This window comes from Ammospiza nelsoni, chromosome 18, assembly GCF_027579445.1.
Source record: "Ammospiza nelsoni isolate bAmmNel1 chromosome 18, bAmmNel1.pri, whole genome shotgun sequence".
NCBI classification, from domain to species: Eukaryota; Metazoa; Chordata; class Aves; order Passeriformes; family Passerellidae; genus Ammospiza; species Ammospiza nelsoni.
In genome coordinates, this window is record NC_080650.1 from 14,581,185 (window position 1) to 14,652,938 (window position 71,754).

The window sequence follows — 71,754 nt, forward strand, 5'->3', positions numbered from 1 at the left end:
TCATCGTCTAACGTAGCCTGCCATAATAAATCACCAAATTTACGCCATTCAGACAACTCGCGAATCGTGTGGGGATTCACAAAGACTCCCCGTTCCAGACCATAAGCCAAAAGACCTTGCAATTCCTTCTGTAAGTCTATCCCTTATTTTGCCTTTTTTGCAAAAACGTAATAAAAAGTTCATATGCGGCTTGCCTTTCCATACCTCTTTTAAGTGCGCACTTTCCCTTAGCAGCTTTTTTCCAGGCATTGGCCGCACGTATCGGCTGGACCCATCTAATTTGGTCGCCAGGGCACGGCGCGTATCGGCGGCTTTTTTCCTCCGCTTTGGTTTCGCACTTATTTGCCGCTCTGGCTGCTTCGGAGCCCGAACCAGTCCTCACTTCTCGTGGTGTTCGCAATCCCCATGGTGTTCGCGATCATCGTGGTGTCCGCTATCACGTCTGGGTGTCACCATTTGTTGAAGTGAGGGGAGAACGACCATCCTATAATGCATCGAACTCAAGTTTATTGATCGATCAGCCAGTTTAAATAATAGTGTTAATGAACTTCATGCATATTCCAAAATCCAGGTTTATGATAGGCTAACAGAGAAAACTCTAACCACTCCTTTTGTTTTACAATACCGTTGATTGTTTACACAAAATAAAACCAGTGTTCCCACTGTGATATATACGGTTCCCAAAACTTCCATATCTGTTCCCAGGGTGCTATCTTTTCCCAGAGAGGGTGTTTCCCTTGTTATGGGAAGACTGCCTGAGAACCTTATTGTTTATACAATGATGCCTGAGAGAGTCTAATTGTTTATAGAAGTCAGGCTGGGAACTGTTTTGGAACTGCTTCACAGCTACCTGTTACTTTTCTCTCAATTGCATGGCTTCATGGCCTTTTTCTTCAAGCCATGCCTGAACTAAACTCTCCACAAGGAATCTCTATAACAATTTGAGTAACAAGACTGTGACATTATTTTGGAACAGTGAGTTCAGGGCGCTGTTCTCTGACTCCAAGTGCCTTTAACCACAGCATGGTTCCCTTCTCTGAGGAGGCTGTGGTTCTTTCTGGGAGAACTCTTGGAAACTTGGAAACAGTCCCTCCTTCCTCCTGGGGAACTTATGGGAGAACTGATGAGGAAAATGGCTGTTGTGGGTGGCCAGTGAAAAAGAAAATATTTTGTTGTCCTTCCTTGAAAATTTGTTAAAATCACTGGAGGAAAGGGAGCAAATTATACCAGTGAGACTGACAAGGTTCATTCACCCCACGGTGAGGAGCACAAGGGGCTGCTAAAAGTCCCAGAAGAAGCCCAGTTCAAGTAGTTAAATTCCCAATAACTCCAGCCAGGGGTCACAGGGAGGATTTTTTGGAGAGTGTTCAGAGCCAGCAGATCCCGGACTAGAGCTCCGGATATCTCTGGGCTCCCTAAGAGGAGCTTTTTCGGGGACAGAGGAGCCGCGGTCGCCCCTTGGGAGGGTCCTGGGGTTCTCGTGGGGATGGCCCAGTCCCGACAGGGCGGGACATTGGTTTTGGGGATCCCCGTGAGAGCTGGGGCTGTGGAACGGGGGACCCGCGGGGCGGGGAGTGGGGAAGGGGAGATATCGGAGCTGGGGGACCCCCAGCAGCCCGGACATGAGGCGGGGATGAGACCCCCTGACTCTGACAGGGGCATGTCCTGAGGTGACTTCATGATGCTTTGTACCCCCATCGGTCTGTTTAGCCCAGAAATGAGTTCTGCACCTTTAAGGCTGGTTCTGAGAGCGAAGGGGAGGAGGAAGAAGCTGCAGTTTGTTTTCAGATACTGCACTCACTCCTCTACATTCCAGCTGCTGGATGGACAGACAGCAGGACAGAGCTCTCCTTTGCTTTTAGTTAGTTTTTAGGTCTCTGAGGCAGAGAAGTTCCCTGGACTGTGGTTTTTCTTTTTCTTTGGAGCTGTTTAAACCTGCTCTGGACTGAACACCCAGAACACCACCGGCAGCTCGTATCTGTGGCCCACCTGGCTGAGCCTGGGCCACAGCATTTCCAGTGCTGGAGGGACTGATAAGAGACTCATAAGAGACTGATAAGAGTCTGACTGAGCCCAGCTACAGCCCATGGAAGGACTTTGTGAGTTTGTCATCTCTTTTGGAGCAGCAAGAGGTTTTATTATTTAATATGGTTCATTTGTTTTGCTGGTGAATGCTTTGCCTGCTAAATAAACAGGTTTTTTGCAATTTTCTCCAAGGAAATATTTTTCTGAATCAGTCGTGGAAGAATCTGCTTGAATCTCCTGTCTAGAGAAACCCCTTTTGAGGATTTTCTCCCAAATTTGCCCTAAACCAGGGTAGGGTGGTGGGGAATGGGGGGAGCCCCAAGTGGCTGGATTGAGGGGAGGCTGGAGAGGGGAACCCAAAATCCCCCGGAATCCCTAAGCAGCACTGGAGAGGGGGGATCCCCAGGACCCATGGCACGCCCAGCAGCCCTGAGATGGGGTACTAACCAGAACCCGAGAATGATGAGACTGGAAATGGGAAACTCTGGGTGGCCTTTTTTTATGCACTCTTGATTTCTGGATATCAGGTGACTTCTAGGAATGGACTTGGGTGGGAGGAATCCCCAACCGAAGGCATTCACACCTTTTTTTCCCCAAACCAGGATTTTCCCCAAACCTTCTGGCTGTGATATCCCCCCTATCCTGCTCTGGTTGAGCTCATACAGAAACCTGATCCTGGTCTCAATCTCACTCCACATTGAGACACACTCATAGTTCCGTATTTAATCTCATCCCAGTCCCAAACTCGTCTAGCCCCAGACCCAATCCCAACCCCAGGCCTAAAGCCAATCCCATGTTTAGCCTTAACTCCAATCCCAGCTCTAATCCAAATCTCAGCCCCAGCTCCAAGCCAGTCCCAATTCCAGCCCCTTCCAAAATCCTCAGACCCAAACCAAATCCCAGGTTCAGCCCTTCTGGGGGTTTGCGGGTGTCTCTCTCCCTCTGACCCCGATGATGTTTGGTTGGGGTCACACCAGGGCTCAGAGGGACAGAGACCCTCCCCGGCCTCCCAATATGGGAGAAGGTCAGAGAGCCCCTCCAGCCTCAAGCACCCTCAGGAGTGAGAGGGACACAGAGGCCCTGGTCCCCAGCCCTGCACAGGAATTCTCTGGGGTGAGAATGATGGAGACCCCCCTGGGGAATGGCCTGCAGTGACAGGGACAGGGATAGCCTATGGGGAATAGCCTGGGGTGACAGGGACAATGACAACCCCCCCCAAACCCCTCCCAAGCACCCCCAGGGTGAGAGGCACAGAGACCCCTTGAGCATCTCTGGGGCACTGGACAAAATAAACTTGGCAGAAATCAAACTTTATCCTATGTAAAATACCTTGGTGAATATTTGATTTCCCACAAGGCACATGTGATGAAAACACAAATCCCAAACATGAATAAACTTACAATAGAAGCAATTCTATGGCAATTCCAATTTACATTGGTTCCTGCATAGCTACAGCTCAGCTGCTGGCAGGTTCCAATAAAAGCAAAGTGCAAATTTGTCCAATACAAATATTATTAAAAGAAACGGGAAACTCAGCATACCTGTCCAAAAAGGTGACAAGAATGAAGAGAATAATGATTCTGATATTTGACAAAGCCCCCAAGCCTGTGAATTCTGGAGTTATTTAGGAATTTAGCTACTTGAACTGGGCTTCTTCGGGGACTTTTAGCAGCCCCTTGTGCTCCTCACAGTGGGGTGAATGAACCTTGTCAGTCTCACTGGTATAATTTGCTCCCTTTCCTCCAGTGATTTTAACAAATTTTCAAGGAAGGACAACAAAATATTTTCTTTTTCACTGGCCACCCACAACAGCCATTTTCCTTATCAGTTCTCCCATAAGTTCCCCAGGAGGAAGGAGGGACTGTTTCCAAGTTTCCAAGAGTTCTTCCAGAAAGAACCACAGCCTCCTCAGAGAAGGGAACCATGCTGTGGTTAAAGGCACTTGGAGTCAAGAGAACAGCGCCCTGAACTCACTGTTCCAAAATAATGTCACAGTCTTGTTACTCAAATTGTTATAGAGATTCCTCTGCCCAATTAAGGTGCTAATGAGGCCAAATCCAAAGAATATTTTATTGAAGAGTAAATGTGAGGTAGAGAGAAAGGGGGAAAGAAAGAGAAAAGGGGGGAGAGCAACAGACAGGGACAGGGACAGAGACCTCCCCTGGAGCAGGGCAAGTGTGACATTGTCCCCTGTGTGTGTGGCCTTCCCAGGGTGGGGGTTTTACACCTGAGCCAGTTTGGGTAAAGGGGGTGGTGTTCAACCCCCCCTGAGCAGGGATTACCCCACTGTTTCAGGTTGCCATGTAAGATGTAACCAAATGCATGTTTTCAATCCCCATCTTCATCAACTGCTATAAACAGGCGGGGCAGTGTTCTTTATCTCTTCCATGACTCAGCCCTGATAACGCCCTCCAGGGGAGATATCTTCTGCTAATGGGCCATTGAGTGTCACTGCAGGACTGATAAAATTCCATCATCCCATTGTGGGATGCTCCGCCCAGGGGGAGGAACCAAGCATTCCTACCTGGATATAAGCTGAGACTTGCCACACCAGGAGCACCTTGCCTACTGGATTCCCAGAGGACAAGAGCTCCATAACCACCACTGGACTTCCAGAGGAAGACCAGACCCTTCTCCAGGATCACTGCTCTGACAGAATCACGTTAATCACTCCAACAGGACTGCAGCCACCATTTAATGGGACTGCTGCCACCACGCTGACCAACAGGGTGTCAGGTCATATCCTGACACTGTCCGTTTAAGGCAGTGTTTCTGTATAATTGCCTTGGTCTTCACTTTCTTATTAAATTGTAATTCTGACTTAGACTCTCCCCCAGGTTTGCCTTCAAACCAGAACAAAAGACAATGTGCGCACCCTTTGTTTTCTTCCCAGAACAGGATTTCCCATTCCCAAATCTTGATTGGATGGAGGAGGAGGCTACGAGGAAGAGGAAGGAGCCCTGGGATACCAACGCAGGTGAGGAGGAAGTCAGTACCCCTTTCCCCCTCTCTCCCACTCCATCTCCCAGCCCAGCACGGCCCCTGGCTGCAGGACAACCCTGCTGCCAACCCCGTCCTGCCGGGGATGCACTGGGGAGATCTCCTTCCCTCTGGCACGGAGGCAAATCCCATCCTTTCCTTGTCCTTCCTCCCCCAGACAAGAAGCTGAGGATGGAGACCACAGAGGACAAATCTCCTTGGAAGAACCTTGTGGAAGAGGCAGTTTTGAGTGACTCCACAGTGCAGAATTACAGTGGGGAGGAAAATCCATGGAGATTCCACAGGAGGAGGGGCTTCAAACCCAGCCCAGGGTGCTCTGAGGAGGAAAGACCCACCCTGTGCCAGGAGGGTGGACAGAGCTTCACCCAGAGCTTGAAGCTGGTGGTCCATGAGCAGTTTCATGATGGGGAGAAGCCCCACAAATGCTTGGAGTGTGAGAAGAGCTTCAGGCAGAGCAGCACCCTGATCAGCCACCAGAGGATCCACACTGGGGAATGGCCCTATGAGTGTGGGGAATGTGGGAAAGGCTTCAGCTGCAGCTCTGCCCTGATCATCCACCTGCGCATTCACACTGGGGAGAGGCCCTACGTGTGTCCCCAGTGTGGGAAGAGGTTTCGGACCAGCTCCCATCTCCTCCAGCACCAGCGGATTCACACTGAGGAGAGGCCCTTCCTCCGCCCTGACTGTGGGAAGGGCTTCAAGCAAAACTCTCACCTTGTCACCCACTGGCACATTCACACTGACGAGAGGCCCTACGAGTGCACCCAGTGTGGGAAGACATTTCAGAGCAGCTCCAATCTCCTCCTGCACGAGCGGATTCACACGGATGAGAGGCCCTTCCGCTGCCCCGACTGCGGGAGAGGCTTCAAGCACAACTCCACCCTCATCACCCACCGGTGCATCCACACTGGGGAGAGGCCCTACGAGTGTCCCCAGTGTGGGAACAGCTTCACCACCAGCTCTCACTTGACAAGACACCAACGGAGGCACCAGTAAAGGACGGCCAGCCAATGCCCCAAGTGCAGGAAGAGCTTCATGCACAACTCTAGCTTCATCCCCCATGGGAGAACCCACATTGGGAAGAACCCTAATGATCCATGTTCCCCATGATCCATGCTGGGAAGACACCCGTCCCTTTTCCTGCCCCTGCCAGTGACATGATGTGGCATTGAAAAACATGAGGGTCTGGCCATGGCTCTGTCATTACATTCACTCCCACCTCAGAACATTTCCAGGTGCAGAAAAGGGACACTCTCTCTCTCTGTCCCTGAGGAGAAAGGTGTCCTTTCCAGACAGGGGAAATTGTGGCCAGGCAGACCCAGTGAGCTGTGTTTTAGTTTTCCCTGTAAACAGTTTCATTTATCCCTTCTGTTACCAATATTGTTTCTGTTCTGTTTGTTCTTTATCTTGTTCCTGTTCCCAATAAATTCTTCTTATCCCAGCCCAGGATCTTGGCCTTTTGTGCTTTCCATGGGAGGTGGGAGGGCAGCGAGGGCAGCGTGGTTTTAGCAGGAGTAGGAAATTGGGGAATCCCATTCCTGAACCCTGGCCCCTGGAAACCAAGCATCCCAGCTCGTCCCAGCCCTGGTGGCCATGGCAACTGCCTTGGGAGCGGGTCCCTGGCTGGGGCTTTGGGAACCTCTTCCCTCTGGTGCCCAGGGACAGGAGTGGAGGGAATGGCTGCAGCTGAGTCGGGGCAGGCTCAGGTTGGATGTCAGGAAAAGGTTTTTGCCCAGAGGCTGCTGGGGCCCTGCCCAGGCTCCCCAGGGAAGGGTCCCAGCTCCAGGGCTCTCTGAGCTCCGGCAGCGTTTGGACAGCGCTGCCAGGCCCAGGCTGGCATTGTTGGGGTGTCCTGTGTAGGGCCAGCAGTTGAACTGGAGGATGCTGTTGGGTCTCTCCCAGCTCAGCCAATTCTGTGGTTCTGGGATCCCGTGAGCCTGGGGATGGGGCTGCAAATGGTTGCCATGGCAACGGGCTCTGGCTGCAGGCCTGAGCTGGTGTCCATGGGAACCACCCCTGGCATGGGGTCTCCATGGAGCTGCCACGGGACTGACCATAGCAACAGGGTGGTGGGGATTTTTACCATGGAAGCTGACCATAGCAACAGGGTGGTGGGGATGGTTGCCATGGAAACTGACCATAGCAACAGGGCCCTGGTGATGGTTGCCTGCCAAGGATCAGATTTGTCACAGGCCCTCAGAGCCGTTCCATGGGGACTTTCCAAGAGTCTCCAGGCTGTTCGAGAGCTGGAATGTCACAGGCAGAGACAGGGGCTCCATGGAGACCCTCCCAGGGGTTTCTGGGATGGTAAAGAGCCCTGTGGTCAGAGGCAGTCACAGCCTTTACATGGTGACATCCCAGGGGACTTTGGGCTACAAAGGCACCAATCTGTCACAGGCACTCACAGGGGCTCCACGGTGACATCCCAGGAGTCCCCAGGCTGTCAAAGAGCCAGGATGTCTCAGACACTCACAGGGGTTCCTGTCATGGGCACAGCGGGAGCTTCAGGCAAAAGCTTTATTTCTTTATTGGAGAAACTCCTGCTGAGTCATGAGGTGAAGAAATGACACCCAGTAGCCACCATGGTTCCTCAAACCCCTGCAGGGCCCCTAGACTTCCAAAATTCCTTCAAAGAGAGGAGACTGGGAGTGGCTGGATCCAATCCCAGCCGCAGAATTTTCAAAGGTGTAAAAGATTGAACAGGTGGAATTCAACTTTAACACAATTTGTCCTGCAGGATTAATGATAGTATACCAGATTAATTTATATAAATATGTCTCTGGCTTATTCTGATCATGATCAGATGGAAAAATCACCAGCACAGTTCTTTTCTCCAGAGTTCAGGAGCTATAAAAATTATTAGAATATAGTGCTCTAGGCAGCAATTTTGAACTCAACAGGGCCTTGCTGGGGTTGTTGGAGCCCATTGCAGGCAGAGCCTCCTGCTCCAGCAGGAACTGCCTTTCCTGTGCCATGAGCAGGGCAGGTCCCGCTGCAGGAGAAGCCCCAGGCCAGCCCCAGCACAGGGAAGGCCTCGGGCACAAGGGCAGAGTGCCATGCTGGGAGCTGTGCCAGGGAGAGTCTGAGGCAGCAAAGGCACCTTGGCAGCAGCAGCTGCTTGCAGGCCATGGCCAGAAGCCTCCCTTGGCAGCCCGGCCTGGTGGCCGCCACTGCAGAGCTGCTGCCTCAGGGCTCACTTCTGGCTGGGCTCTGAAAAGCCACTTCTACCCCAGGAGCCTGACTGGGAGGCCATTGGCCCCAGCACCTTGGGGACAAGATATTAATGACAAAACTCTTCATGGCAGCAGAACGAAGGCAGGGGCAGAGGAAAGGGGAGAGCCAGGCCCAGGGGACAGGGCTGCCATAGTGATGGCTGTGAGGTCACTGCCTCTGCAGCAGCCTGGCTGCCCTCAGCAGACATTCTTGCCACAAGCGTTGTGAGGGCACCCAGCACATCAGAGAACCCACAATGCAGGAATTCTGTCCCTAGGGATGAGAGGGTTTCACTGGGTCAGGTTGCACAAAGCTCCTGCTCATGGATAATTCGTGGGATTGGGCATCCAATTCTCTGGAAAAACAACTGCAGTTTCCTGCCACTTTCATAATTGTAAAATATTTCCTCGTTCTAACAAATGTAAATCTACCCTTATTCAGTTTAAAGATATTGACCTCTTTCTGTCATGGCAAGATTTAGGAGAAAATAACTTTGACCACTATTTTTCCATTTTCACAGACCTTATTTTTTTTCCAAAAATCACCCAAGATGGAGTTTGGAGGCCTCATCCCATAACCAGCAGGTAGAGACTGTGGACTGTGGGCTCAGTGGTGTGGAGACTGAGGAAAAATCAGGAATAGTCTGGGAGGGATGGATGGGTGGTTTCAGAGAGGCTGGAGCTTTTCTTCATAGAGGATATAAGCATGAGAAGGAAACAATGTCAGCAAGGGCAGCTGGGGAGGTGCAGAATGGACATGTGGAAAAAGGAATTTCCTTGCCAGGGCAAATCTGTGGTGCAGCATGTCCCCCAGAAGGAGCCTGGAGCAGCCCAAGGCTTTGTGTGGGCAGGCAGAGGCAGGCAGGAGGCAGAGCTGTCAGCAAAGGAAGGGGCCAGCCAGGTGAGGCAGCCGGGGGATGCTGACAGCCTGCCGGGACAGAGGCGCACGTTTGCTCAGCACCAGAGACACCTTTCCCTTGCTTGTCCCCGCCTGTCATCACTGCTTCCAGTGTTCTACTCTACCTTGAACCTGGGGACACTTTTTCAGTCTTGTGCCTCACAGGGATCTACTGAAAGTACAAGAAACTTGAGTGTTTCCATCTTATATTGAGTTCTTGAGGAATTTTTTGAGCACACTCTGAGGGACTGGGTCTGATGCAAAGAGCACCAAAGCCCCAGAGGCTCATTAAAGTCCTTGTGCTGTGTCTTTGCTGGTGAGCTGGGCTGGGCTCCTGGCCCGAAGGCAGCTCCTGGCAAGGGCAGTGCTGCAGAGAGACAGCTCTGGCCAGGAGCAGCTCCTGTGCACAGCCCAGCAGGTTGGGCTATGACATCACAGAGTTCATTGTGTGAGGTCACTGAGCAGCTAAACCATCATAGAGGGAACTGTGTGACATCACGTGGGCAGTGTGACATCACAGTGGCTGTGTGAGGTCACTGAGGAGGTCACTCTGTCCCGGCCCCCCTCACAGTTCCCCCCAGAGCAGTCCAACCCTGCTCATGCACAGCGGGGTCCCCTGTCCCCCCGGGTCCCCCCGCCCCTGGCACCACAGCCTCCCCCAGAGGATGTTCCACGAGATCGACCCCAGAGCCTGACACGGGGACGGGGGCCTGGGGCCCTGGGGTTGGGACAGGGGTACAGGGACCACCCGGCAGCGTCCCCGTGTCCCCCAGGGCCACAGCCTGGGCCAGGGCTCCTTCACCCTGCTACCAACGAGGCCTTGAGAGCGCTGGAAACATCCCCAGAAATGGATCAGCAAAAACCAGATTGGATATTAAGGGACAGCAGCACAAAGTACCTTGGCAAGAGTCATTGTGCTCCTGACTGGTCACTTCAGGCACACAAGGGAAACAAAGCAGAAACAAAACCAAACAGAATCCAGGCAATCAAAGCAGAAATTAACTGAGAAGTGTCCCTCTGTGTGTGTGTGTGTGACACAAGGACATTGGAGGCAAGGATAAAAGGAATACAACCCAAAAGCTTAACAGAGGTCAAAATTCACAGGACTTAACTTATACCTTAACCTTAACTGATACTTTCAACTTCACAATTTTGCAAAAGAGCAGAGCAGAAGCAGCATTTAACATAACTCAAACCTATGACTTTGCAGTTTAACAGAGGAATAACACTTAACAATATTGAACTTAGCTTATAATTTATATTAAACATAAGAGCTTAGCAAAAGAACAACTCTTGGCAGAAATTAGCTTCACTTAGACCTTGTGATTTAACCTTCCCTACAGGCCTGGCTGACTCACCTATCCAAGGCACTCCAACCCCTCAGAGAGCAGCATTTCTGCCACATTTCCCCAGCACAGGCACTCCTGTGTGCACACAGACACAAAGAGTCAGTGCAAGGCACCTGTCAGCAATTCCCCTGAGGGCAGGAAATGCTCACTGTGGATCCTTTGGCATCTCCCCAGCAAAGGGCAAAGGGTTGAGCCTGGAGGAGTGGGGGGATCGGCCCAGGCTCTGTGGTTGTTCAGGATCCCCGAGTGCAGCAAACAGGAGAGCTCCTGGCTGGGAGAGGCCCCACTCAGAGGGAGTCGCTGGCCCGGGAGAGCTCCAAGGGCTCCATTTGGAGCGCTGTTTGTAGGGCCCCAAGAGAGGGGCTTCAGTCCCAGCAATGGCTCATCCTGGCCACACTTGGCAGCAACAGCTTTCTTTGGCAGGTTGAGAACAGGGATCTTGTGCCACTGAGGGAACAAAAACAGTTCCCAGGGCTGCTGCTAAAGGAACCAGGAGCTGGTTGGGCAGCAGCAGTGCCTAGAGCAGACAGTGTTTGTGATGAGCTGCAGAGGAGCTGAGCCCAGGGGCTGTTGGCCAAGGCCGAGGCCCAAGGAGCATTTCTCAGCTGGCAGGGCGGCCTGAGAAGGGGAGGGGAGAATGCAGCAGCAAAGGGCCCATGGAACCAAGGGACCATTGTGACACTGTGGGGTCCTGTGACACCAAGGGATCATTGTGACACTGTGAGGCCTCATGGAATCATGGAGACCAGTGTGACATTGCTGGGCCTCATGGAACCATGGAGACACTTTGGGGTGTCATGGAACCAAGGGGCCATTGTGACACTGAGGGGCACCATGGAATCACAAAGACCATTGTGACACTCAGGGCACTCATGGAAACCTGGAGAGCATTGTGACACTATGAGTCCCATGGAATAAGCAAAGCTTTGTGACACTGCGAGGCCTCATGGAACAAGTGAGACCATTGTGACCCTGGGAGGACCATTGTGATACTGTGGGGCCTCATGGAATCAAGAGGTCTTTGTGACACTTCAGGGCTGCATGGAACCAAAGGTCCATTGTGACACTGCAGGGCCTCATGTCATCACTGGTCCATTGTGACACTGGGCAACCAAAGGAGACCACTGTGACAGTGCAGGGCTGCATGGAACCAAAGCTCCAGGTGTCACAGATTGGTCTCCTGTCATCAATGGTCCATTGTGACACTGTTGAGCCAGAGGAGACCACTGTGACACAGTAAAACCCAAGGGTCCAAAGGTCCATTGTGACATTGCATACCTCATGGAACAGAGGAGTCCTGTGACATTGTGGGGCCTGGGGAACCATGGAGACCATTGTGACACTGCAAGGGCTCATGGAATCCTTGGGACCATTGTGACACTGTGGGGCCTTATGACACCTAGGGGCCACTGTGACATTGTGGGACCCCATGGAACCTAGGGGCCAGTGTGACACTGCAGGTCTTGTAATCAAGAGGCCATTGTGACACTGCTGGAGAACATGGAATCAAGTCCCCATTATGACACTGTGGGGCCCCATGGATCCAAGGTACCATTGTGACACTATGAAGCCTCATAAAACCAAGGGAACATAGAACAGGTCTGGCTGATTTGGCCTCCCATGGACTGGCTGACTGGTCCAAGTGACCTTTGCATGTTGAGGGTCATTTCTCATCTGCTGCAAAAACACTGGGGCTCTGCGCTTTCCTTCCCAATGGAAAAGGACTGTCCTTCTGCTCCAGGCACCCATGGCCAGAATTTGGAATTTCACCTCCAAATTTCCTTATATCCAGGCATTCTTCCCATAGCAATATCACCAGGACAAGTCTGGCTGGCAGTACTTTCACAATGGTCACCTCTCATCTGTCCCCAAAACATTGGGGTAGGCTGCATGTTCTCATTCCCTTAGGAAAGAACTGTCCTGCTTGTCAAGGTGCCCATGGCTGAGATTGGGTTTCCACCTCCAAAATTCCCTATATCCAAAATCTGCTATTACTGACAAGTCTGGCTGGCCTTGGCCTACTGAGGCTCTCACCTGCCTTCCAAATCTTGGGGTTCTGTGCTTTCCTTCCTATGGAAAAGAACTGTCCTTCTCAGCCAGGTGCCCATGGCCACAATTGGGATTTCACCTCCAACATTGCCTGTTATGACAGACTGGAGGAGATTGTTGGCAATAAACATTTTGTGTGTGGGGGAGGAAGGGGCAGGTCCAGCCATGCCCTGTAAGCCCAGCCCTGCCCTGCCCTGTGACCCCAGTCCCCCCAGGGGCCTCCAGTGGGTTTACGGTTTCTACCTGACCCGCAGCACACTGATCCCCCAGCACTACCGTCCCACCCTGGGCACTGGGGCCCTCTTGGCTCTACTCAGTGCTGCTGCTGTACTCAGGGCACCCCAAATTCCTGTAGGGACCCGTGTGCACCCACTCCAGGGATTGTGTGCGACTCACACTGCCCCGATCCTCCACGCACCCGGAGCTCCGTTCGGGGTTTGCGTGCCAACTCACCAATTCGTCTGCCACCCTCAACACGCCCTGAGGGTGCCTACCAAGCCTTAAGGGGGAAGGCCAACCCCTTGTGTGCCACTCACATTTCTGTTCCTCCGCATGCCCGGAGGGGGGCCCACCTTATCCCCCTGGGAGGCCTCTCACTCACTCAGGCTTCTCTTGCTTCCCTCCGTTTGTGGTCGATCCCCTCGCAGGAGTCCAGAACCGCGGTGCTGGGAGGGCCACAGCTGCTTTGGGGCTCCGAGCTGCCGGGCCCCGTCGCACACACACTTCTTTTGCTTGCCTCCTACTCCTGCCACCGGCTTCACTTATCGATGTTCCTCCACACTGTTTGGTCATAGGGTGCTGCCGACCACTCCAGATAGGGCCAGATATCCCGGAGGCCCTCAGTCCTCTTCGGGTGTGGCCTATCCCAGAGCAGTCCCCAAGACTGGTATAAATGGCACGTGATCAGCTCTTTAGTGATTTCAGCTTTACTGGAAACAGTCTAGGTAGGGGACCCATGGGTTGTGCGCACACCACGCTCCTCCCGAGATGGTGTGGAGGAGGAGGAGGAGGAGGTCAGCTCCATCGTGCAGCAGAGCTGGGTCTTTTTCCTCACAAGAGTCTCTGAGTAGGTGCCTCTTGGCATCAGGTTCATAGTCTTTATACTGCTCTTGGCCCGCTCTGGTTAGGCTGACGAAGGTGAAAAGTTCTGACCAGGGTCTTTGATACTATCTTATGTTCTCTCTGTTTAGAGGTGTTATTGCGATTCTTTATTGCATGGTTGGTCATTGTTTTAGGGATTTTTGTTATGTAATCCTTTTCTGCTAAGTCCTATGGGAGTTTCATATTTGCTTATTAGGTGACATAATAATCTTCTTCATGATCTAGGATCCTTCGCCATTTTAGATGAGAGTGGGAGCAGCGGGAGTAATACCCAACGGTAAGGAGATTTACATAATTATAAAACCTTTAACAAGCAATTAATAACTAACATTGGAACTTTACATAACTATAAGACATTAAACAAACAATCTAGAACTATCATTGGAACTTTATATTAACTCTTTGAACAATGTATTCTCTACAACACTGTGGGAAGTTGTGGAACCAAGGGGATCGTTGTGGCACTGTTGGGGCCCATGGAACCAAGGGGCCAGTGTGGAAACAAGAGGCCACTGTGAGCCTGTGGGGTGTAACAACCCAGAACACTGAAATGCTGGAGGTAAGCAAAGGCTCCTTTACTCATGTTTGGTGCAAAGGTGAAACATCAGCCCAATATTCACAAGAGGCCAAAATGACACAAAATTTTACTGCCAAAGTACACAAAATCAAGAAACTTTGGAAGAGGTTTCAATGCAACATCCAATTACACAGAAAACATTTATCATAGCAGCAACTTCATTACCTTAGCTCATTTCACCTAGAAACCTTTAAGCTGTTGAGGTACCCAAAAATGTTCTATATAAAGAGCATTAGAAGGAGAAAAGAGAGAGACAGAAAGACAGAAGCTCTATAGCAAGACACGCATATGACTATCAGTTCCTAGGGTTCCAGTGTGGGTGAGACACAAACCCCAGGAGAACGCAGAGTGCATACCAGGGGCTGACCTTGTGCTTGGTGTTTTTAAGCCCCCAGGCCTTTGTGAGCCTCCCCCCAGGTGGGATTTCTGATTGCTCGGGCAATCGGGGCTGGGTTAGCACTGTCCCCACTGTGTGACTGACTGACAGTTCATCCCATGGTGTCTCAGGACATTGATCTCACCCAGCCTCTGACAGTGACCATGGTGACACCGGGAAACCTCATGCAACCATGGGTCAGTTGTGACCAGGTGGGTCTGTTGAAGATTGCAATGCAAGACGTTTTCTATTACCATCTGTATGGCAGATTATCTTTTGTCCAGTGGGCAGTTTGCCTTATCTCTCTCTTTGAGTAACCACAATCACACCTCGCTGGGAGGGGACATCTGCTGATAACAGACTATTGAACGTCTATGCATGGCATGACTGATAAGAACTATAACATCCCATTGTGAGAAATGAGCCCAGAGGGAGGAGTCAAGCATTGCTACCCAGATATAATCCAGAGGTTTTTGAGACACCAGCACGGCTTTCTCCATGGGATTTCCCAGAGGAACAGCAGCTGTCTCTTTTCCCACTGGGTCTTCGGAGGAAGAATACATCCTTCTCTACACAACCCCCTTGCTCCAACAGAACCATACCTGACACTTCAGGAGGGCTGCAGCCACATTTCCAATTGGATTGCCACCAACACCCCAACCCACAGGGTGTCAGGTTGGGTTCTGACTCTGTCAGTGTTGTTCTAGTGTACCGCACTGTTAATTTTATCCTTTTATTTTTTTCCTTTCCCTATTAAAGAACAGTTATTTCCTGCTCCCATATTTTTGCCTGAGAGCCCCTTAATTTAAAATTTATAGCAATTCAGAGGGGTGGGGAGGGTTTACATTCTCCATTTCAGGGGTGGCTCCTGCCTTCCTTAGCAGACTCCCGTCTTTGCAAATCAAGACAGTATTTATGACACTGATAGGGTCAATGCTGTGCGTATTGATCACACTGAGAGGGTCCTGCTGTGGGTATTGATCACAGTGACAGGGTTCTGCTATGTGTATTGATCACACTGACAGGGTCAATGCTGGTGGTATTGATCACAATGAGAGGGTCCTGCTGTGGGTATTGATCACACTGATAGGGTCAATGCTGTGGGTACTGATCACACTGGCAGGGTCAATGCTGGTTCTGCTGTAGGGGACACACTCTTGGGGAGGGCACTGGTCCCATTGTGGATAAATGTTGGGCAGGATGAAAGTCTGACAAGGAAATTTCACAGATATGCACGTATGGCAGAAGGATTTTTAAATGTAGAATCTGATGAAGGAATAGAAATGAAAGCAAGTTTTGATATAGAAGAAAAGTATTGGTGAGCCAGTCTTACTGGATAACCAAGAAGGAAAGGGTGTGTTAGTTAGAAGAAGTTTTTATGACTTAGAGCAAAGGATAAACCCACCTCAAACAAGAAGATGTTTTTACCAAGCAGGAAGATAGCGCAGGCAAACAAGGCAGCAAAGCTACAAGTAGAAAAAAGGTCTCAGAATTTTCCACTGCAAGAAAACTGAAAAACAACTTCTAGCTTAAATTGTAATGTACTAACTTTTAGTGATTGGAGAACTAAATTTTAGTGATTGAATATGGTAATTGTAGTGGTTATGATAGGCTATGGATAACAGTTAAGGTATAGATTGGTTCTGCTGTATTAAGATGCTCATCAAAGAAGAGTATATAATATAATAAATGTATAAGAAAATATATCATAAATCTCTTTTCTGAAGTTTATAACTAAAAATATAAAATAAAAATATATTAAAATAATAGTGAAAAATTAAAATAATAAATAAATATATAAAATAAAATTTTAAAATAAATAAAAAATCTATTTAAATAAAATAAAGTAAAAAATAAATTAAAAATATATAAAAAAAGTATATAATATATGCAAAACCAAAGGGTCTCCAGGCCTGCCTGCAGCTGGAGCTGACAGCTGTGGGCACAGCTCTGTCAGCCACGGCCCTGGACTGCTGTGACACCTTGGATGGAATAAACTGCACTTACTGTACAATAAACTGCATTTTGTATACAATAAACTGCATTTTGGAGACAATGAAATGCAATTTGTGTACAATAAACTGCATTTTGTATATAATAAACTGCATTTTAACTGCATTTTGTGTACAATAAACTGCATTTTGGAGAGCAGCCTGGAGTTCCACATCCCTCATTTACAGGTGTGGGTGATGAAGATGAAGCTGATGATGATGATGATGATGATGGTGTGAGCAGTGTCATGGTGATGGTGTCAGTGGTGTTGGATGAGGAGGATGTTGGTGATTAATGGGACCATAGTGTGGGTGCTGGGATATGTGATGATGATGATGACGATGATGAAGATGATGGAGGCGCTGTGAGCAGTGTCCCAGCCTGCCCTGCCCAGGAAGGCAGAGGGAGCCCTGGGAGCCCCAGAGTGGCTCCGCTCAGTGTGGGGGAGAAACCAGAGACCCCCAGGGCTGGGTGAGGGGGGACAGACACAGGGACAGTTAGACGGACAGGGGACAGACACAGGGACATGGGACAGACACAGGGACAGACAGATGGATAGACATAGGGACAGGGAAGAGACACAGGGACAGACACAGGGACAGACAGAGGGACAGGGGACAGACACATGGACATGGGACAGACACAGGGACAGATAGACGGACAGGGGACAGACACAGGGACAGACAGACAGACAGTGGACAGACACAGGGACAGACAGAGGGACACACACAGACAGGGGACAGACAGAAGGACAGGGGCATGAGCACACACCCATTCATATGAGAAAAGCACCCATGAACACACAGAGTTGCTTTGCTGAAGGGTTTATTGATTATTGACTATTGATTATTGATTATTGATTATCAATCATTGATTATCAATTATCGATTATCAGTTTTTCCAGGGCCATTCCCAGGCTCCCAGGGCAGCTCTCCAGGAATGATCAAATCCTGACGGCCTTACAGGGACAGGAGCTGAGTGTGACCCCAGGGTGACCCCAGGGTGACGCCAGGGTGACCCCAGTGCGTCTCCAGAGCCCCCCAGAGACGTCCAAACCCCCCCCAGAGCCCCCCAGGACCATCCCAAACTGGGGCAAACTGGGGGGGACTGGGGGGCACTGGGGGGTACTGGCATGCCCCCAGTGCCATCCCCAGCACAGCTCCGGGTACCCACCTCAGCCCTCTGCACTCCGAAGCCTTTGGGTTTCTGCAGAGAGGGGGCAGAGGGCACCGGGGTCACCACGGGGTCACCGGGGTCACCGCGGGGTCACCAGCCCAGCCGGGCAGGGGGCACAACTGGCCCCCAATATCCCCCAGTGCCCCCCAGTGCCCCAGAGTTCCACCAGTGCCCCCCATTCCATCCCAGTCCATCCCAGTTCCCCCCAATTCCCCCCAGTCCATCCCAGTTCCCTCCCAGTATCCCCAGTTCCCCCCAGTCCATCCCAGTATCTCCCAGTTCCCCCCAGTTCTGCCCAGTTAATCCCAGTATTCTGCAGTTCCCTCCATATCCTCCAGTCCATCCCAGTTCCTCCCCAGCCCATCTCAGTCCATCCAAGTCCATTCCAGTTCCCCCAGTCCATCCCAGTCCATCCCAGTTCCCCCAGTCTCACCTTGATGCAGCCCCCAATGCCTCCCACGATCCCGGACTGCAGGGGCAGAGCAAAGGGGGTTTGGGATTTGGGGGTTTAGGGATTTGGGATTTGGGAATTGGGGATTTGGGGATTGGGGGATTTTGGGGATTGGGGGATTGGGATTTGGGGATTTAAGGTTTGGGGGTTTGGGGATTTGGGAGTTTAGGGATTTGGGGGATTAGGGATTTGGGTTTTGGTGATTTGGGATTTGGAGATTGTGGATTTGGTAATTTGGGAGTTTGGGGATTTGGGATTGGGAGTTTGGGGATTTGGGATTGGGGGATTGGGAATTTGGATATTTGGGGGGATTGGGGATTTGGGGGCTGTACTGGGATGTCCTGGGCTATACTGGGCTATACTGGTACCCACCTGGCCATCACCAATGCCACCAATTTGCTGTGGGGAGAGCAGGAGTTGTCCCCAAGGTCACTGGGGTGTCCCCCATTGCCCCCCATTGTCCCCCATTGCCCCCAGTGTTCCCCAGTGCCCCCCATTGCTCCCCATTGCCCCCCAGTGCCCCCAGTGCCCCCCCAGTCCTTCCCAGTATCTCCCAGTCTTACCCAGTCCATCCCAGTGACCCCAGTCCATTCCAGTTCCCCTAGTCCATCCCAGTATCTCCCAGTGCCCCCCAGTCCATCCCAGTCCATCCCAGTGCCCCCAGTGCCCCCAGTCTCACCCCAGCACAGATCACTCCGCTGCCCTCCATGTCGGCCTGGGCAGGGACAGCAAAGGTTGGTCAGGGGATGGGATGGGATGAGGAGCCCCAAAAGGATGAGATGGGATGGGATCCATGAAATGGATGGGATTTTTGGGGAGCCCCAAAAGAATGGGATTTTTGGGGAGCCCCAAAAGAATGGGATGGGATTTTTGGGGAGCCCCAAAAGAATGGGATGGGTTCAATGGGATCAATAGGATGGGATGGGGTGGGATAAATGGGATGGGATGGGGAGTCCCAAAAGGATGGGATGGGATCCATGGGATGGATGGGATGGGATGGGATTTCTGGGGAGACCCCAGCCCTGAGCCCAGCCTGGGGCCCTGCAGCCTCACCTGGCTCTGAGCTGGCAGGCACAGCAGGATGGAGAAGAGCAGGGCCACGCTGAGCACAGCCACCTTCATCTTCCTCTGGCTCTGGGCAGCGCTGCCTGAGGCTGCAGCAGGTGAGGAGCACCTTTATCCCTGCCGCAACTCCTCCCTGCACCCTCCCTGCCAGCCCCCAGGCCAAAGCCTGGCTTGGCACAGCCCCCCGCCCTTGCCACAAACCCAGCCCTGGCACAGAGCCCATCCCACCCCACCTGTGGCACAGATCCACCCACCTCACCCGGCATCCCTCCAGCTTCCTGCACGGGGCAGCTGCCCCTGGAAGGGCCCAGGCACCTGGGGGGCCAAGGGGGGCAGGCAGGGAGCCAAAGGCACCTGGGGACCCTGTGGGGACAACCCCCAGTCCAACACAGTCCATCCTCCAACAGCTCCCCAGTCTCGGGGTTTTGCTGCTCAGGGTGACCCCAGATGTGGCACAAAGTCTCTTTTCCCATCCTGGCAGTCAGAGGAGCCAGACCTCCTCATTTCTCATTCCCAAGGTTGTTTATTGTTTTTTATCTATAAAATTCTTTCTCTGGCCTGCCCAGGTCCACTCAGCAAGACACTCCAGGCACTCTACCTCCTTCGGGGTGATGTTATCTTTTTATATATTTTTATTTCTACTTTATATTTATATATTTTAGGGATATGTATATATTATTATTTACACATATTTTTATATATTATAATTTTTACATATTTTTACATATTTTTATATATCTTATGTTTATATTTTATTCATATTAATTTATTTATATTTATAATGTTTATTTATATTTATAATGTTTTTGTCTATTTATGTGTTCTATTTTGTATATATTTATACATATTTTTATATATTATTTTTATCTATTTATTTAAAATTATATTATATTTATTTATCTATTTATTTATGTATTTTAGATTTATATTTTTTTCAAAATTCCACGTACAATATTTACAAGTCCTTCCCAATACCTATGACTTGTGTTAGACAGTGAGCTTCTACCCTAAACTAACCCAAAAGTGCCACCATCACCCAGAGGACAGAGGCCAAGAAGAAGAAGAAAGACAAAGGCTGGACACACCCAGATCCCCCCATCTTGCCCCCTGAACCCCCATTCTAAAAACCCCAAAATTCTCCATTTTCACCCTGTGACAAATTCACTCGCATTCCACTCAAACTCTCTTGCCTTGTAATTCTTCCCATCAAGGTGGGGATTTGCTCCAAGGGTCACAATCCCAGTCCCAGCTGTCCTGGGCTCTGTGCCCAAGGCTCTGAGCCCCCCCTGGAGCCATCCAAGACAGACACACGGATGTGCTGGGGCCTGAAGCCCAGGGGAGATCCCCTGCCTGCCCCACTGTTCCACCCAGCCCCACTGGGTCCTGCTGGATCCCCCAATCCTGCTGGATCCCCCAAACCGATCCTGCTGGATCCCCCCAGTCGTGCTGGATCCCCCCAGTCGTGCTGGATCCCGCAATCTTGCTGGATCCCCCAATCCTGATGGATCCCCAAATCCAACCCTGCTGGATCCCCCCATCCAATCCTGCTGGGTCCCCCCAGTTGTGCTGGATCCCCCAATCCAATCCTGCTGGATCCCCCAATCCAACCCTGCTGGATCCCCCAACCCTGCTGGATTCCCCAAATCCCACTGGATCCAATCCAACCCTGCTGGATCTCCCAATCAAATCCTGCTCCTGTGCGCCATGGAGAGAGATTTGGGGATCAGAATCTGATTTTATTGTGGGATCCAATAAATACATAATAATATATTGGGGACATATCATTATATATTTTTAATTATTAATATTAAAGTATTATTATTTATTATTTTAAAAATAATATTATAATTATTATAATGTATATTAAATTATATAATAGACATTTTAATAATATATAATGATATATTATTAAATTATATATAATTATATATTATGTATATTAATTTATTAAATTATTATAATCGTTAAATTATTATTAATATCATCTATTGTTAAAATATAAATATTATTAGTATCAAAATGTATTATAATAGATATAATAAATATATATAACATTTATTATATATATAATAAACAATCATTAGATAGTATTATAATAAATATATATTTTTCTATAAAAATATATATTAAATTTAGATAGAATAATCTATATAATATATAGATTTATAACTATAGATTATTATAATAAATATAATAAATACTAATAATACCACTTATATAATAAATATATAATAAGATATCCCATTTCAGGGAGACCGGCAATGTGTGCTGGAATGATTGGGTAAGAGTCACACAGACAAATTTATGCAAATAAATAATAAATATGCTAAATAAAAAAATAAAGAAAGAAAATATAATTAATAGATGCAAATAAATATTAAATATGCAAATAAATACATTTGGCAGAGTTTAATGAGATTTTCCTTTCCTGCTGAACCTGTCTCATTTAATCTCCTTGCAATCCAGGTCTAATTTTCACAGCTCCCTTTGCTTTTGCCATCCTGGTATCAAATCTCTGCTGTTCCCCAGGCCCAGAGTCCATCCCCTGCCGGGTGTCCCCCAACATCCCAACAGCTCCCAGAGCCCCAGGGCTGGCCCTGAGCAGGGCTCCCCTTCCTGCCCGAGGCTCCAGCCCAGCCCTGAGCCCTGGCACGGGGGAAAATGGGATTTTATCATTGGCTTTGGGCAAATATTCACATGGAAATTGTATGTGCTGTGTCAGAAAGTTGTGCTGGGTTAATTTTTTTAGAGTGTGGTAAATCTAATTTTAGGTTATAACATAATGTTAAAATAGAAACTCTGCTATGTGAGATACTTTTTTTTTAAAGAAAGGACTTGCACTGAGATAGCAGCTACAGAACACCTAAATCTTTCAGAGAATTTACTGGTTTCTTATCATAAAAAATGAACTTTTCCCCACCTTGAATGTGCTGTTAAAATTCAGAGGAAGAAGCTGACACTGACCAGACAGAATCCTGTGTTTGAATGGAATTTATGCATCATGTATGAGGGGTATGAATATGCAAAGGGCTATTGTTTTTAAGGGTTAATCCTCTGTTAATGTGGGTCCTTCCTTGTGCTAATTTTGCCCAGAGAAAGGTACCCAGACTGTCCATAACTCTTTGTTTCGATTGTCTCATATTGTCCTAATATAAATTATCCAAATTATTACTACACTAACTGCATTGCTATTTTTTATAAACATTTTATTACCATTAAACTTTTATCATTTCCAACCCAAGTTCTTTGCAGGGTTTTTCCCCAGGTGGCCCCGAGAGCTCAGAGCAGGGACGGTCCCTGGCAAAATGTAGTTTATTGTACCCAAAATGCAGTTTATTGTACCCAAAATGCAGTTTATTGTTCCCAAATTTCAGTTTATTGTACCCAAAATGCAGTTTATTGTACCCAAAATGCAGTTTATTGTACTCAAAAGGCAGTTTATTGTATCCCCCTCTCTGGCAGGGCTCCCAGAGCTGCCAGAGCCTCCATTGCCCACGGACACCCAGGGACATTTCCAGGAGATGTTCCCTGTTCAGGGACACTGCCCACACCGCAGGGACCTGGGGTGGGACAGGGGGGAAACCCTGCAGGGCCTGCCCCGACTGTTTGCCTTGGATTGGGGAGCACCAGCAGTGACCTGGAAGGGTTTAATTTTATCTGTGCCTGCTTTGTGCCTCCTTTGATGGGGAATTCAGCAGCCAGCAGTGACCTGGAAGGTTCTGGAAGGTTTCCCTGTTATCTGTGGGTGCTTTGTGCCTCCTTTGTGCACAATTGAGCAGCCAGCAGTGATCTGGAAGGTTTTCCTGTTGTATTTTGGTGCTTTGTGCCTCCTTGGTGCACCATTCAGGAATAGTGTTGGCTCAGGGATGTTCCCAGCCCTGCACACCCCAAGGGCCGTTCCAGATGATCCCAGCCAAAATCCAGTTTATTGTCTCCAAAATGCAGTTTATTGAGCACAAAATGCAGTTTATTGTTTCTAAAATTCAATTCATTGTATCCAAAATGCAGTTCATTGTATCAAAATGCAGTGTATTGTACCTAAAAGGCAGATTATGGGACCCAAAATGCTGATTATTGCTCAAAAAATGCACTTTATTTTCCACAAAATGCAGTTTGTTGCATCCAGAAAGTTACAGCAGTCCAGGGTCTTGCCTCTTTAACCCCCATTTTAAAACCCCAAATTCTACATTTTCACCCTGTGATAAATTCCCTGTCATTCTACTCAAACTCTAGTGGCTTGTAACTCCTGCATTTTGGAGACAATAAACTGGATTTTGGGTACAATAAACTGCATTTTGAAGAGCTGTGTGGAGTCCCACATCCCTCATCCAGGCTCTCACAAGATGTAAATATGGGCCGATCAGGCTCCTCTGTTTCCCCCTGTGGTCACAGCCTGGGGAAAATGGCCAGGCCAGGAATTGATTTGGAACCTGAGTGTGGAAGAAATCCCTTGGGAAGGATGAGAGGAAAATCAGGAATTTTCCAGGTTGCTGCCAGGGAGAGGCAGGGACACAGCCCAGGGCGGATCAGCTGCACCTCAGCCTCGCCCTGGTCACTTCTCCAGCCCATCCCTGCCCCAGACACCAAACTGGGAACATTTCCACGTTCCAATGATCCCAAACCAGGAGCAGGTGAGTGCAGAGCCCATGGAGCCAAGGCTGGGATCATCTGGAACGGCCCCTGGGGTGTGCAGGGCAGGGAATGTCCCTGAGCCAACACTATTCCTGAATGGTGCACCAAGGAGGCACAAAGCACCAAAATACAACAGGAAAACCTTCCAGGTCACTGCTGGCTGCTCAGTTGTGCACAAAGGAAGCACAAAGCAACAAAAAACAACAGGAAAACCTTCCAGATCACTGCTGGCTGCTCAATTGTGCACAAAGGAGGCACAAAGCACCCACAGATAACAGGGAAACCTTCCAGAACCTTCCAGGTCACTGCTGGCTGCTGAATTCCCCATCAAAGGAGGCACAAAGCAGGCACAGATAAAATTAAACCCTTCCAGGTCACTGCTGGTGCTCCCCAATCCAAGGCAAACAGTCGGGGCAGGCCCTGCAGGGTTTCCCCCCTGTCCCACCCCAGGTCCCTGCGGTGTGGGCAGTGTCCCTGAACAGGGAACATCTCCTGGAAATGTCCCTGGGTGTCCGTGGGCAATGGAGGCTCTGGCAGCTCTGGGAGCCCTGCCAGAGAGGGGGATACAATAAACTGCCTTTTGAGTACAATAAACTGCATTTTGGGTACAATAAACTGCATTTTGGGTACAATAAACTGAAATTTGGGAACAATAAACTGCATTTTGGGTACAATAAACTGCATTTTGGGTACAATAAACTACATTTTGCCAGGGACCGTCCCTGCTCTGAGCTCTCGGGGCCACCTGGGGAAAAACCCTGCAAAGAACTTGGGTTGGAAATGATAAAAGTTTAATGGTAATAAAATGTTTATAAAAAATAGCAATGCAGTTAGTGTAGTAATAATTTGGATAATTTATATTAGGACAATATGAGACAATCGAAACAAAGAGTTATGGACAGTCTGGGTACCTTTCTCTGGGCAAAATTAGCACAAGGAAGGACCCACATTAACAGAGGATTAACCCTTAAAAACAATAGCCCTTTGCATATTCATACCCCTCATACATGATGCATAAATTCCATTCAAACACAGGATTCTGTCTGGTCAGTGTCAGCTTCTTCCTCTGAATTTTAACAGCACATTCAAGGTGGGGAAAAGTTCATTTTTTATGATAAGAAACCAGTAAATTCTCTGAAAGATTTAGGTGTCCTGTAGCTGCTATCTCAGTGCAAGTCCTTTCTTTAAAAAAAAAGTATCTCACATAGCAGAGTTTCTATTTTAACATTATGTTATAACCTAAAATTAGATTTACCACACTCTAAAAAAATTAACCCAGCACAACTTTCTGACACAGCACATACAATTTCCATGTGAATATTTGCCCAAAGCCAATGATAAAATCCCATTTTCCCCCGTGCCAGGGCTCAGGGCTGGGCTGGAGCCTCGGGCAGGAAGGGGAGCCCTGCTCAGGGCCAGCCCTGGGGCTCTGGGAGCTGTTGGGATGTTGGGGGACACCCGGCAGGGGATGGACTCTGGGCCTGGGGAACAGCAGAGATTTGATACCAGGATGGCAAAAGCAAAGGGAGCTGTGAAAATTAGACCTGGATTGCAAGGAGATTAAATGAGACAGGTTCAGCAGGAAAGGAAAATCTCATTAAACTCTGCCAAATGTATTTATTTGCATATTTAATATTTATTTGCATCTATTAATTATATTTTCTTTCTTTATTTTTTTATTTAGCATATTTATTATTTATTTGCATAAATTTGTCTGTGTGACTCTTACCCAATCATTCCAGCACACATTGCCGGTCTCCCTGAAATGGGATATCTTATTATATATTTATTATATAAGTGGTATTATTAGTATTTATTATATTTATTATAATAATCTATAGTTATAAATCTATATATTATATAGATTATTCTATCTAAATTTAATATATATTTTTATAGAAAAATATATATTTATTATAATACTATCTAATGATTGTTTATTATATATATAATAAATGTTATATATATTTATTATATCTATTATAATACATTTTGATACTAATAATATTTATATTTTAACAATAGATGATATTAATAATAATTTAACGATTATAATAATTTAATAAATTAATATACATAATATATAATTATATATAATTTAATAATATATCATTATATATTATTAAAATGTCTATTATATAATTTAATATACATTATAATAATTATAATATTATTTTTAAAATAATAAATAATAATACTTTAATATTAATAATTAAAATATATATAATGGTATGTCCCCAATATATTATTATGTATTTATTGGATCCCACAATAAAATCAGATTCTGATCCCCAAATCTCTCTCCATGGCTCACAGGAGCAGGAATGGATTGGGAGATCCAGCAGGGTTGGATTGGATCCAGTGGGATTTGGGGAATCCAGCAGGGTTGGGGGATCCAGCAGGGTTGGATTGGGGGATCCAGCAGGATTGGATTGGGGGATCCAGCACAACTGGGGGGACCCAGCAGGATTGGATGGGGGGATCCAGCAGGGTTGGATTTGGGGATCCATCAGGATTAGGGGATCCAGAAAGATTGCGGGATCCAGCACGACTGGGGGGATCCAGCACGACTGGGGGGATCCAGCAGGATCGGTTTGGGGGATCCAGCAGGATCGGTTTGGTGGATCCAGCAGGACCCAGTGGGGCTGGGTGGAACAGTGGGGCAGGCAGGGGATCTCCCCTGGGCTTCAGGCCCCAGCACATCCGTGTGTCTGTCTTGGATGGCTCCAGGGGGGGCTCAGAGCCTTGGGCACAGAGCCCAGGACAGCTGGGACTGGGATTGTGACCCTTGGAGCAAATCCCCACCTTGATGGGAAGAATTACAAGGCAAGAGAGTTTGAGCGGAATGCGAGTGAATTTGTCACAGGGTGAAAATGGAGAATTTTGGGGTTTTTAGAATGGGGGTTCAGGGGGCAAGATGGGGGGATCTGGGTGTGTCCAGCCTTTGTCTTTCTTCTTCTTCTTGGCCTCTGTCCTCTGGGTGATGGTGGCACTTTTGGGTTAGTTTAGGGTAGAAGCTCACTGTCTAACACAAGTCATAGGTATTGGGAAGGAATTGTAAATATTGTATGTGGAATTTTGAAAAAAAAATATAAATCTAAAATACATAAATAAATAGATAAACAAATATAATATAATTATAAATAAATAGATAAATATAATATATAAAAAAGTGTATAAATATATACAAAATAGAATACATAAATAGACAAAAACATTATAAGTATAAATAAACATTATAAATATAAATAAATTAATATGAATAAAATATAAACATAAGATATATAAAAATATGTAAAATATGTAAAAATTATAATATATAAAATATGTGTAAATAATAATATATACATATCCCTAAAATATATAAATATAAAGTAGAAATAAAAATATATAAATACCCCGAAGGAGGTAGAGTGCCTGGAGTGTCTTGCTGAGTGGACCTGGGCAGGCCAGAGAAAGAATTTTATAGATAAAAAACAATAAACAACCTTGGGAATGAGAAATGAGGAGGTCTGGCTCCTCTGACTGCCAGGATGGGAAAAGAGACTTTGTGCCACATCTGGGGTCACCCTGAGCAGCAAAACCCCGAGACTGGGGAGCTGTTGGAGGATGGACTGTGTTGGACTGGGGGTTGTCCCCACAGGGTCCCCAGGTGCCTTTGGCTCCCTGCCTGCCCCCCTTGGCCCCCCAGGTGCCTGGGCCCTTCCAGGGGCAGCTGCCCTATGCAGGAAGCTGGAGGGATGTCGGGTGAGGTGGGTGGATCTGTGCCACAGGTGGGGTGGGATGGGCTCTGTGCCAGGGCTGGGCTTGTGGCCAGGGCGGGGGGCTGTGCCAAGCTGGGCTTTGGCCTGGGGGCTGGCAGGGAGGGTGCAGGGAGGAGTTGTGGCAGGGATAAAGGTGCTCCTCACCTGCTGCAGCCTCAGGCAGCGCTGCCCAGAGCCAGAGGAAGATGAAGGTGGCTGTGCTCAGCGTGGCCCTGCTCTTCTCCATCCTGCTGTGCCTGCCAGCTCAGAGCCAGGTGAGGCTGCAGGGCCCCAGGCTGGGCTCAGGGCTGGGGTCTCCCCAGAAATCCCATCCCATCCCATCCATCCCATGGATCCCATCCCATCCTTTTGGGACTCCCCATCCCATCCCATTTATCCCACCCCATCCCATCCTATTGATCCCATTGAACCCATCCCATTCTTTTGGGGCTCCCCAAAAATCCCATCCCATTCTTTTGGGGCTCCCCAAAAATCCCATTCTTTTGGGGCTCCCCAAAAATCCCATCCATTTCATGGATCCCATCCCATCTCATCCTTTTGGGGCTCCTCATCCCATCCCATCCCCTGACCAACCTTTGCTGTCCCTGCCCAGGCCGACATGGAGGGCAGCGGAGTGATCTGTGCTGGGGTGAGACTGGGGGCACTGGGGGCACTGGGATGGACTGGGATGGACTGGGGGGCACTGGGAGATACTGGGATGGACTAGGGGAACTGGAATGGACTGGGGTCACTGGGATGGACTGGGATGGACTGGGGTCACTGGGATCGACTGGGAGATACTGGGAAGGACTGGGGGGGAACTGGGGGCACTGGGGGGCAGTGGGGAGCAATGGGGGGCACTGGGGGCACTGGGGGGCACTGGGGGCAATGGGGGACAATGGGGGGCAATGGGGGCAATGGGGGACACCCCAGCGACCTTGGGGACATCTCCTGCTCTCCCCACAGCGAATTGGTGGCATTGGTGATGGCCAGGTGGGTACCAGTATAGCCCAGTATAGCCCAGGACATCCCAGTACAGCCCCCAAATACCCAATTCCCCCAAATATCCAAATCCCCAATCCCCCAATCCCAAACCCCAAACTCCCAAATTACCAAATCCGCAATCTCCAAATCCCAAATCCCCAAAACCCAAATCCCTAATCCCTCAAATCCCCCAAATCCCCAAATCACCAAAACCCAAACCCCTAAAATCCCCAAATCCCTAAACCCCCAAATCCCAAATCCCCTTTGCTCTGCCCCTGCAGTCCGGGATCGTGGGAGGCATTGGGGGCTGCATCAAGGTGAGACTGGGGGAACTGGGATGGACTGGGATGGAATGGGGGGAACTGGGGGAACAGGGGGATACTGGGGGGGAACTGGGATGGACTGGGGGGAATTGGGGGGAACTGGGATGGACTGGTATGGAATTGGGGGAACTGGGGGAACAGGGGGATACTGAGGGTGAACTAGGATGGACTGGGGGGCACTGGGGGGCACTAAGGAATATTGGGGGCCAGTTGGGCCCCCCGCCCGGCTGGGCTGGTGACCCCGCGGTGACCCCGTGGTGACCCCGGTGCCCTCTGCCCCCTCTCTGCAGAAACCCAAAGGCTTCGGAGTGCAGAGGGCTGAGGTGGGTACCCGGAGCTGTGCTGGGGATGGCACTGGGGGCATGCCAGTACCCCCCAGTGCCCCCCAGTCCCCCCCAGTTTGCCCCAGTTTGGGATGGTCCTGGGGGGCTCTGGGGGAGTTTGGATGTCTCTGGGGGGCTCTGGAGACGCACTGGGGTCACCCTGGCGTCACCCTGGGGTCACCCTGGGGTCACACTCAGCTCCTGTCCCTGTCAGGCCGTCAGGATTTGATCATTCCTGGAGAGCTGCCCTGGGAGCCTGGGAATGGCCCTGGAACAACTGATAATTGATAATCGAAAATCAATGATTGATAATCAATAATCAATAGTCAATAATCAATAAACCCTTCAGCAAAGCAACTCTGTGTGTTCATGGGTGCTTTTCTCATATGGATGGGTGTGTGCTCATGCCCCTGTCCCTCTGTCTGTCCCTCTGTCTGTCCCTGTCTCTGTTTCCTGTCCCTCTGTCTGTCCCTCTGTCTGTCCCTGTGTCTGTCTGTGTCTGTGTCTGTCCCCTGTCCGTGTGTGTCTCTCTGTCTGTCCCTGTGTCTGTCTACTGTCTGTTTGTCTGTCCCTGTGTCTGTCCCTATGTCTGTCCCGTGTCCGCCTGTCTGTCCCTGTGTCAGTCCCTGTGTCTTTCCCCTGTCCTCTGTCTGTCCCTGTGTCTGTCCCCCCTCACCCAGCCCTGAGGGTCTCTGGTTTCTCCCCCACCCTGAGCGGAGCCACTCTGGGGCTCCCAGGGCTCCCTCTGCCTTCCTGGGCAGGGCAGGCTGGGACACTGCTCACAGCGCCTCCATCATCTTCATCATCGTCATCATCATCATCACATATCCCAGCACCCACACTATGGTCACATTAATCACCAACATCCTCCTCATCCAACACCACTGACACCGTCACCATGACACTGCTCACACCATCATCATCATCATCAGCTTCATCTTCATCACCCACACCTGTAAATGAGGGATGTGGAACTCCAGGCTGCTCTCCAAAATGCAGTTTATTGTACACAAAATGCAGTTAAAATGCAGTTTATTATATACAAAATGCAGTTTATTGTACACAAATTGCATTTCATTGTCTCCAAAATGCAGTTTATTGTATACAAAATGCAGTTTATTGTACAGTAAGTGCAGTTTATTCCATCCAAGGTGTCACAGCAGTCCAGGGCCGTGGCTGACAGAGCTGTGCCCACAGCTGTCAGCTCCAGCTGCAGGCAGGCCTGGAGACCCTTTGGTTTTGCATATATTATATACTTTTTTTTATATATTTTTAATTTATTTTTTATTTTATTTTATTTAAATAATTTTTTATTTATTTCTAAACTTTATTTTATATATTTATTTGTTATTTTATTTTTTCACTATTATTTTAATATATTTTTATTTTATATTTTTAGTTATAAACTTCAGAAAAGAGATTTATGATATATTTTCTTATACATTTATTATATTATATACTCTTCTTTGATGAGCATCTTAATACAGCAGAACCAATCTATACCTTAACTGTTATCCATAGCCTATCATAACCACTACAATTACCATATTCAATCACTAAAATTTAGTTCTCCAATCACTAAAAGTTAGTACATTACAATTTAAGCTAGAAGTTGTTTTTCAGTTTTCTTGCAGTGGAAAATTCTGAGACCTTTTTTCTACTTGTAGCTTTGCTGCCTTGTTTGCCTGCACTATCTTCCTGCTTGGTAAAAACATCTTCTTGTTTGAGGTGGGTTTATCCTTTGCTCTAAGTCATAAAAACTTCTTCTAACTAACACACCCTTTCCTTCTTGGTTATCCAGTAAGACTGGCTCACCAATACTTTTCTTCTATATCAAAACTTGCTTTCATTTCTATTCCTTTATCAGATTCTACATTTAAAAATCCTTCTGCCATACGTGCATATCTGTGAAATTTCCTTGTCAGACTTTCATCCTGCCCAACATTTATCCACAATGGGACCACTGCCCTCCCCAAGAGTGTGTCCCCTACAGCAGAACCAGCATTGACCCTCTCATTGTGATCAATACCCACAGCATTGACCCTGTCAGTGTGATCAATACCCACAGCGGGACCCTGTCAGTGTGATCAATACCCACAGAAGAACCCTGACAGTGTGATCAATACAGTCTTGGTTTGCAAAGACAGGAGTCTGCTAAGGAAGGCAGGAGCCACCCCTGAAATGGAGAATGTAAACCCTCCCCACCCCTCTGAATTGCTATAAATTTTAAATTAAGGGGCTCTCAGGCAAAAATATGGGAGCAGGAAATAACTGTTCTTTAATAGGGAAAGGAAAAAAATAAAAGGATAAAATTAACAGTGCGGTACACTAGAACAACACTGACAGAGTCAGAACCCAACCTGACACCCTGTGGGTTGGGGTGTTGGTGGCAATCCAATTGGAAATGTGGCTGCAGCCCTCCTGAAGTGTCAGGTATGGTTCTGTTGGAGCAAGGGGGTTGTGTAGAGAAGGATGTATTCTTCCTCCGAAGACCCAGTGGGAAAAGAGACAGCTGCTGTTCCTCTGGGAAATCCCATGGAGAAAGCCGTGCTGGTGTCTCAAAAACCTCTGGATTATATCTGGGTAGCAATGCTTGACTCCTCCCTCTGGGCTCATTTCTCACAATGGGATGTTATAGTTCTTATCAGTCATGCCATGCGTAGACGTTCAATAGTCTGTTATCAGCAGATGTCCCCTCCCAGCGAGGTGTGATTGTGGTTACTCAAAGAGAGAGATAAGGCAAACTGCCCACTGGACAAAAGATAATCTGCCATACAGATGGTAATAGAAAACGTCTTGCATTGCAATCTTCAACAGACCCACCTGGTCACAACTGACCCATGGTTGCATGAGGTTTCCCGGTGTCACCATGGTCACTGTCAGAGGCTGGGTGAGATCAATGTCCTGAGACACCATGGGATGAACTGTCAGTCAGTCACACAGTGGGGACAGTGCTAACCCAGCCCCGATTGCCCGAGCAATCAGAAATCCCACCTGGGGGGAGGCTCACAAAGGCCTGGGGGCTTAAAAACACCAAGCACAAGGTCAGCCCCTGGTATGCACTCTGCGTTCTCCTGGGGTTTGTGTCTCACCCACACTGGAACCCTAGGAACTGATAGTCATATGCGTGTCTTGCTATAGAGCTTCTGTCTTTCTGTCTCTCTCTTTTCTCCTTCTAATGCTCTTTATATAGAACATTTTTGGGTACCTCAACAGCTTAAAGGTTTCTAGGTGAAATGAGCTAAGGTAATGAAGTTGCTGCTATGATAAATGTTTTCTGTGTAATTGGATGTTGCATTGAAACCTCTTCCAAAGTTTCTTGATTTTGTGTACTTTGGCAGTAAAATTTTGTGTCATTTTGGCCTCTTGTGAATATTGGGCTGATGTTTCACCTTTGCACCAAACATGAGTAAAGGAGCCTTTGCTTACCTCCAGCATTTCAGTGTTCTGGGTTGTTACACCCCACAGGCTCACAGTGGCCTCTTGTTTCCACACTGGCCCCTTGGTTCCATGGGCCCCAACAGTGCCACAACGATCCCCTTGGTTCCACAACTTCCCACAGTGTTGTAGAGAATACATTGTTCAAGGAGTTAATATAAAGTTCCAATGACAGTTCTAGAGTGTTTGTTTAATGTCTTATAGTTATGTAAAGTTCCAATGTTAGTTATTAATTGCTTGTTAAAGGTTTTATAATTATGTAAATCTCCTTACTGTGGGGTATTACCCCCGCTGCTCCCACTCTCATCTAAAATGGCGAAGGATCCTAGATCATAAAGAAGATGATTATGTCACCTAATAAGCAAATATGAAACTCCCATAGGACTTAGCAGAAAAGGATTACATAACAAAAATCCCTAAAACAATGACCAACCATGCAAATAAAGAATCGCAATAAATAACACCTCTAAACAGAGAGAACATAAGATAGTATCAAAGACCCTGGTCAGAACTTTTCACCTTCGTCAGCCTAACCAGAGCGGGCCAAGAGCAGTATAAAGACTATGAATCTGATGCCAAGAGGCACCTACTCAGAGACTCTTGTGAGGAAAAAGACCTAGCTCTGCTGCACGATGGAGCTGACCTCCTCCTCCTCCTCCTCCTCCTCCTCCTCCTCCTTGCCGCCTCGGGAGGAGCGGTGGTGTGCGCACACCCCATGGGTCCCCTACCTAGGCTGTTTCCAGTAAAACTGAAATCACTAAAGAGCTGATCACGTGCCATTCATACCAGTCTTGGGGACTGGTCTGTGATAGGCCACACCCGAAGAGGACTGAGGGCCTCCAGGATATCTGGCCCTATCTGGAGCGGTCGGCAGCAGCCTAGGAACAAACAGTGTGGAGGAACATCGGTAAGTGAAGCCAGTGGCAGGAGTAGGAGGCAAGCAAAAGAAGTGTGTGTGCAACGGGGCCCGGCAGCTCGGAGCCCCAAAGCAGCTGTGGCCCTCCCAGCACCGCGGTTCTGGACTCCTGCGAGGGGAACGGCCACAAACAGAGGGAAGCAAGAGAAGCCTAAGTGAGTGAGAGGCCTCCCAGGGGGATAGGGTGGGCCCCCCTCCGGGCGTGCAGAGGAACAGAAATGTGAGTGGCACACAAGGGGTCGGCCTTCCCCCTTAAGGATTGGTAGGCGCCCTCAGGGCGTGCTGAGGGTGGCAGACAAATTGGTGAGTTGGCACGCAAACCCCGAACGGAGCTCCGGGTGCGTGGAGGATTGGGGCAGTGTGAGTCGCACACAATCCCTGGAGTGGGTGCACACGGGTCCCTACGGGAGTTTGGGGTGCCCTGAGTACAGCAGCAGCATTGAGTAGAGCCAAGAGGACCCCAGTGCCCAGGGTGGGACAGTGGTGCTGGGGGATCAGTGTGCTGCGGGTCAGATAGAAACCGTAAACCCACTGGAGGCCCCTGGGGGGACTGGGGTCAAAGGGCAGGGCAGGGCTGGGCTTACAGGGCAGGGCATGGCTGGACCTGCCCCTTCCTCCCCCACACACAAAATGTTTATTGCCAACAATCTCCTCCAGTCTGTCATAACAGGAAATGTTGGAGGTGAAATCCCAATTGTGGCCATGGGCACCTGGCTGAGAAGGACAGTTCTTTTCCATAGGAAGGAAAGCACAAAACCCCAAGATTTGGAAGGCAGGTGAGAGCCTCAGTAGGCCAAGGCCAGCCAGACTTGTCAGTAATAGCAGATTTTGGATATAGGGAATTTTGGAGGTGGAAACCCAATCTCGGCCATGGGCACCTTGACAAGCAGGACTGTTCTTTCCCATGGGAAGGAGAGCATCAGCCTACCCCAATGTTTTGGGGACAGATGAGAGGTGACCATTGTGAAAGTACTGCCAGCCAGACTTGTCCTGGTGATATTGCTATCCGAAGAATGCCTGGATATAAGGAAATTTGGAGGTGAAATTCCAAATTCTGGCCATGGGTGCCTGGAGCAGAAGGACAGTCCTTTTCCATTGGGAAGGAAAGCGCAGAGCCCCAGTGTTTTGGCAGCAGATGAGAAATGACCCTCAACATGCAAAGGTCACTTGGACCAGTCAGGCACTCCATGGGAGGCCAAACCAGCTAAACCTGTTCTGTGTTCCCTTGGTTTTAAGGGGCTCCATAGTGTCACAATGGTGCCTTGGATCCATGGGGCCCCACAGTGTCATAATGGGGACTTGACTCCATGGGTTCCAGCAGTGTCACATTGGCCTCTTGGTTACAAGACCTGCAGTGTCACACTGGCCCCTAGGTTCCATGGGGTACCACAATGTCACAGTGGCCCCAAGGTGTCATAAGGCCCCACAGTGTCACAATGGTCCCAAGGATTCCATGAGCCCTTGCAGTGTCACAATGGTCTCCATGGTTCCCCAGGCCCCACAATGTCACAGGACTCCTCTGTTCCATGAGGTATGCAATGTCACAATGGACCTTTGGACCCTTGGGTTTTGCAGTGTCACAATGATCTTCTTTGGTTCCACAGTGTCACAATGGACCATTAATGATAGTAGGCAACTCTGGAGCTTTGGTTCCATGCAGCCCTGCAGTGTCACAAAGACCTCTTGGTTTCACGAGGCCCCACAATATCACAATGATCCTCCCAGGGTCACAATGGTCTCACTGGTTCTATGAGGCCTCGCAATGTCACAATGCTTTGCTTATTCCATGGGGCCCCTCAGTGTTACAATGGTCTCCATGTTTCCATGTGTCCCCTGAGTGTCAAAATGGTCTCTGTGATTCCATGGTGCCCCTCAGTGTCACAATGGCCCCTTGGTTCCATGACACCCCAAAGTGTCATAATGGTCTCCATGGTTCCATGCAGCCCCACAGTGTCACATTTGACCCTTGGTTCCATGGGGCCTCTCAGTGTCACAATGATCCCTGCATTCCATGCAGCCACACAGCATCAGTACAGTCCCCTTGGTTCCATGAGTCCCCACAGTGTCACAATGGTCCCTTGGTCTCACAGGGCCCCACAGTGTCACAATGGTCCCTTGGTCTCACAGGGCCCCACAGTGTCACAATGGTCCCTTGGTTCCATGGGCCCTGTGCTTCCCCTCCCCTTCTCAGGCCGCCCTGCCAGCTGAGAAATGCTCCTTGGGCCTTGGCCTTGGCCAACAGCCCCTGGGCTCAGCTCCTCTGCAGCTCATCACAAACACTGTCTGCTCCAGGCACTGCTGCTGCCCAACCAGCTCCTGGTTCCTTTAGCAGCAGCCCTGGGAACTGTTTTTGTTCCCCCCGTGGCACAAGATCCCTGTTCTCACCCTGTCAAAGAAAGCTGTTGCTGCCAAGTGTGGCCAGGATGAGCCATTGCTGGGACTGAAGCCCCTCTCTTGGGGCCCTGCAAACAGCGCTCCAAATGGAGCCCTTGGAGCTCTCCTGGGCCAGGCACTCCCTCTGAGTGGGGCCTCTCCCAGCCTGGAACTCTCCCGTTTGCTGCACTTGGGGATCCCGAACAACCACAAAGCCTGGGCTGATCCCCCCACTCCTTCAGGCTCAACCCTTTGCCCTTTTCTGGGGAGATGCCAAAGCATCAGCAGTGAGCATTTCCTGCCCTCAAGGGAATTGCTCACAGGTGCCTTGCACTGACTCTTTGTGTCTATGTGCACACAGGAGTGCCTGTGCAGGGGAAATGTGGCAGAAATGCTGTTCTCTGAGGGGTTGGAGTGCCTTGGGTAGCTGAGTCAGTCAGGCCTGTAGGGAAGGGTAAATCACAAGGTCTAAGTGAAGATAAATGCAGTTTAAAGTTGTTATTTTTCTAATTTGTTACCTTTAATAAAAGGTATAAGCTAAGTTCAATATCGTTAAGTGTTATTCCTCTGTTAAACTGCAAAGTCATAGGTTTGAGTTAGGTTAAATGCTGTTATGCTCTGCTCTTTTGCTAAATTGTGACGTAGAAAGTATCAGTTAAGGTTAAGGTGTAAGTTAACAGGACTTAAGTTTGAGTTCTGTTAAGCTTTTAGGCCGTATTCCTTTTATCCTTGCCTCCAATGTCCTTGTGTCACACACACACACAGAGGGAGAGTTCTCGGTTAATTTCTGGTTTGATTGCCTGGATTCTGTTTGGTTTTGTTTCTGCTTTGTTTCCCTTGTGTGCCTGAAGTGACCAGTCAGGAGCAAAGTGACTCTTGCCAAGGAACTTTCTGCTGCTGTCCCTTAATACTCAATCTGGTTTTTGCTGCTCCCTTGCTGGGGATTTTTTCAGCGCTCTCAAGGCCTCGTTTGTAACAGGGTGAAGGAGCCCTGGCCCAGGCTCTGGCCCTGGGGGACACGGGGATGCTGCCGGGGGGTCCCTGTCCCCCTGTGCCACCCCCAGGGCCCCGGCCCCCCGGCCCCATGTCAGGCTCTGGGGTCGATCTCGTGGAACATCCTCTGGGGGAGGCCACGGGGCCGGGGGCAGGGGGACCCAGGAGGACAGGGGACCCCGCTGTGCACGAGCAGGGTTGGACTGCTCTGGGGGGAGCTGTGAGGGGGGCCGGGGCAGAGTGACCTCCCCAGTGACCTCACACAGCCCCTGCAATGTCACACAGCTCCTGAGATGTCACACAGCCCCTGAGATGTCACACTGTCCCTGTGATGTCACACAGCCCCTGAGATGTCACACTGCCCCTGTGATGTCATACTGCCCCTGTGATGTCACACAGCCATCTCTATGTCACCTTGTGATGTCATACAGCAGTTATGTGACGTCACAGGAGACTGATGGCACAAAGTCACCCTGTAATGGCACAATCTGTTCTGTGATGTTACAGCCGGCTCTATGATGTTACACAGCCACCAGGTGATGTCACAACCCACTCTCTGATGCCACAGAGCCACCCTCTATGTTGGCAGACTCTGCTCTATGGCCTCACACCCTACTCTGGGATGTCACAGCCAGCTCTGTGATGTCACAGCCTGCTCTGTAATGTCACAAACCCCTCAAGAACTCAGTTACATTGAAACATTGAAGTCTCTTGTACCTTGAAGAGATCCCTGTCAGGGACACAAGTGAGAAAGTGTCCCCAGGTTCCAGGGAGAGCAGAACACTGGAAGGAGTGATGCCAGATGGGCACAAACAAGGCAAAGGTGTCTCTGGTGCTGAGCACACCTGGATGTGTTTCAGGAATGCCAAGGGCCAAGGCCTGAGCCCCAGCCCCTGGCCAGGCAGATCCTGTCCCTCCCTCCTTGCTCAGGGCTCTTCCTGGGATGGGCACTGGCAAGTGGGGATGTGCAATGCCAGGGGCAGGACCACGGGGAGGCCCCTGCCAGGCTGCTGAGCAGGGACAAGGAGGCAATGAGGCCCCAGCCCTGCAAGGGTCACTTGTCCCCTCCTGGCCCCAGGACCAGCAGCCATGGCCAAAGTGCTGCCCAAGCTGGCTCTGGCAGGGCTGTCTTGCAGCTGCTGCCCATCCCTGTGCCCGGTGCAGCCCAGGTTGTCCCACGGTGTCCCTGCCCTGCGCCTCTGTCCCTGCAGGCTGTCGGCATCCCCAGGCTGCCTCAGCTGGCTGGGCCCTTCCTTTGCTGACAGCTCTGCCTCCTGCCTGCCTCTGCCTGCCCACACAAAGCCTTGGGCTTATTATCAAAAGGGTTAATTTATTTTTACTGTGCCTGTGAGCTTCTGGCACAGGAACAAGGCATGCAGGGGCTGCTTTCCCAGCAAGGATGGCTTGAAGAGAAGAAGAAAATATCTGGCTCAAGAATGCAGTGATAGAAAAAGCAAGGACTGAATCTGTGAACCTGAGGTGTGTTTTGTGGAAATGGGTAAATGTTGCCTTCTGATATAAGGCAAGGCGACCTGGTTTCCAGGAGCAGCCCAGCAACCCAAACTCTCCGGGGTCGCTCGGGCCAAAGAGCACGCAGACACCAATATGGTAGACGGTCAAAGGCCTTTAATATCTCATCTTGTGGGGTTTTATAGTCTAAGGGGCTTCTCTATGTCAGAGGGGGTCTGCAGTACCATCTATGGTTAGTAAGGAGTGGAAAGTTACTAGCATTACTATCGTTAGGGAGGCTATATTCCTGGTTACATTCCTAGAGTCATCTCTTATCTCAAGGGATTAGGGGAAAAGGAGTCCTGCCGCTTTCTGTCACATCACATGATCTTCCGATCGCCTGTCCCTATCTACCACATCTCCCCCCCCTTTTTCACAAATGAATGAGGTAGTCATATACATAGGCACTGAAACGAGGTATAAGGTTGTAGTTTGACAAGGGAAAGGGGTTTGGTAAACCTGAGTAAGTTTTTGCCAGTAAGTTTTTTTAGAAAATCTTGTGACTGGCAGTGTTCCCTGGTTGAATTCACAGCATTTGTTGCCGGCCTATGAACAGGATGTTGGCCCATTCTAGGTGGGTCTGAACAAATGAGACTAGCTTGTTCAGCAGGCATGGTCCAAAGGTAACAGCTAAAAGTAGCATTGCCAATGGACCTATTAGGGTAGAAATTAGGGTGGTTAGCCATGGTGATTGATTGAACCAGGACTCGAACCAGTCCTGTTCGGCTTCCCTGTCTGTCTCTGAACCAGTCTGTTTTGGAGTTCTGCCATGGAGTCTCTAACGACTCCTGTGTGGTCCGCGTAGAAACAGCACTCCTCTTTCAAGGCGGCACACAGGTCTCCTTGCTGCATGAACAGGAGGTCCAGTCCTCGCCTGTCCTGCAAGACCACTTCTGAGAGTGAGGAGACTGACTTCTCTAGAAAGGAAATGGATTTCTCGATCCTTTGCAGGTCCTCATCGATGGTCATTTGCAGCTGGGATAGTCCTTGATGTTGGGTCACTAGGGCTAAGACACCCGTTGCCGTTCCTGCTGCTCCTAGGCCAAGCAGCATTGCGATAGTTATACCTGTTATTACTTCTCTTTTGTGGAGCCAGCTCGGTTCCTCAAAAAGGTGGTACACTTCTTCGTCTGAGTGGTACAGAACCCTAGGGACAATCAGAACTTTGACACAAAAGTCATTAGAGTCATTGAATTTGGCAAGGAACACACAGGGACTCATTCCAGATCACTGGCAAACCCACATCCCAGATGCAGATGGGACTACCCACTTATTGTCTTTACCATCGGGCTTGACAACTTTGGTGCAGACGTTGCCTTTTCGCCTAGCTAGGGTTGCATTGCCAAAGCATCTGCCCTGGCCTGTGACTTGACTCAGGGTGATTCCTTTGCGGGGGGTATCCCATCTGCACTGGTGAGGGGCATCAGTTGTGAAGTAACTGAAGGGAGTGTTGAAAGCGACCTCTTCGTAAAAGGGGGGTTTAACATCGTAACAAAGCCAGCAGGATTCGGTTAGGTTAGGGTTGGATTCGTTCAGGGACACAAAGGTAGCTTCTAGCATGCGAAGGATTGGGTCTGAGTCCGACCCGGCTGAGCGGCCTATCTGAAAGGCTCCCGCATGGCTGGTCGGCATATTGGTGACCTTTGTGGGCAAGGCTTTGGGGTAGGTCGCATTTCTCCCTTTCTGCGTGCTTTGTTGGGTCCGACCGCTCGGGGTGCCGATGGTTGGAGCCTAATAATTTGCACATTCATCCTCTTTTTCGACCCTTGAAGGACTACTGTCCACGTTCTGCCTATGGCCCAACTATCTGGCTGCAAAACCGTCATGTTATAGCCAGTGCATTTCCGAATTTTTGGGACTTTATGGTGGTTTCGATAGAAACTTCCCTGAAGGAAGATGGGTGTTTTGCAGCTGGTGGGTGCCCAGGTGAACTGGAAGAATTTGTCAGGCTCTTGCAGCTCCCACCCAGGCCCTGACGGTCTGGCATCTGTAACAATGGTTTTGCAGCCCCAGTGCCCACAATATCTCCACCCTGGGTGATTGCAGTAACTTTTTCCTGGGTTTGAAGCTGGGCACCAATAGGATAGGTACATGTGTGTGGTGTGTGGGGAATAGGGGTCTACCTTTGGTAGTCCTGGAAACAGGTCGGTAATGCGGAGCACGAAGGATGGGGCGTTCAGTGTGGTGATTTCTTTGAGCACCTTGTCGCTACTAAGGTGTTGCATGACCCACCTGAATGGCCGATGGGGGTAGTGGTCTGGGCTGGCTTGCCCTCTGGCGACAAGCCCCAAAAGCAAAATCACACAGAAACACCGTTGATGCTTGGGTCTCACCCGCACGAGTCTCTCGGGCCCTGCCTGGCGGCTTGGTGGTCTGTCACTTTCCTCTGGAATGAGGATGTACACGTCACGAGGACGTCCCACAAGCATGCCCTGTAAACATAAACTTGCAATTCTCATCAGTCTCATTCTGCTCGTTGTGAAGGTCGGGCTTGATTGACTTAAGTGGACACCACCTGATTTTGCCGTCCTTTTTGACATCCGTGTACCCTCGCCCCGTGAGCATCAGCCTCCAGCCCTGTTCCCATTCGCCTAGCTCATTTCTAATTACAACCTGCGGGGCCTCCTCTAGTGCTTGGGTGGCCCAGTGCTTTTGGACGGGACTGTTTTGTTTCATCTCCCCTAGGGAATTGATTCAGTGCTAGCAAAGCGGTTGCCAGTATACGCCCCTGATCTCCTGGGGGAATAGAATTGGCAAAGTCCTCTGCTTTCACCAACACTTCTAGCTTGGTTTTCAGGGTCTGATTTGCTCTGTCAACTATGGCCTGCCCGGTACTGTTATATGGGATACCTTGCACTAATGTGATGCCCCATTTTGAGGCGAATTCTTGCACTGGTTTGGAGGTGAAATTGGAACTGTTGTCAGTTTTGATCTGCTTGGGGATACCAAGCCAAGCCATGGCTGTCAGCCAGTGCTGAATTTTGGCCTTGGAGTTAGTTTTGGGGTGCTGTGTGGCTATGATCGTTCCGCTATAAGTGTCTACTGTCACTGCAAGCCATGCTCGGGGCTTCAGCAGCTGACACAAGGTGAAGTCCGATTGCCAGATCTCTAAAGGCTTAAGACCTCTCAGGTTGACCCCACAGGTCCAAAGGGGTGACTTCTGGCAATGAGGGCAGGTGGCTACCACATGTTTCGTGTCTGCTGTCAAGATTCAGCATCTCTTTGCCAGTGCTTTGGCTCCGATGTGGAGCGACTCGTGCAGTTGACGAGCTTCCTGCAACGTCCATCCACCTTTTTCTGCGGCGTCCGCTTTGTCGTTGCCGATCTGGAAGTAACGTTTGACTGGGTCATGGCTGCTGATGTGAATGACTGACATGGTGCCCTGTCGCGAGGAGAGTGCTTCTTCCAGCATTAGGGCTGCTGCAGATGTTGACACACCTGGTCCTGCCATGGCTAGGCAGAACCTTGCCACGAATATAGAGTCCGTTACAATGTTGAGGTGTTCATCTTGGAAGAGTTCATACGCCAAGACTGCTGCTGCCTCCAGTTGTTGCACTGACAATGTGGGGTCACACGCTTTGACGCAATGCCATTGTTCTCCTGCCTGTCACACTGCTGTTGTGGTTGAAGTCGTGGAGGAAGCGTCTGTGAAGACCGTTGGTCCTGGCTGCGGTCGATCAATAACCTTTGGCGTCATGTCTATGTCAACAATGGTTAGCAGCTGAGTCCAGGGTGGTCTGGCGGAGTAGTAGATTTCTCCTCCAAAGCCGGTGAGAGCAAAGGCTACGTGCTCCGATATTGTGGCTGACTCCGTGGTCGGTTGCTTGCGGAAAGGAAGGTGGATGCTTGTCGGCTCGGTTCCTAGGTGTTTCAAGGCGAGTTTCCTGCCTTTCATGATGAGGTTAGCGATGCATTCGATTCCCGGGGAAAATGCACGAGCAGGTCTTCCGAGGACCACCCATTGGATTGGTCGGGACTTTTCAGAAGGTCCTTGGGCCAGTGCTCCCACTCCCCCCTTTGGTGTAAAGTGGACGTATAGGTCCAGCGGCATGGCTGGGTTCCACCTGGCAAGTGTGCCAGTGGACATCTGGCTTTCAATGAAATCGAGGGAGCTCGTTGCTTGTGGTGTCAGCTCCTTGGGTTCCCAGGGGTGCTTTCTTTCAGGAGGTCATATAGAGGGTCCATGACCTCGGGAGGAATGAGGATGATGTTGCGAAGCCACTGCAGCAATCCCACAAGGCGCTGCACATCGTGGAGCGTCTTGATGTCTCGACGGACCTTCGCCTTGGGGGGGGTCACGTAGGAGCTTGTGATCCCCACTCCCAGGAAGGTCACGCAGGGTCCTCTCTTGATCTTTGCGCTCGCGATCTCGAAGCCGTTGGCCTGAAGGGTTTCCGTGATTGTGGACACCAGGTGATCTACTTGGCTTGCCGATGGTGCAGTGACTAGGATGTCGTCCATGTATTGGATGATGATTGCAGTGGGGTAGGAGTGTCGGACCGGCATTAGTGCTTTGTCCACGGTGATTTGGCATATGGCTGGGCTGTCTACTAGGCCTTGTCTTAATACTCGCCATTGGAAGTGGAGGTTGGGCCGTTTGCCATTTGGGAACACAACTGAAAAGGCGAATTGTTCTTTGTCCTCAGGGTGCAGGGATATCGAAAAGAAACAGTCTTTGATGTCCAGCACTGCGCATGGCTGCCCTGCGGGGATGGCTGAGTTCGTGGGTAGCAGTGTCTGAACTGGACCCATGGGTCGGATTGTCTTGTTCACTTCTCTCAGGTTGTGGATGAGGCGATAACCTTCTCCAGACCTTTTGGGGATCACGAATACAGGGGTGTTTCATAGGCTGATGGAGGATTCTATGTGACCCTTTTGCAGTTCGCGGTCGACCAGTTCCAGCAAGACTGCCACTCGAGGCTCTGTCAGGGGCCACTGCTCGACCCATATGGGGTCTGATGATTTCCAAGTCAATTTGATTGGCAGCGGAGGGTGTACGGCAGTGGTCCTCATGATAAATTTGTAATCCTGACTCCTAGCATAGCAAAGACATCCCTTCCTATCAGGGGTGGAGAATTTTGCAAAATGTAGGGTTAGATTTCTACTGTCTGTTCTGGTCCCTTTTTCGTGTGAAGTGTTATAGCCACCAGCTGGGTGCTTTTCCATGCCTGGGACTGCCCTCCCACTCCGTTCACTGGAGGGACTTCTTTGAATTGCCAATGTCCGGGCCAATACGCTTGGGGAAAAATCGTGCAGTCTGATCCCATGTCTGCCCAAAACTGAAACCCTAAGACGTGTGGATCCTGACTGCCATAAAGGCGGCATGTCCCCCACACCATCAGGGGCTCCTTCCCTATTTTCATGGCCAGGGCCACCCAGGGGTCCCACTCTGGGGCATCCCCTGCTGGTCCTGTGGCACCGGCATGGCTTGAGGCGGTGGGGGGTGCGAAAGTATTACTGGCGGTGCTGCACAACTCTGCCATTGTGCTGCTAGTGGGGGTCGGAACTGACTGCTCCCTGTGGGGGCATGGGGTATGAGGGTCCCCTGCCCCACTGGGGGTTGCTGTAGCTGGGCCGCTGCATGTTCCAGGTGGGAAGATGCTGGATACGGCCCGGCTGCCCCCTCCCTCTCCCGTTTCCCTGAGGTCTGGATCTGCATTCCTTAGCTAAATGCCCCTTCCTTCCACATGCCCAGCATGGTCCCCTAAGTCCCTCCTGGCATGGTGGAGTAGCTGCTGGTGGGGGGCGTCTTGGCTGAGGGCAGTTTACTGCCAAGTGGCCTGCCTGGCCACACTTAAGGCATGCCATCACACTGGTTATTGCAGTGTGGACTGCTGCTTGCATGGGAGCTAGATGTTCCTCCTTTGCAGCGTGTCTGATCATGGCAGCTATATTAGACCCCTGCGGCAGTGATCTTAAAATGTCCTTGGTGGCTGAGTTGCATTGCTGGCGTAGGCATTCTGCCAGCACAGGACCCTTCGCCTCTGAGGGTAATGCAGAGGAATCTAATGCTGCCTGAAGACGGTCCACGAACTGAGTGAAGCTCTCACTCTCACTCTGTTTTATACATGACCATGGGGAGGGTTTGGATATTACTTTGGAAGCAACACGGATGGCTTCTCAGGCAGCACGGGTTGTTGTCATAACTTCATGGGCCCGCAAGCCCTCAGCCAGCGCCTGTGGGGTGATCATAGTGGGGTCTGTTCCCATTACCTCTGTATGCTGGAGCCATGCAGTGGATGGTCAGCTCCCGTTACCAAAGCTAGCTGCTTTATACAGTTGTCCTCCCACTCCTGTTTAAAGACGATCATCCCTGCCCCATCAAAAATCATCCTGCAAGTCTGCTTAATATCAAAGGGTAGCATGTCATCCCCTCCATAAACGCTGTCAATGAGTGTGGAAACCATGGCAGAATTATTTCCCTTGTCTGCAATTGCTTTGATAATTGCCTGCATGTCTTGCGGATTTACTGGGGAATAGGTTCTTTGATTTCCGCCTGCCTTAACCCCCACGGACCGGGAACACCAGTGTGGCAGACGGAGCCCACTCCGCTCACGCTATTTTTATTTTCCGCCAGTCTGTAAGTGGGGTTCGATCTTTTTTTGATAACCCCTTCACCCACGCAAGAGCGCTGTGGATAGTGACCTTACATGCCGTTGCTCTCTTTCTGTTAAAACTAGAATCCAAGTTGGAATCCTCCGATCCCCTCTTGAGCTTGGAACTCGAGTCAGAGTCCGAGCCGGAAGTCGACTGGCCGGTCGTTTCCCGGCTGCTCTGCCGTTTTCTCGGGCTCTGACCCCGCCCCTTCCTGTGGGGGTTGGGCCGTTCCCTCACCCTGGGGTCCCCCCGCCTCCTGCTGGGGGAGGTCCTTGCCCTATAAGGACCTAATGTGAACTGAGCGCTCTGATTGGTCTTATGCTCCTCCGCGGGGGCCACCCCTTCTCCCGGCTCGCCCGGGCATGCGTTGTCAAGCAGGCTGACTGCATTTCCGCCCTCTGCGTCTTCCTTTCCACCCTGAACACACGGTTTGATGCCATTTTCAAATGCATAGGGTGGGGGGGACGTTTTTATCGATCCCTACAGCGTCCGACAATCTGGCCGCAATCCGCGCCTCCTCCGCGAGCCCCTGCCAAAATGCCCGCGCGTGTTCCCCCCCCTCTGATGGTGAGTCTGCTTGCTGAGGGGGTTCTGGTGTTCGCGCCTCCGCGCGCTCACCCGGGTCAAAGTTCTTTGCAGTTTGCGTCGCCACGCCCACCCCCAGCTGAGGCGTGGCTAATAAACAAGTTCGCACGGCTTTCCAGGTTTCTTGCTCTTGTCGAGCTTTTTGCAGAGCCTGGATAACTCTGCCCCACAATTTTAGGGCTTTCCCTGAGCCTGAGGACATAGCTTCCTCGGCCAGAGCTTTTGTACAATTATCCCAAACCCCCAGATGGAGGATATCCACTGGGCTTTCTGTAGCCCCAAGCTTAATCAGTCTCGTTAATGCAAGACATAAATCTTTAAGCTTACACTCAATACCCCATTGCGCATGCATCTGACTTACAACCTTCGCTATGGCCTCCATGGTGCACGTTGGTCCAGGGCGTCCCCCCCGCTGCAGACGGTCCCGCTGCTGCAGCCGCCATCCTTTGTCCAGGCGAATTCCCGTTACCCGAGCTTCTTCCCGGGTGTCGGCACCAGTTGTTGCCTTCTGATATAAGGCAAGGCGACCTGGTTTCCAGGAGCAGCACGGCGACCCAAACTCTCCAGGGTCGCTCGGGCCAAAGAGCACGCAGACACCAATGTGGTAGACGGTCAAAGGCCTTTATTATCTCATCTTGTGGGGTTTTATAGTCTAAGGGGCTTCTCTACGTCAGAGGGTATCTGCAGTACCATCTATGGTTAGTAAGGAGTGGAAAGTTACTAGCATTACTATCATTAGGGGGGCTACATTCCTGGTTACATTCCTAGAGTCATCTCTTATCTCAAGGGATTAGGGGAAAAGGAGTCCTGCCGCTTTCTGTCACATCACGTGATCTTCCGATCGCCTGTCCCTCTCTACCACAGGTAAATTTTAATATACACATAATGACTGTATATAAGCGATAACACTTGTAGAATCACATGTCCATGTGAGGAGTTATCACCTGCTGGACCTCAGGCCTGAATAAATTATGCTCTCTTAAACACCAAATTAGTGTTAAGGAGTCTTACTCTGATATTTTGGACATTTGGTGACAGCAGAGGCTCACAGAACCAAGGATCCAGCTGTGACACTTGGAACCTCATGGAACAAAGGGTCCATTGTGATGCAATGGAACCTCATGGAACCACAAATCCGTTGTATTAGAACAGGGCCTCGTGGAACCCAGTAGACCATTGCTGACAGTGTGGAAGCTCATGGAGCCATGGGGTCATTGTGAGAGTTTGGGGGTGCATGGAACCAACGGTCCATTGTGACACAGCAGAACCTTCTGGAATCAAGGTGGTCATGTTATGCTATAGAACCTCATGGAACAAAGGATCCAAGGTGACACTGTGGAACTCTGACCATTGTTGACAGTGCAGAAGTTCATGGAACCAAGGGTCCATTGTGGCTCTGTGGGGTTTCACAGAACCAAGGAGACCATTCTGACACTGTGGGGCCTCATGGAACCCCCTGCCACTGTGACATAGCAGGACCAAATGGAGCCAAGGGGCCATTAAGACACTGAGGAACCTCATGGAACCAAAGTCTATTGTGATGCAATGGAACCTCATGGAACCAAAGGTCTGTTGTTACACTGTGGGGCCCTGTGGAACCAATGGGACCATGGTGACACTGTGGTACTCCATGGAACAAAGGGACCATGGTGACATCGTGGTGCCTCATGGAACCAAGGCGCTCCATGGAACCAAGGGGCCATTCTGATTCTGCTTTGCCTCATGGAACCAAGGGGCCACTATGATACTGCAGGGCCTTGTGGAACTAAGGCAGCCTTGTGACACAGTGGGGCCTTTGGAACCAAGGGTCCATTGGGATATTGCAGGGCCTCATGGAACCAAGGGGGCCACTATGAGCCTTCGGAATCCATTGTAACCAAGGGGCCATTGTAGCACGGCAGGGCCTCATGGAACCAGGGGAACACAGTGACACCGTGGGGTTCCATGGAACAAGGAGCCTTTCTGACACCATGCAACCAAGGAGACCATTGCTGTGCTACTGGGCATCATGGAACCAAAGAGGCCATTGTGACACAGCAAGGCCTCATGGAACCATGGAGACCATTGTGACACATGGGGCCTTGTGCAACCAAAGGGCCACTGCGGCACTGCAGGGCCTCATGGAACCAAGGGCACAATAGTGACACTGTGGGGCTCCAAGGGACCAAAGGAGCATTCTTAAAGTGCAGAACCAAGGAGGCCGTTGTGACACTCTGGGGCATCACGGAGTCGAGAGTCCATTGTGACACAACACAGCCTCGTGAAACCATGGAGGCCATTTTTACACTTTGAGGCCTTGTGAAACCAAAGGGCCATCGTGGCACTTTGTGTCCCCAAGGAACCAAGGAGTCCATTGGGGCACTACAAGGCCTCATGGAACCAAGGAGTCCCTTGGGATACTATGCAGCCCTGTTGGGCCAAAGGGCAATTGTGGCACTGTGTGGCACCCTAGAACCAAGGAGAAAATTGTGATACTACAGGGCTCCATGGAACTAAGGACTGATGGAACAATGTGGGACTCATGGAACCAAAGATTCGTTGTGACATTGCAGGGCCTTGTGGAATACTGGAGCCCATTGTGACATTTCAAAGCTTCATTGAACCAAGGGGCTCTGCAGGACCTTGTGGAACCAAAGAGAAAGTTTTGACACTGCAAAATACACTATGGAAAACAATACAGAGAGAATTTTCTTGTGCTGTATTCTTTTCTGATTTATAGACTGATACCAGCAATGTCCAATTGATATTGACCCCCAGAACCTCCTAATGCAGTCTCAATAGATATGAAAATCAAAACCCTTCATGGCTGACAATGAATCCCACTTTATCCCTAACCCCTCCCTACCATTTCCCTCGTCCAAGCTCTGGGACTCCTATGGATCAGGAATGGTGTGGCCAGCAGGAGCAGAGCAGGGATTCTTCCCCTGTGCTTAGCACTGCTTCAGCAGCACCTGGAGTGCTGTGTCCAGTTCTGGGCCCCCAATTTAGGAAGGCCATGGAGGGGCTGGATTGTGTCCAGAGAAGGGCAACAAGGCTGGTGAGGGGTCTGGAACACAAGTCCTGTGAGGAGCAACTGAGGGAACTGGGGTTGTTTATCCTGGTGTCCTGGTTTGAAAAGGAGGTGAGTTTTTTTGGATGCTGTGGTCAAGCCAATAGGTGCTCAGATTTGAATATTGGCACATGGTGTGGCCACTGAGGACATGAATATGCCTCTGAGAACACAGGGGGTTCAAAGCAGAGAACTGCCAAGAAAACTTTCTTTTGGTTCCAGTGGGTGAAAGAGGTCAGAGTTCCCCTGCCCAGCTGCAGGCTGGGTGGGGAAGGGGAAGCCATAGGGCTGGGTAAGGTAGGCCGGGGCCTTGGACAGAGAGGGGAGGTGAAGGCCCCTGCAGGATGGAAGGGTGGAGGAGCACTGAGAGGCAGCAGGCAGCCCCCGGCCCCCGAGACAGAGAGAGACAGAGCCTGTGCCTGTGCTTGTGCCACCTTGAAATTTGACATCATGTGCTGGCAGCGCGGCTGAAGGAGAAGGGGGGCATGCAGCAAGGGTGTGGCGAGAAGGTGCCCAGCAGGGCCAGCGTGGGAGTCCTGGACAGGCAGAGCCTGAGATTTGAACTCTTTTCTTGGATGATGGAAACCTTACAAATGCTGATCCTCCTGGATCTGAATGACAAGAGAGATTGAGATGAAATAGAAGGAAATGGACAAGCGTGATAAAAGTCCGTGCAAGTGAAAGATATCAGAAGAGTAGAGAAAAATCCTAGGTGGCAGGAGATGATGGAATGGCCTTTGGCTGGACTTCTTTTGTATAGCCATCGACAGAACCATTTTTCCTGTGACACAGAGACTGCATTTAGGGGGAGGCAATGCTTTGGAGCCAAGGGAGTGTGGTGCTGTTATGTGAAGGAGTGCATGAACAGAGGCAACGGGTGAGGAGGGTGGTGGTGCCCTCGATCTTCAGTGGAGAAGATCTCTGTTCTTGTGACCCCTCGGCCCCAGGGGGTAGAATTTTGGAGGGGACAGGTGTCCCAAAAGTGAGAGACTGTGCTTTTTTTGGAACTGGGCAAAGCATCCTTAAAAGGGGAACCCTAGAAGCAGCTCTGGTCCATGTGCAATGGTGAGAGCACTGGGCATGGAAGGAAGATGTCACGATGGCAAATGTTCTCTGGGTGGTGCCACGTGTGACATGGAAACACAAGAGGTCTCAAATGTGTTTCCAGGGGAAGCCTATGGCACAAGAGGGACTCCTCTCCTCTTGATGAACTGAGAATTGATTATCTGAAGGTTGGTGATGGACTGAGAGTTGGTGATCTGAGGGGTGGTAACTGAATTGAGAATCCAAGGTTTTGCTTACCGTGATGTATCAGGAATTTGGTCGGGGGAGGAGGAATGTTTGGAAGGTTTTCATCCTGAGTTCTGTGTGTTTCTTTTATATATTCTAACTTAATAAAGTTTTTTTTTTCCCTTTTATTCCTAAGCTGGAGCCTGCTTTGCTCTGTTCCTGGTCACATCTCACAGCAGACACCAAGGAGAATGTATTTTCATGGGGGCACTGGCATTGTGCCAGTGTCAAACCATGACACCTTTGTAGCAGATGCCTGGCCCGTCTATAACTCGGAACTCCTCCGCACCACAGGTAAGAGACCCAACCTGGCAGATACTGGGGACAGGTGGACAAAAATACTGCCCAATGCTCTAGAGGAACCCCAAGAACTGAACCTGTTGGGGTCCTCCAAGGCCACATCCTGTGTCAAATTTTACTTTAGATGTCTGAAAAACAATTGGCCAGAAATTGGACAAAAACACATACCAAAAAGACACATCAGCAATTAACAAAGCCTGTAACTATCCCTATGGATAGCTATCAACTATATTGAAAAGCGGTAAATGCAACGCCTTATTACCTATCAAATTGTAACATGGTCTGATTTCTTTAACAAGAATGCTAACAAATTTGCCATATAAAATGATGCCAGATACAGTCACAAAAAACTGTTGGGTTGTTAAGCAATATGCTAAATTGCACGTTATTATATTTATTTTCCAGTAAGCCTGCACTTTAAAAAGTCCTACTGAATTTCTGTTTCCATGGAATTTGCAGTTACCATGGGTTTTTCTCATAAGTAATTTACTTATAATTCTAATATGCTTGTTACAACTTGAATCCCTCCAGTACACCATCAAGCTATTATTTCACTTATGGCTTATTCACCTTTAAGTAATCTTTTTGTGTTGATAACCTTGCACAAAATTACATCATGTCATACCTATAACTTTTAAGGATGTTCATTTTAATTCTGTTAAATTAAAGCCCAATATTGTAATGGTCAGTTACCTTCTGTTAAATGAAATAAGGCAAAGTTTTATTTGGTTAATTTTGGTAGATTTTATTTCTGTTAAGTTTCAGTATTACTAAGTTTGAACAATGTTCTATTCCAGTTTTTATGGATCCAGTTACGTTTGGTATTAATAACAATTAACTTTGAGTTCTCTTGAGTGTGCTTTTTGTTCTACAAAGGTGATAATGAAATTATATTTATTAATTTGAAATCCTTTTAGGGCTGGGTTTAAGTTCCTCTTGCTGAGCTCTAGCGCTGTCCAAATAAATTTCTATCAGGTTTGAGTGTTGTTTAATCTGAGGTATCGTCAATTTTACCAGTGAGATGTTCAGTGTTTTCCTTTGATGCATTTATTCTGTCATAAATACATGAATCTTTGTATTACTGTTTTTATAGCCAGCTTTTTATAAGCCTTACCATCTTTTGGTGTCATTATCTACAAGACACATGTCATTTCAGGATCCTCCTTTTGTTCTCTAGGTGCTTATGTGTCTCTCAGACCAGACTACCCCTCTAGCTGGGCTTCACACTGTGGCTCTATGGTTTGACCCAGTGCTGTCTCATCATTTTTAAGTATTTTTCAGAGGTCCAAGAAATGATATCTCAGCTTTGTCAGAAGCCTTCTCTAAACTGATGGTATTGTGACATCTACTCAGCAATCAGATGAAGCTCCAATTATTATTACAGAACCACTCCAACAGTTCGCTGGATTTAAAGCATCTCTATGCTGAGGAAATTTTGGAGGAGACAGCTATTGAATGGTTCATTAGTCTGTCACCCCTAGACCTTTACTCCTAAGTGCTACTCTCAAGAGCCTTGTTTTAAATTATGTTTAAGGAATTCTCTCCCGCTTAGAGCTTGGTGGTGGCCAGGCCTTAGCTCTACCTGGATGGGAATTTGCCAACAGACCCTGATGTTTTCTGCATCAAAACTAGATTTGAGTTGCTTTGACTTGGCAATTTGACCCGCTAGACATGACAGTTGAACTGTTTTTAAAGGGAGCTTGGGAATTATTATCAGGAAATATTTATCAAAATCTCCACTGAATCGAGGTTTGTCAGCTGTTTGCAGACTCTGGGATGATGTTACATTATTTTAGAGATTGCTATTTACCTAAATCCTCCTATGTTGTTAGCTTTGTCTGTTATTTGAAATATTCCTGATTGTTGTATCCAAATTATTCCTAATTGCTGTAAGTTTCTTGTCCGCTGCATGTATTATTTTGCTATGATGTTTCATCATACTCATAACAAAAGGCATGCATCTCATTCTGTGTGAAGGTTTGACACTGGCACAAGGCCAAATGCTCCCATGAAAATACACTTTCTCTGGTGTCTGCTGTGAGATTTTGACCAGGAATAAACAAAGCAGGCTCTCACTTGAAAAAAGAGAAAAGTTTATTAACTAAACTACAAAAACAATTACTAAACTACACACAAAAGATAAAGAAAATACAAGGAAAATGAAAACCTCACAAAAACACTCTCCTCCTCCTCCCCCCTAAATTCCCAATACAATACATCTTCCAAAATCACCAGTTCTGGGTCCAGCACCACCCTTTAGAATGCTCAACTTTCAGTTCCTCAAGAGGAGAGGGAGTCCTTCCATGTGTCGTGGTGGCCTTTTCCGTCCTTGTTCCGGTGCTCTCACCACCGAACAGGAATCAGGGCTGCTTCCGGGGTTGTCTTTTTAAGGATGCTTTGTCCAGTTCCAGGAAAGCACAGTATCTCACCTTTGGGACATCTGTCCCCCCCATATTTTATATACCCCCTGGGGCAGAGGGGTACCCACACTGAATCTTCTTTCGCTCTGTGACATTTCTCCCCCTGGACTCAGTCTCTGTATCACACGGAAACATGGCTCTGTCCATGGCTACACAAAAGAGTCCAGCATAAAATGCCACTCCATCTTCTCCATTCTTCCAACATCTCTCACTCTCTCTCTCTCTGGTCCAGACCTTCATCACTCGTCTAGGAAAGGTTAATCACAGAATCACAGAATCACAGAATTTTCAAGACTGGAAGAGACCTATAAGATCATCTAGTCCAGCCGATGTTCTAACTGTTCAGCTAGATCATGGCAGCAAGTGCCACATCCAGTCTTTTTTTAAATTCTTCAAGGGATGATGCCTCTACCACCTCACTGGGTAAATGATTCCAGTTTCTGACCACTCTTTCTGTGAAGTATTTCCTTCTTACTTCTAACTTACATCTAGCTTGACGTTCTGTGAAGTTTTCGTTGTCCAAGAAGGGTTAAAAACTCCTCCAAGTGGCTGGACTCCTGGCTGCACCCCCCCCCCCCCCCCCAATCTCCTCAGCCGGGCTGCCTGCTGCCACCACATGTTTACTAAATTTCAAGGTAACGGCCACATTGGCCCTATCTACAGCATCCCAGAAATCCTGTTTTTGTCCGGGTCAAACCATGACATTCTGAAAAAAACAAAAAAGAAGAGGAATGAATGCCTTAAGAATGTTAAAGTAATGCAATATGTACATGAGAAATTTGGACAACTAATCATTTTGAATAATGCAATATTTACATGAGAAATTTGGGGAAAAGATCATCACATCTAAATCCCAATTGGCTGTACCACAGTGAAGCCTGATTGATTCATTAACTTCAGGAGAAGATGTGCCTGTGTTTTATCATCAGTAGTTCAAAGCAGTCACCTGTTCATTCCATCAGATACTGATCAGCTCTGAAAAAATGAGGCCCAGTGAAAGGAGAAATACCCTCATCACCTTGCAGCCTTTGTGGCCAGAGCAGGAGCAGAAGGAGGACTGCCAAGACATGGCTGTGGCTGGAAACTGAAAGAGGCAATTTGCCAACAAAAACCTCATGGCATCCTCATGGTACAGTGCTCCTATGAACCTTCTGCAGTTATTTCCTGTTCCAGCTCCCAGGAGGACATCCAGTAATGCCAAAGATCAACATTTCCAGCTCATAGACTTTCTCATACTTTTCAACTCATTGGAAACAATGGTCATTTCTTTCCATTTCCCTAAGAGACATTGGACATTATTATTTTGTTTTCTCATGCTGCAAAACCTTGTGTCAATGACTTGATAGAATTTGCTAAGTTTTGTTGATTGTTATTGCTCTTTTAACTATCTTATCCCATATCTAACAGATAACCAGTGATAACCTTGATGAGATAATACCCTCACAAGAGTGAGCTGTTTCAGCATCAGAACATAGGAGCCTTTTTTAAATGAACAAAAAGGGGGAGATGTAATAGACAGGTAGAATAATGATAAAAGAAAGGCCTTTTGAAATCAGGCCTTGTTCTGCTACGGCATATTAATAGCTGGCCTGTCATCTCTTCTGAGTGCAGCTAAGCAGTTACAAGTTCCCATGTGAAGCTCTTTTGAGAATGAGACTTTGTGAACAATCTGTTCTGAGGGTGAAAAACAAATGCACCTGCAACCACAAGGGATTTGTTCCATGAGAATCAGTGAAGAGGTAAACAATATAATACAGAGATTTGATGCTCAAGTAAAATCTATTTTATTAATCAATAATAGAATAACTGATAAGAAATCTATGAACTAACTAAAGTTTCACATGAGGTCTGTCACACTGTGTAAAATGAGTTCTGTGAATAAAAAAAAAAGAGTTCTTCTCCATCTCAGCTGGGTCCTGTGGGATTTCAGTTCCCCCCTTCTTTGAGTCTTTGGGTTCCCCCTTCTTTAGGGCTTTCGGTTCCCCCTTCTTTGGGGCTTTGGTTTCCCTCTTCTCTGGGATTTTGGCTTCGTTTCCTCTCGGATGCTTTGGTTTCTTTCTTCACTGGGATTTTGGTTTCCTTCTTCACTGGGATTTTGGTTTCATTCTTCTCTGATGATTTGGTGTCCTTCTTCTCTGGGGCCTTGGTTTCTTTCTTCTCTGGGATTTTGGTCTCCTTCTTCTCTGGGATTTTGGTTTTTTTCTTCTCTGGGATTTTAGTTTCCTTCCTCTCTGATGCTTTGGTTTCCTTCTTCTCCGGGATTTTGGTTTCCTTCCTCTCTGGGGATTCGGTTTCCTTTTTGGGGATTTTGGTTTCCTTATTCTCCTGGGTCTTGGTTTTCCCCTTCACTAGTTTTGGAGGTTGCTTCCCAACAGAGACACCCTTCTTTTCCTTCTTCAGCCTTTCTTTCTCCTTCTGCCTCTCTTCCTCCTCTAAGGCTTTTGGCTCCTCCTCAAGCTTTTGAGCCTGCTGCTTCAGCTCCCTTCTGCAGACAAAACAGAAAACATGGCTGAGAGTCCCACCAGAAACTTGGGCTCCCTAGTCCTGGCTGGCCCTGCACTTCATTCCTTGACCCTGAGGCCATTTCCGTGAATCTCCTCAACCCGCAGAGGTTGGGAACATCCCAAGAGAGGGCATGGGTGGAAGGGGACCTCCAGGTCGCATCATCCATCCATCCATCCATCCATCCATCCATCCATCCATCCATCCATCCATCCATCCATCCTTCCATTGGCTATGGTGCTGGGACCCTGCCAAGCTCTGCCAGCCTTGGGCTTGGGGAGATTTCTGCCAGCTGTCCCGAGCTCCGTAATTGTGCTCTCTGTTCCAGGAAGCAAGCAAGAAAGATTTAAAAACCCCAAAACAAACTACAACAGAGAAATCTAAAAAACCTTCAACAGCTCAACCCTGCTCAAGTTATTTCTTTAGGGACAGCTACCACTCTCCAGCTGAAATGCTGGGCTTTTGGGGAAAAAGAAAATTACATGTTCACCTCCGAATTAAAAAGGATTAAGGTAAGAGAACCTTTCAAACTAAAAATTATTGTCCCAAAGCTTTTACCTTTGCAAGAAATCTCTAGGTAAGACCAGCCTGACAGTTAAACAACTGGTTCTTCTGGTGGGGAGAAACCTCCTCTTTAAGGGAAGCAGCCTGATAGTTAAAAGCAACTGTTTGGTCAAACTTCAGGCTCCCTGGCACAGCCTGCATTGCCTGTCCTTCCTGTTCACTGATTTACAGGCAGTGCCACAATGCCTGGGTTCAGATGTTTGCTGCCATCCAGGGAATTTGGCATCGCCATTTCCATATGTTTTAATCAGAGTTTCAATCCTTGCAACCAGTCTTCAAATGCCAGCTTTCCTTTCTTTTACAGGAAGCTCAAGGTTCCCAGAAGTCTTCTGACATCCTCTTTTGTGCTCAGAGAGATGACATTTTCAAACAGATGTTTCCAAAGTTAACAGCATTTGGAAGAATAATGAACTCAAATCCCCCTGGATTCCAGCTTAGCCCAACTCCATTCTGTGTCAGACACTGAGATTCCCACCTCTAAGGCAGGAGCTGTTTGTGCCACCCATCCCTCCTGTCCTTCTCCCCAGCAGCCTGTGCCTGTTTTCCCCAGCAGAATTCCTGTCCCTGTGCACCCTGCCAGGAGCAGCTGCACACAGGCTCACATCTCCCCTTGCCCTCACCAGGGGGTTTCTCTCATCCCCGAACACGCCGATGAGAACGTCGGTGCGATGAGTGCCCAGGGCCTGCACTGCCACCACAACTGGGATCTCTGCTGTGCTCTGGGGCTACACAATCCCACAGGGCTTGGGGCTGGAGTAGAGCACAGCAGAGTCCTCCTTGCGTTTCTGGAAGGGACACAATGAAATGCAGCTTCAGAGGGACCTCTGGAGAAACTTTAGGCTCCTTAACATCCACCGCAACAGCAACTTAAACATTTAAAACTCCCCAGGACAAAGGCAAAAGGCACAAACAAGATGCAAGAATTGTAGGCTTAGCACTCCTAGGGGATCCTGCAAGGAGGCTGCCAGCCCAGGCACTGGTGTCTGTGGGTGCAGCAGCTTTTCACAACCCTCTAAGGTCTCCCACAAGAAAACACCCTGAGGACTGGAACATCACCTGTTTCCTCAGGAGCTTAAACTGCCACCTAAAGTTTACAGTTGGGTAGGATCCTGTTCTCAGCAGATCTTTAAGACTGAATTGAAACCAGCAAGATCTTATCCAAATCATTTTTTCCCCTAGTAATCTCCTCAGTAATATTTGACAGGAGGAGGTGGATGTGATGCCAAACCTGGGGAATAAGCCCGTAACAGCCAGGAAGGTGGCCGGGATTCCTAATGAGGATCTTCCTCTCATATGGCACCTTCAGGTGGCACTCATCATACAGCAGGACTGGGGAGGACACTTGGAGCTCAGGAACGAGACATCTGGGCAAAGAGATGACCCCAGGACAATCAGAGATACTGAGAGAATGGAGAACGTTTACCCCAAAAGATTGTGAAATGGAGTAGAACACATTGGTCACTGTCAAACGCACATTGAAGAGCCCTACAGGGATAAATTGCCTTCTACCTCTTCCCACTTTAACATGTCTTGTCAAAGAGGGGCAAACCCTGAGAGGCAGCACCCAGAGGCTGCCAAGTGCCCCAGGCAGAGCACTTTGCCCCACAGCTGCCTCAGGCCCTCCTTTACCCAAGAAGGCTTGCAAGGACTCCTGGAACAGTCCCAGAGACCTGCGAGCTCTGGGGGAGCCTTCCCAACAAGGATCAGTGCTCCCTAAGGCTCAAGGAACACACAACTCCAGGGTCTCAGTAAAAATGACTCCCTTCTCTGCCATGGTGCTGTTGCCCTGCCTGAGAACTCAGCTCTTTGCCCCAGCCCTGGAGGGCACGAGACAGCAGCTGCCCCACACAGGGGCTGATCAGCCCCTGCCAGGCCCTGCAGCTCCCTGGCTCCTTCACTGCACAGCTCCAGGCACTGCCTGGCCCCAGCTCCACCTGCTGTACACAGTGGCAGCACAGGCACTGCCTGGATGGCTCTGCCTGGCACAGGGAACAGCACCAGGGAGCTGCATCCCTCTGGGCATCACACTGACACCCACAGCAGCACAGCAGCATGGAATTCTGCTGCAGCAACAACGACTTTTGCTCTCAACTCTGACAACATTAAAGCTCAAAATGGGAAGCAGAGGGAAGGAGAAAAACTGGAGCTGACCTGCCACATCAAGGGCTGCTTTCCCCTTGTCAGACCTTGCCCTCCCCATTCTTGCTGGGAGCCACTTCCCCCCTGCCATGTGCCCTCATGGACAGAGCCAGACCCTGACTCTCAGCAGCTGCTTGGTGTGGCCCAAACCAGTGCACGGTGCTCACAACCAGCACAACTCCACCTCTTGCAGCAAGAAGGAGAGGAGGCCCTCAGGAAATTTGTTCCACCTCAAGCACCAAAAACAAGGCCAATCAATGATATCATTCCTGGTGCCTTTAGAAGAAGGCCCAGGACCGTGCTGGGCTGTAAGCAGAGGTGCTTTTCACCACAGGCTGCTGCCCAAGCACTGCTGTTCTTGTGTCCAGCTGGCACAACATGAGGGCATTCAGCAGCACTTCTCCTTGGCAGCTGCAGCCAGCACAGCCTGGGCAAGGCAGTGCCTGGGGGAGGCCAGGCAAGGGCTGGTACCTGGCTGTGATGATCAGGGATGCCACTCCCTTGCCAATACCCTCCAGGTCCACCAGCAATCTCCGGTAGAACTCCATCACTGTGTTGGAGCACAGGGTCACCTGGTGGAAGAGAAGAATAGTCAATTCTTCTTTCCAAAAGCTCATTACCCACGGGTGGTACCCTCCAGTTCCTGAGGGAGGATTTTGGCCTTAATTCTTCTGCTGCTCCATGTGTAGAGCACAGTCTCAGAGTAACAAAAGCCTTCTGGCAATGCCAGATTTGTTAAACACACCTTGCTATCAGGGCACAGGTCAGCTACATTAAAACAATACAGGCTCTCATGGACTCCTTGGAGGAGAGAATTGGTGGCCAGGATGGCACAAAATCCTCTGAGACACCCAGTGTGGAAAGGAAAATCCAAAGTACCTTCAACACCTTGAGTGTCTCAAAGCATTAATGAGTCCCACTAAGTGTCAGTACAAAGCTCTCCAGGGACTAATTAATGCAGATAATTGGGGCCATGATTGCACAAACCTCTCCCAGAGTCTGTATCCAAAGGGAAACACCAAGTACCTTAAAATAACTGAAGTACCTTGAAGCATTAGTGAGCCCCACTGAGTGTTGTTACTGACAAAGCTTCTCCAGGGACTAATTACAGCAGGTAATTGGAGGCCATGATTGCACAAAGCTCTCAGAGACTCCAAGGCAAAAGCAAAACTCCAAGTCCTTTGAAAAACCTGCAGTCCCTGGGAGCATTCAGGAGCCCCCAGGGCCATTGCTGAGCAAGGCTCCGCAGGGATTCCTTCCAGCAGATCCTTGAGGCCACTGGGATGTGGGCTAGGGGGGGATGCTGAGGGAAGGACAAGGGGCTGACAGTGCCCAGCCTGGCTGGGGCTGTGCCAGGAGGCCCCAGTGCCTCAGGACAAGGTGTCTCCTCCCAGCCCTTGGTGGCACAGACCCTGCTGTGCCCCAGGGCAGCAAGGCTTGGCTTCTCTTTGTCCCCACCTGTCATCACTGCCTCCAGTTTTCTGCTCTGCCTGGGGCCTGGGGACACTTCCCCAGTCATGTCCCTCAGTGGGACCCATTAAAAGTCCAAGAAACTTTGGAGTTGGATTGTGACTTGGAGCTCTGGAGAGGTTTCTTCAGCTCCCTCTCAGGGACTGATGTTCAGGGCCTGAGCACAAAGCCCCAGAGGGTCATAAAGTCCTTGTGCTGTGTCTGTGCTGCTGAGCTGGGACAGGCTCCTGGCACAGAGGCAGCTCCTGGCAAGGGCAGCGCTGCAGAGAGACAGCTCTGGCCAGGAGCAGCTCCTGCTCCATCAGGGCTGGGGCACTGCCTGCAGCCACCCTAGGCACAGCACAGAGGCACAGAGATCTTCAATCAGTCAGGGCTGGGAAGGGGCTGAGAAGTGCCTGGGGCATGATCACTGCCAGCCCTTGGCACAGGAACCTCTGGCTGCAGGACAATGCAGCTGCAGCTCCTGCAGGGATCTCCTAAAGCTGCAACATCCCAATGCCTACAGACCCTGTGAGTACAACTCTGAGTATTTCTGCTGCAGGGGAGCTGAAATGCTCATGAAGCTCTGACATGCTGAGGGTTTCTGATCAGTCACAGAATATTTCCAAGACAAGGATTTTGATCAAAATGAGGCAATTTCCTAAGAATTTGTCTTCAGATTCTTACTACTGGAGAGTGGCAGGGAGGGGGAAAAAATATTAAAGGATGATTATGAATTATTAGTTATGAATTTTGACAAGTGGTGCCTGAGACGACCAAACTTTTCCTTTTAGTGACCAGCAGGTTCACAGGAGATCCCTAATGTGCCTTCAGCCACTCTGCCCATGGACAGCAGCAGCAGCACTTTGCTGGAGCCATCAGGCTCAGTCTGAGCTGTCCTTTCTCCAAGCTGCAAACAGAACCTGCCCCCAGGCAGTGCCCTGCAAACAGGCAGGTTCTGTCAGGCCAAGGAGAGTGCACAGAGATTTGGGGTCTGTGAGCGCTGGCACAGGGAGATCAGGCACAGGGAAACACCTGAAGGAGGAAAATCTGCAGGGAGCAGAGAGAAGATCAGGGAAGGAGAGAAAACAAAATACAGAAATGCTGTGGCAGGGAGAGTTTAGAGATGCCCACAGGATCCCCTCCAGTGCAGCCCCTCCCTCTGAACAAGCCCCCTCCCTCCTGTGCCCCCTGCAAGCCTCTGCCCTCAGGGCTGGGGCCCCAAGGCGTGCAGCCCCTCCTGTGCAGGCAGAGCTGCAGCAGAGCCGTGGGGCAGCTCTGCAGCCCCGGGCCCAGTTCCCTCTGCAGAGCACAGGGCTGGGAGCAGCTGCCTGGCCCTGGGGGCTCTGGAGGGGGCACAGCTGGCTCAGGGTGACGCTGTTCCCAGTGCCCGGCTCTGGGCAATGCTGGCAGGGCAGCCAGGGAAGGAGCTGCATCTCCCTCAATCCAGTGCCATCACAAGGACACTTGGAAGTCTCCCTGGATTTCAGTCCAGGCTGGGAGCTTCACCCCAGCATGCAAACCTGTCCTAGAGCATCTCTGAGTGATAAGATCCATGGGGAAAAGGCAGAGGTGTTGTGACACTGAAAATGCTGCTGGGTTAGTGGAATGAGCAACGTGAGTCCTTGGCTACAAAGGTGGAGCTGGGCTGTGGTGGATCCATCTGCTCTCAGTGGTACCTGGAGGTTTTTAAGAGAAATGTGGGAGTGTGAACATCCTCCACCTGAGAAAAAGTGAAAGCCCAGAGGAGCTGCAAACAGAATGAAGTGACAGATCATCTGCCCCCAGTCTCCACTCATTGTCTTGCCTCAGGGAAATCACTCTGTTCTACCAGAGGGCAGCAGAAATGCTGAGGGTTTCTGATATCCAAGAATACCAGGAAGTACATGGAAGGAGCTTAAAAAGAAAACATCAGAACTCTGAAACACAAGAGCATGTCTGTGTGTGTTACAAAGAAGGGTGCATGGGAAATGGCTTTGATTTTGGTTACAGGGATCTCCTCTAACCCTTCACTGTCTTTTTCTCCATGAACAGGTCCCCACGTGCAGCCACAGCAAATGTCCAACAGCAGCTCCATCAGGCACTTCCTCCTGCTGGCATTGGCAGCCATGGGGCAGCTGCAGCTCCTGCACTTCTGCCTCTTGCTGGGCATCTCCCTGGCTGCCCTCCTGGGCAACGGCCTCATCATCAGTGCTGTAGCCTGTGGCCACCACCTGCACACGCCCATGTTCTTCTTCCTGCTCAACCTGGCCCTCAGCGACCTGGGCTCCATCTGCACCACTGTCCCCAAAGCCATGCGCAATTCCCTCTGGGACACCAGGATCATCTCCTACACAGGATGTGCTACACAGGTCTTTTTCTTTTTGTTCTTTATCACAGCAGAGCTCTCATTCCTGACCCTCATGTGCTCCGACAGCTACGTGTCCATCTACAAAACCCTGCACCACAGGACCCTCCTGGGCATCAGAGCTTGAGCCCACATGGCAGCAGCTGCCTGGGCCAGGGGCTTTCTCAATGCTCTGCTGCACATGGCCAATACATTTTCCCTGCCCCTGTGCCATGGCAATGCGCTGGGCCAGTTCTTCTGTGAAATCCCACAGATCCTCAAGCTCTCCTGCTCCAATTCCTACCTCAGGGAACTTGGGCTTCTCATAGTTTGTGCTTTTCTCTTATTTGGTTGTTTTGTGTACATTGTTTTCTCCTATGTGGAGATCTTCAGGGCCGTGCTGAGGATCCCCTCTGAGCGGGGACAGCACAAAGCCTTTTCCACCTGCCTCCTTGTCCTGGGTTGACTATATGATGCTTTTATCCCCAATCGTCTCATTCTGTTTATGTTGAATAATAAGTTTTGTACCTTTAAGAGTGCTCCAGAGAGTGAAGGGGGGGAGAGAAGAAGCGCGCAGTTTGTTTTCAGACACTGCACTCACTCCTCCACATTCCCGCTCCTGGACAGTGTTGTCTGTGGATGAACAGACAGCGGGACAGAGAGCTCTTCTTCTGCTTTTTTAGTTAGTTTTTAGCTAGCTTAGGCAAAGAAGTTCCCTGGACTGTTTTTTTCCTTTTCCTTTGGACCTCTTGAAACTGCTTTGGACTGAACACCCAGGAGAGCACCGGCAGCTGTAGCTGTGGACCACCGGACCGGGCCTGGCCTGTGACAATTCCAGCACCGGAGGGACTGATCAGAGACTGAATGAGCTGAGCTTCAATGTCATCTCTTATAGAGTGGCAAGGGGTCTCATTGTTTGATATTGTTTTGGTTTTATTGTTTAATAAACAGGATTTTTTCACCTTTCTCCAAGGAGGTATTTTTTCCCTCCCGGACCAGTTGGGGGGAGGGGCCGATTGGATCTGCTTTTCCCACCGGAGCTCCTTTGGGGGATTTTTCCCCATATTTGCTCTAAACCTGGACACTCACCTGGCCGTGGTCTCCTTGTTTATCAGCACTGCAGTATTTGCCTACCTGAAGACCCCTCTATCTCCTCCCCATCCCTGGATCTGGCACTGTCAGTTCTGTACTCGGTGGTGCTTCCAGCCCTGAACCATCTCATCTACAGCCTGAGGAACCAGGAGTCAAGGATGCCCTGAGAACAAAGATGACTGGGTACTTTTCAGAAGCAAAAAAGCATTTGTTTTCTGCTGCTTAGTTTTCAGAATCGAACTCATGACTGGCCCAGTCTCTGCCTTCTCAGGTCTTTGGTGATGCCTATGGGTTGTTCTTGCCATAATGTGCTCAATTAAATGTTTCTATTCACCCCTGTCCTGGGGTGACGTTATGATGCTTGTATCCCCATTCATCTGTTCTGTGCCTTTAAGACTGTCTCTGAGGAGTGAAAGTTTTGTTTGGGTTTCTCTTATCAGGGACACAGAGACGGGCAGTACATAGGGCTTCTTTCGTTTTTTGCTTCTTGCTTTTGGCTTGCTGCTTTGCTTGCTCTCTTTTTCTGCTCTCACTTCTGCTCTGCTTTGGCCTCTGCTTATTAGCTAGTTCTAGTTAAACAGTCCAAATTCCTTCCTGGACTGTTTCTCCTCTCCTGTTTCTGTGACCATCTTGAACCTGCTCTGGACTGGGACCTGGGAACACCAAGGGTTTGTACCGTTTGGCTGCAGCAGCTGCCCCAGCGCTGGAGGGACTGAGAACAGAGCAACCACTCCCGAAAGAAACTTTCTGATTTTGTCATCTTTCTCAGAGCGGTGTCATCTGGTATTGTTCATTTTGTGTGCTGGGGGTGCTGTGCCAGTCAAATAAACAGGCTCTTTCCACTTCTCTTTGAGGAATTTTTTCCCGAAGCGGTTGGGGGGAGGGGCTGTGTGGGTTCGCTTTCTGGATGGGCCCTCCTTTGCAGATTCTTTAACAAATTTGCCCTAAACCAGGACAACCCCTCACCTAATTCCCTGTCTGCCTCTTGAATTGGATCCAGAAGCTCTGTAATCCAGGATCTATACTATTGCTTTGTTTGAACAAAATAAACAACCTTGCAGTGCCTTGTATTTCTGGGATCCCAACTCTGGGACCTGCATGAAGTTATAGGGGGCAAAGGGAAAGGTCTCAGCACAGCAGCACTGCCAGGGAGCAGCAGCACTTGGTCCTTTCAGAGCTGCTCTTCCCAAGTCCACACTCTCTTTCCCAGCCCTTCCGTGGGTGCCAGGCCAGAGTGCTCTGGCAGCTTGGTCACTGTCCTGCTGCGTGTCCATGCTGTGACCACAGGCAGGGACAGGCCATGGGCACTGCTGGGACACAGCTGGGCTCCAGCACAGCAGCTCCATCAGCAAAGGGCATCTCCTGAGGGCATGGCAGGGAGGCTTTGCCCTCTCTCCATTTCCTGCTGTCAGCAATGTGCCCCAGGAATGCTCTGGCACAGCAAAGCCCAGTGCCTGGGGCAGGGGGGGAGTGTGCCAGGGGGGCTCACAGCAGTGTCCTGGCACAGCCAGAGCTCCCGGGATGGCCCTTAGGGAGCAGCAGAGAAGGGCCTGGGCTGTTTCTTTGTTCTGGGGACAGCCTGGGAAGGTGCCCCAGGGCAATTGTCCCACACCAGCCCCTGCAACCACCACTGCCAGCACTGGCCTCTGCCCTCACCTGCAGGAGGTTGTTTGTCCCTGCATGGAGGGACACCAAGTGACCATGCCAGTAGTCTGTGTTTGCTCTGTACTGAGGAGACTTCAAGAGTGCATCATGTGTGTGTGTGGGGAGATGAACCCCAGTGAGCACAAACACCATCAGCAGCACCCAGGGGTGGCACAATTCCAGTGGCACAAACAGCGCCTTGAGGCCACTTCACTCAAGAGGATTGTCCTCTGGGAAACCACCTGAATTCTTTGCCTGGCTGTGCTGAGGACTGCATGGAGAGAAACATCCAGGGCAGGGAGGCTCCAGGGAAAATGCTCAGGACCACCATGGACTGCACAGAGAGACATTGGAGTGGTGGCTCTGTGGGGAGCAATCACAGCTGCCTCCCTTCTGAACCACTCTGAGGACCTGGACAGGGCTCTACTGTGTCCTGGGCACTGAGCTGGCACTGAGGGATGTGGAAAAGGCCTTTGGTGTCAGGGATGTTGAGAAGGCTGGGCAGTGTCACTGTGAGACTTCTCTCAAAGCCCTTGGAAAGGCCAGAGCCATCCCAGAGGATCCTGGGCACCTGAGAAGGGCAAACTGGAAGCAGTCTGCAGACATGTGGCAGTAGCTCTCTGGCCACAGAGAGCAAGGCACAACTTTCCCAGGCATTGTCCTGGGGAAGGCTGTGAGAAGATCATACAAAAGAATGAGAAACAATTCTTATCTTCACTTGCTGCACCTGCTGTTGTGAACATGTGGAATGTGTTATGGAGATTTGTTTACCAAAGGGTAATTTCTTAATTGGCCACTGGTGATGGTGTTTGGATTCAAGGACCAAGTGAGTCCACCTGTATGGTGACTGTCTGTAAGGGCGATGGGTTTCTTAATAAGTAGAATATAATAAAGTGATTGATCAGCCTTCTGAGAATCATGGAGTCAATGCTAATTATTACCCCTTTGGGGACTGCTGGTTATGACAAGTGGTGAACCCTGATGTGACCCGGGGGGAGCTCGTGGTTGCGAAAAGGTGCCTGCAGAAATGAGTATCCACATTTCTACAGGGGAGAACATCAATACAAACTTGACCTGGAGCAACCCAGACAGGGGGGCCTCCAGGAGCCCAAAGTTGAGGGACCAGAGAGAGGAAACTCAGGGTTGGGTGTTTTTGCTGCATCTTGGTCATTTGTGTATTTTGGGGGCCTGAATCTTGGTGTTTTGGAGGCTTATATGGGTGGCAGATTCCTGGTGACTTCCAGGACTTGGGCTGTAGGAACTCCCTAACCCAATGTGCTCATACATTGTATTTTTCACCAAACCAGGATTTCTCTTTCCCAAACCTTGGCTGGATGGAGAAGGAGGCTGTTAGGAAGATGTCTGGGGACACATAGGCAGGTGAGGAGGAAGTCAGTGCCCCTTTCCCCCTCTCTTCTGCTCCATCTCCCAGCCCAGCACGGACCCTGGCTGCAGGACAATCCTGCTGCCGATGCCATCCTGCCAGGGATGCACAGGGGGGATCTCCTTCCCTCTGGCATGGAGGCAAATCCCACCTCTTTGTCCTTCCTCCCCCAGACAAGGAGTGAGGACGGAGACCAGGGAGGACAAATGCCCATGGCAGCAGAACCTCATGGAAGAGGCCGTTTTGAGCAACTCCACAGCACAGGAATTGAACAAGGAGGAAAATCCCTGGAGATCCTGCAGAAGGAGGGGCTGCAAACCCAGCCTGGGGTGCTCTGAGGAGGAAAGAGCCATCCTGTGCCAGGAAGGTGGACAGAGCTTCAGCCAGAGCTCAGAGCTGGTGATCTGTGGAGCAGCTTCATGATGGGGAGAAGCCCTGCAAGTGCTTGCAGTGTGGGAAGAGCTTCAGGCAGAGCAGCATCCTGATCTGCCACCAGCTGATCCCCACTGGGGAATGGCCCTGCGAGTCTGGGGAGTGTGGGAAGGGCTTCAGTTGCAGCTCAGAACTCATCAGGCACCAATGCATTCACACTGGGGAGAGGCCCTACAAGTGTCCCGAGTGCCAGTGGAGGTTTCAGACCAGCTCCCATCTCCTCCCTCACCAGCGGATTCACAGGGAGGAGAGACCCTTCCACTGCCCCAGCTGCAGGAAGGGATTCAAGCACAACTCCACCCTCGTCAGGCACTGGCGCTTCCACACCGGGGAGAGGCCCTGTGAGTGTCCCCAGTGTGGGAAAAGCTTCTCAGACAGCTCTAACTTCAGTAAACACCAGCAGAGTCACTGGTAAGGGAAGCCCTCCAAGTGCCCCAATTGCAGGAAGGGCTTCATGCGCTGCTCCAACTCCATACCCCATTGGAGGGTCCACGTTGGTCAGAGCCCTTCAGACCCACATTTCCAGGGACCTGAGTTGGGAAGACACTTGGCTAGCTATCCCTTTGTTAAGGCCCTAATTTTCTTTTGATTGATCTTCATCCCTTACAACAGTCAAAATTGGGGGGAAAATCAACAAATTCATTGAAGGCATCTAAAGCCTCACTTTTTACAAGTGCTTCAGGGGAATCTGGGATTCAGGGAGATACTTGGGAGGTTTTGGGAGTATTTGATGTGGTTATCTCCCTTTCTTGGCACTCAAAGAGATGAGAGGATTCAATCTGTCACCTCAATACCACTCAATGCCACTGAAAACTACTCAATCCCAGCCCAAAATTCCTCGATTCCACAGCCCCTCAGGGTGGAATGGGGTTGGAAGAGGATTGGGGGAAGTGTGCTGCAAATCAGGAGGGGTGAGATGGGCATTGGGTGGGGGGGGGATGGGTGGGATGGTGTTTGGGTGGTGTGAAATGGGGGAAATACGGCTTGGGAAGTGGGTCTTGATGTCCAGCAGGGGTGGGATGGGTTGGGGTTGGGACTGGGGAGCTGGGGTGTGAAACGAGACAGCCAAAGTTCAGGGATGATGAAGGGAGGGGGAACCCATTACTGAATGTGTTTTTGGATATGAAAACAATGACACCTCCCATGGCCCCAGAGCTCAGAGCAGCTGAGATGGTGCTGGATCCAAGGCCAACTGTGGATCTTTCTCTCCCTCTCACTCTTCTCCTGATTTCCTCTTCTCAAGATCCACACCTTCTCTGGGCAAACTGTTACAGGAGGGTCTTTTTTTCTGAATCCCTACCTAAACCTACTCTCTTTCCATTTGGATCCAGTCTCCCTTGTCCTGTCCTTGCCTGCCCTCGTACAAAGTTCCTGTCCAGCTTTCTTGTAGGTTGCCCTCAGGTACTGGAAGGCCACAGCTCGATCAAGTCTGAGTCTCTTTGCCAGGCTGAAGAAGCCAAGCTGTGTCAGCCTTTCCTTGCAGGAGAGGAGCTGCAGCCCTGGTACCATCTGGGTGTCCCTGCTGGGCCCCCGCTGCAGCATGGCCACGTCCCTGCCGTCCATGCCGGGAAGCCCGGCAGAGCCGGCGGCAGCGCTGCAGGTGCAGGGTCAGCGGTGGGGAGGAGACACGGCCCTGGCGGCGGCTCTGGGAGCAGCGATTGGCGCTGGGCCGCCCGCACTGCAGAGAGCCGGGGCCCTTGTGCCTGCCCTTGCCTCCAGGGCGCCTTTCCCCGCCGCTCACCCGCCCGCCCGCCCGCTCGGGGAAACACCCCCTGTGCCGCCCTCAGGGCCGCCCCTCGCCGCTGCCCCGGGGGCTCCCGGCGCCAGCTGGAGGGCCCCAGGCCTCGGCCTCACCCTGCTCAGCCCAAGGCCTGGAAAAGCAGATTCAAACACCCACGCAAAAAGTGCCCCAGGATTCCAATCTTTTCTCTACAGCACTGCTTTGCTATCAGAGTCTGCATGGGATTATAAAATCACCAGGAGAAAAGAGCATGAACAAGTTCTGCTTTGGCAGTACCTCAAGGCATTGAGGGAGAGGGTGTGGCGCTTACTTGCTCACAGGGATGCACAGAAGGTGTTGAAATGGTAAAAATAGTCCAAACCCCTTAGAACTTGGAAGGAAAACCTGAGGCACTGGCAGCTAGCACCTCAGAAACACCTGGCTTTTGCTTCTCTCTTGCACCTGAGAGCTTCCTGGGCAGGGGCAATTCTTCCAATGGCCATGGCTAGAAAGGGCAGCGAGCAGATGGATTTAGCTTCTCCTGCCAGCCCTGAAATGCCAGTTGTCATTTGTGTGCACGGAGGATTCCGTTTCAGACTCTGAACTGGCGCAGCTGCTCCTCGGGCGCTGCTTGCAGGCAGGCGCAGCGATGCTGCTGCAGCTTTCCTGCACACAGGGAGGGCTCTGGAGCCTCCCCGGGGCAACCAAGGAGCACAGGAAGGAACGTACCCAGGATCTGGTGGGGTTGGGGGGGATCCTTCGGTCTCTTTGATGGGAGAGGGAGCAGGGCAGATGGAATGAAGATGAGACAGGGATCAGACAACCCCACACCAGGCAGCATTTTCTCCTCTGAGACCTCCTCTGAGCTGAGCGAGATGGTGAAGCCTGTGGAGCAAATGAGACCCAGGAGTGAGGGAAAGGGTGGCTGGGAAGGAGTCAGATAAAGCCTGTGTGGGCATTTTTCTTTCCAAGGGGCTCCTGGGGAACAAAGGAGACAAGAAGGATGTCCCATCCCACGACATTTCCTGGGATATGCTTTGGTGGTGGCCTTGGCAGTGTTAGTGGTCTCAGGTTATTGGGAGGACTCTATGATCTTAAAGGTCTTTTCCAATGGAAACAGTTCTGCAATTCTAAACCTCCATTCCTGCTTTTGAAGGATGCAGTCCCAAATAGACCCACATTTGTGTTTTTAAGGAATTTAGCATCTACCGTTTTCCTTGAAAGTCATAGAAATCAGGCTTTTAATGCTCTCAGAACACTTGAATTCCTTGATCTTAAGCTGTGTGTTTGAACTGAGGTGCTTTTATTCAGAAAGGTTTGACCATGGGATAAATGCAGGCAATTCAGCCACAATGGCACTTGCTTCATCTGCTTTTCTTCTTCCTTTCCCCATGGGTGGCTGATTTGGGACTATTTGTCTTGTACTTTGAGTTCTGGCTCAGACTTGCTCATGCATGTGCTGTAAAATCCTATGTACTCCTTTGTAGTGAAAAATGCTTGCAAACTGCTGGGAATTGCTAGAGACAAGGCTTACAAACCAGGGCCCAGTATGATTTGCCCAGTACCCCTGCTTAAATCTCTGCTTGTATTAAAAAGGAATGAGCTATTCTAACTCACTTGTCCCCTCCCTCACCCCATTTTTTTTGCAGCTCTTGGAGCAGTCCTGTATGCCGTTCCTGCTCTTTGTTATCAAATGTGTGAAGCCATGATGCTGCTGTAGCTGCAGCCTGAGTTCAGTGGGAACATGTCCAAAGCACTGGATACCACACCAGTGGGCACAGTGAGAGACTTGCCTCTGCTGCCATGGCCATCCAGCCTGGGGAGAGCAGCTGCTGGAGCTTCCCCCATTCTGCCAACAGCAGTCTGCCTCCAGCACGTGGCCTGTATGGCCATGATTTTGCCAGAGTGTGGAAAATGCATTGTTTGAATGTATTTTGATGGTGTCTGACATCACCTGACTGGAGCAGTTTGGTGGGCAGGACGCCCTGTGGGCAGGGCCATGGCAGGGATGGGTGGCTGGCACTGGCAGTGTTATTTTCCCAGACAGGTTCCTGGTACAGCTGTGGAGGAGGTCACCAGCAGCTATGTCAGCCTAGTGAGCAGCAGCACATGGAGGAGACCCTCATCTGCAAAGAGCCCCTAACCCCTTTGTTCCCCCATGGCAGTGCAAGATGATTCCGCCGCAGGTGAAGGGCTGCTGCAGGCTGGAGACTCCTGCAGCCAGGCTTTGTTGCAATCTCCTTGCTGCAGCTGTGCCTGGGGGATGTTGGCCTGCAGCAGCACTGCTGATGCCTGGGAATGCTGCTGGGCTCAGAGAGGCAGAGCGTGTACAAAAGCTGCATTCAAAGCGCTGATAGCGAGACCCCGGAGGCGCTGGCAAGGGCAGCAGCTCTTCTTCATTCTGTGCAGGTGAGAGCCCAGCCTTGGAGCCTGTCCCTGGGGACAGGGAAACGCCCTGAGCATAAGTTTGAATTTTCAGGGACAGTCCAAATGAGAATTGCTTTGTGTTGCAATGTTGGGTTTGGGTGTGTCTGCAGGAAAGAAAGTAGGAATAAACCCCTTGAACAACAAAGGAGAACTCTGCATGGCCAATTTACACCCTACAGATACACTGATCATATCGGCCCACTGAACATTGGGGGCATCTAATGCAGAGTGCAAAGTTTCTTTGAATAGATAGGAGAGATGAGACTTGAAGAAATAATTTTGCAGATTGAGAAAAAGGGATCAGCCCCAGGGGTCCCATAGACTGGACTTAGTTCTGCCAAATCAAGGATGTCAAGGATGAGTTGTTTTTACCTGCTCTGTTGGAGAGTATTTCAGAATGACTGCCCCTTGCCATTTCCATTAAGAAAATCTGGAATTTTCAGGAACTGCCAGGATCAGAAATGTTTTGAGGCAGATCATGTTTATGTTGGGTTCGGGTGTCTGTGCAATAAAGAACACAGAGAAAGAAACCCCAGGGAACAATGAAGCAAAGCAAAAGAGGAACGTTTGAAAGGTCAGTTTGTTCCCTACAGCTCTCAGCCAACTGATTTTTGGGTCATCTACTGGGGAGTGCAAAGCTGCTTTTACTTCCACTGCCCGGTGTCAGAACCCAGGAAATTTCTCCAGCTGCCCTTGAGGACTGGAGCCCCTGCCCAGGGGTCTCAGAGACCTTGGCACAGAGCCCAAGACCCCTGTGCCTTTGATCTAGCCCTTGGAAAAAAGGATTACCAACCTTATATGAAGAATTAAAAGCCATGAAATTTTCAGGAGAATAATAGTTAGCTTGTCACGGGGTGAAAAATAGGTTTTTGAAGCTTTTAGAATGAGGGCTTGGGGTCCCAAGATGGAGGAATTTGGGTGTGCCTTGTCCTTTTCCTTCTTCCTAGCCTCAATCTTCAGCTGCGATGTTGGCACTTTTAGACTGGTTTAGAGTAAAAAATTGTCTAACATAGATGATAGGTATTGGAAAGTAATTGTAAACATTGTACATGTAGTTTTTAGTAAAAAAAGATAACACCGCCTCAGAGGCAGGTAGAGTGCCTCTGACATTCTTGCTGAGCGGACCTCAGCAGGTCAGGAGAAAGAAGTTTATAGATAAGATACAAAAAACAATCTTGAGACTGAGAAATGAAGAGCTCTGACTCCTTCTTTAACTGCCTGTCTGGGAAAAGAGACTTTCTAACTTATCTTGGGGTCTTCTGACCAGCTAGAGTCCTGAGAGCCCGGTGCCATTGTTTGTGTCCCACCACTTTGTTTGATGTGAAGAGA

General features: G+C 49.8%; 2 long non-coding RNA genes across 2 annotated transcripts; one reads left to right on the forward strand and one right to left on the reverse strand.

Annotated features, from left to right (window-relative positions):
• Nucleotides 1-17,387: 17,387 nt before the first annotated feature.
• Nucleotides 17,388-19,362, reverse strand: LOC132081616 (uncharacterized). The gene is made up of 6 exons (XR_009419695.1): nucleotides 19,260-19,362; nucleotides 18,886-18,921; nucleotides 18,579-18,605; nucleotides 18,189-18,224; nucleotides 17,753-17,785; nucleotides 17,388-17,537 (listed from the first exon to the last, which is right to left on the reverse strand). It is a non-coding gene; the product is annotated as an uncharacterized LOC132081616 (long non-coding RNA).
• An 8,443-nt stretch (nucleotides 19,363-27,805) lies between these two features.
• LOC132081564 (uncharacterized) lies at nucleotides 27,806-29,633 on the forward strand. Its single transcript, XR_009419691.1, has 6 exons — nucleotides 27,806-27,921; nucleotides 28,260-28,295; nucleotides 28,613-28,639; nucleotides 28,912-28,947; nucleotides 29,244-29,276; nucleotides 29,491-29,633. It is a non-coding gene; the product is annotated as an uncharacterized LOC132081564 (long non-coding RNA).
• Nucleotides 29,634-71,754: the final 42,121 nt, after the last annotated feature.